This window comes from Lactuca serriola, chromosome 7 (genome assembly GCF_051521515.1).
Source record: "Lactuca serriola cultivar US96UC23 chromosome 7, Lser_US96UC23_V15, whole genome shotgun sequence".
Lineage (NCBI taxonomy): Eukaryota > Viridiplantae > Streptophyta > Magnoliopsida > Asterales > Asteraceae > Lactuca > Lactuca serriola.
In genome coordinates this window covers 47,694,218-47,766,306 of record NC_136414.1, presented here as the reverse complement: position 1 = coordinate 47,766,306, position 72,089 = coordinate 47,694,218, and the positions used below count along the sequence as shown (strand labels likewise).

The 72,089-nt window shown below is 34.2% G+C and overlaps 4 protein-coding genes and 1 long non-coding RNA gene across 8 annotated transcripts in view; 2 read left to right on the top strand and 3 right to left on the bottom strand.

Annotated features, from left to right (window-relative positions):
• Positions 1–2,932, bottom strand: part of LOC145061164 (protein neprosin-like) — a 3,563-nt gene extending 631 nt beyond the window's left edge. The window contains exons 1-6 of the mRNA XM_079008563.1: positions 2,472–2,932; positions 2,286–2,372; positions 1,929–2,183; positions 1,585–1,746; positions 1,238–1,291; positions 962–1,108 (exon numbers count right to left, since the gene is read on the bottom strand). Coding sequence (XP_078864689.1) covers positions 962–1,108; positions 1,238–1,291; positions 1,585–1,746; positions 1,929–2,183; positions 2,286–2,372; positions 2,472–2,600 — 834 coding nt within the window. The 5' untranslated portion in view covers positions 2,601–2,932. The remainder of the gene's footprint in view (positions 1–961; positions 1,109–1,237; positions 1,292–1,584; positions 1,747–1,928; positions 2,184–2,285; positions 2,373–2,471) is intronic.
• Positions 2,933–22,066: 19,134 nt separating this feature from the next.
• LOC145062224 (uncharacterized) lies at positions 22,067–34,871 on the bottom strand. 3 transcript variants are annotated; one of them, XR_013687491.1, is made up of 3 exons: positions 34,701–34,866; positions 33,719–33,816; positions 22,067–24,171 (listed from the first exon to the last, which is right to left on the bottom strand). It is a non-coding gene; the product is annotated as an uncharacterized LOC145062224 (long non-coding RNA). The 3 variants fall into 3 exon arrangements; XR_013687490.1 differs by lacking the exon at positions 22,067–24,171 and adding an exon at positions 33,174–33,420 and having other exon boundaries at positions 34,701–34,863; XR_013687489.1 differs by lacking the exon at positions 22,067–24,171 and having other exon boundaries at positions 33,174–33,816; positions 34,701–34,871.
• XIF (myosin-like protein XIF) lies at positions 22,747–34,160 on the top strand. Its single transcript, XM_079009856.1, has 39 exons — positions 22,747–22,883; positions 22,971–23,099; positions 23,443–23,586; positions 23,668–23,813; positions 23,898–24,054; positions 24,135–24,193; positions 24,801–24,960; positions 25,047–25,196; positions 25,309–25,445; positions 25,529–25,675; positions 25,891–25,992; positions 26,070–26,127; positions 26,272–26,373; positions 26,453–26,490; positions 26,569–26,695; positions 26,807–26,974; positions 27,039–27,170; positions 27,263–27,369; positions 27,653–27,713; positions 27,789–27,966; positions 28,063–28,268; positions 28,385–28,504; positions 28,617–28,715; positions 28,811–29,026; positions 29,154–29,293; positions 29,534–29,635; positions 30,052–30,163; positions 30,238–30,306; positions 30,420–30,482; positions 30,612–30,782; positions 31,060–31,215; positions 31,530–31,736; positions 31,827–31,976; positions 32,071–32,141; positions 32,235–32,334; positions 32,916–33,029; positions 33,380–33,460; positions 33,543–33,625; positions 33,714–34,160. The coding sequence occupies exons 1-39, from the start codon at positions 22,881–22,883 to the stop codon at positions 33,835–33,837; spliced, it is 4,689 nt and encodes a 1,562-aa protein (XP_078865982.1). The 5' UTR covers positions 22,747–22,880; the 3' UTR covers positions 33,838–34,160.
• Positions 34,872–59,371: 24,500 nt separating the features above from the next.
• On the top strand, positions 59,372–65,166 carry LOC145061761 (UTP--glucose-1-phosphate uridylyltransferase 2-like). Of its 2 annotated transcripts, none has more exons than XM_079009316.1 (20): positions 59,372–60,048; positions 60,200–60,382; positions 60,508–60,602; positions 60,685–60,775; positions 60,897–60,957; positions 61,046–61,123; positions 61,198–61,242; positions 61,351–61,400; positions 61,510–61,582; positions 61,685–61,742; positions 61,903–61,949; positions 62,029–62,073; positions 62,240–62,277; positions 62,347–62,395; positions 62,597–62,668; positions 62,773–62,871; positions 62,978–63,082; positions 64,028–64,099; positions 64,353–64,407; positions 65,034–65,166. In XM_079009316.1, exons 1-19 carry the CDS (start codon positions 59,594–59,596, stop codon positions 64,386–64,388), a joined length of 1,752 nt encoding a protein of 583 aa, XP_078865442.1. In that variant the 5' UTR covers positions 59,372–59,593; the 3' UTR covers positions 64,389–64,407; positions 65,034–65,166. The 2 variants fall into 2 exon arrangements, with proteins under 2 accessions (XP_078865442.1, XP_078865441.1); XM_079009315.1 differs by lacking the exon at positions 65,034–65,166 and adding an exon at positions 64,577–64,806.
• Positions 65,167–68,419: 3,253 nt separating this feature from the next.
• On the bottom strand, positions 68,420–70,780 carry LOC145062126 (chromo domain protein LHP1-like). Its single transcript, XM_079009764.1, has 6 exons — positions 70,256–70,780; positions 70,089–70,114; positions 69,834–69,920; positions 68,932–69,687; positions 68,754–68,814; positions 68,420–68,649 (listed from the first exon to the last, which is right to left on the bottom strand). The coding sequence occupies exons 1-6, from the start codon at positions 70,577–70,579 to the stop codon at positions 68,608–68,610; spliced, it is 1,296 nt and encodes a 431-aa protein (XP_078865890.1). The 5' UTR covers positions 70,580–70,780; the 3' UTR covers positions 68,420–68,607.
• Positions 70,781–72,089: the final 1,309 nt, after the last annotated feature.

Below are 72,089 nucleotides of genomic sequence, written 5' to 3'. Positions count from 1 at the left end.
TGTTTTGAACTGATTAAACAATTATATTTTGTTGACAGTGTAAAAAGCACTTTCCGTAGATACCTAGTGTTAAAGTACAAGAATAAAACAACACACCAACTATTATTAAAATAATCATAATAAAAGTAATAGTTAGCGACTAAAATAAAATAAAAATGTGAAAGTAAATTGTGTTTTCGGTATTTTAATTAAACATTTTGGGTAACCACATGGGAGAAAGACTTTTTTATGTGGTAAAAAATATTATAGTTATTTAATCATTATAGAATATAATTAATTGGTTAAATCAACAAAAGGATAGAAATTTGTTGTGATTTTCTGCAATTTGTCTTGTTAAGTTGAATTTCAACATTAGACACAAAATAAGTTGAATAGTTGTTCTTTTGTGTACGTACTAAGTCATTGTATTTACCGAACAATGTTCTACTCAGGTCAAAAAGTTGACTTGTTGACCTATTCAACGAGAACATTTTGTTAATATGGCGTCTATGACCTTAACCATTTTATGATGCGTTAAATACATGTCAGTAGACGCCATGTCAGCAAAACTTACTAAACATACTGGTTAAACATGTGAAGTGAACAAGTTAACGAGTGACCTAGATGCGATAAATAAAAAATGTTGTTATTTTATGACTCTTTATACAAACCTCTAACTATATTAAACACTAAAAGAATGCACGACAAATCTTAAAATATCATGTTAATTTTTAATAATCTCCCGCTATAATTGACATTAAAAAATGAAATTCTTGTCATGGAGAACAAACGTCAAAGATTCTCTATGTAACTTCCATTTTTAAATTAATTATACTTCCTCCTTAAACGAATAGTTCAACCCATATTACTTTTTAAATATTTTCTTTTCAAATCAAATCTTGTATGTATTCACACAACATTATAATTATAATTTATAATAATGTTAAATGTTTAAAACATATAGCGATAATAAGAACATTACCTTCCAAACAAGAATGCTAATATCATATTGGGAACCATGGTATTTAGAAATAGGAGAAATACTAGCCCCCAATGCTATCTCATTGTTAATTTGAATAAATCCTGAACACAGAAGGTTGTAACAGCCTGTAGCTTGATATGCATCACTCTGCCAATATTTTATAGAGTAATTAATTAGGGCCCACAGTCGTACAATTTCATCAGAATCCTATGCAAATTTATCCATTTTTTTATTTTAAATTCACATCCAATCATTGATAAAAATAGATGAACTTACAGTCCAATATGTGAAAAATCTCGTGTGGTTATCCCCATAAAGATCTGGACTAACCTGATATCGTCAAAATGTATCAAAATTAATGACATGTCATCGTATAACAGAACAAAACAGAACAGGCTGCACTGTGTTTGACAGGTATTCGAAACAAAACAGAACAAGTTGTACTGTGTTTGACAGGTATTCGAATGGGACTCAGACCGACAAACATCGCAATGTTTTGTTCGAACGAAATAGGGGGAAAAATGCGAACTTGGTCTGGATATCTCGTTTGTGAAAAAGACGTAAATGCCCTTGTTATCAGTATTGTGAAAGGTAAAATAGTCGTAGAAAGTTTGTCCAGTTACCTGCCAACCAACTTCAATACTGTTGAGATCGGAAGCAAATGAGCCTCCGAGTAACCAAATTTGAGATAAACTGAATTCATTCGATTGTTGTATTTGTGGGTCCCAAACATTCATGGTTGCCTTTGCCCCATAAAACTCTCCTTCAACGTATGCAATTGCATGCTAAATGATCTCCAAAATCAAAGATAACACAAGCAAGATTCAGTAAAAGCAAAAAGGTATATTTATTTATTTTTTTTTTAACTAAAAAGGTTAATTCTAGTAAGATGTAATGTACATGAATTGAAACTCGTGACATGATTCAACTGAGTCGACCAGGTTGTGATGTATAGTGTACAACTCACCTGATGGCCACTTTGGTTGATGAGGTCGAGATCTACAGAAGTTGGATGTGCGACAGTGGATTGACTGGTTTTCTTTCCATATTTATTGATCGAAGAAGCTCTGAGAATGTCTTCTTTCTTTGTTCTTCTAATTGGGATTGTTCCTTTCGGACAATTCCCATTTAAACGCCATAATTGAGGAATTGTTTCCTGCTTTTCTGATGATGTTTTCATGCTCTCGTAATTCATCCCTTCCGGATGAAAATTTGGCTTCATCTATAATTAAAGAAAGATCGAAGTGTTCATTGATTAGCTTTAATTGAAATTGAATTTTCCCCCGATTTTAAATGGAATCAAGAGAAAAAGAGACAGAAAGACCTGAATTTGATGATTTTTGAGAGAAGGGTGATCAAAAGCTGCTTGATTTGAGATATGAACACAGTCGATGATATCACCATCTGGGCTCTGTTTAATGCATTCAGAAAAATTCAGCAAATTGACGAAACAAAAAAGGAGAATCAGTGATATATAAAAGAGGGAAAGTAAGTAAGTAAGTAAGTAAACCTTGATCGATTTCATTGAAGGTTTGTTGAAACGATTCAAATGCTTCATAACCTGAAACCCATTTCCGGTAGCGTAACATAAACGCGCCGTCACGAGAAGACCGAGCACCACCGCAAAATTCACCATCATTTTTCTTCTTTCACACACACAAACACAATGGCAGTGAAATTGTGTACGATGGGAAACAATATAAGGTTATCCTGATCACATCTGCTGTTCATACACATCCATACACAACAAAATTCACGCACCAAGATTTTTCATGGGAATCAAACAAAAACCGTTGACGCTTTCTTCTGTTACCCTCGTGATTGAGAGAGACTTGGAGGGTATAAAGGGAAACCAAAATTAAAGCAAGAAAAAGAAAACCAGTGAGAATTGAAGAAATTATAGATTGAAATTCGAAGATGAAAAAAATATATAGAAGGCCAGCTATGTTGTTTGTCGTTTGGCAAGTGTGGACCTACGACTATGCCACTGGAAACTCATTGACGAATAAATTCTTCTTAATTTCATGGTGGAGGTGGAGGTGAAGGTGTAAATGATTTGACATTTTACCTGAATTTTTGGGGGATCTTTTTGTTTGCAATATGTGAATCCAAAATCAGAGATGTTAAAATGCATCGTCTTCTTCTCAAATGGTTTTGAGATTCTTGAGGGAGGAAAGTGTAAAATTTATTTATTTTTGGAGTGTGGTGGTGTTAATTTTGTGGGTTTTCAAAAAGGAGGATGATCATTGATCACTTTTTGCATAGTTGTAAGTGAAAAATACATAAAACATGTATTTTTATGATACTTTTAGAAGAGTTATATGCCAAATCATGTAACAATGATTTGAAATGTCTTTATTATGTAATAAAATATGTTTTTATATGAATAAGCAATGTTGGTTTGTTTTAATACTAAAAAATAGAGATAGGTTACATGTATCATGTTTAATCGGTTTAAACGATGTTGGTATAACATGTGTCGGGTATATAAATTGGTAAATAAGAAAATATTGTTGAATATTGAACAAAACATAATTGCATGTTTTGATCATGTTTTATATTTTAATCTTACAATAAAATATAATTGCCTATTTGGACTAAAATTTGTTTTATTATATAAATTTTATAAACTATAAAACTTTGTAGTTTGAGATGATTTCAAAAACTATAAAGCAACAACAAATAAGAACCATATCTAAATATGTGTTCCGTGTTTTATAGATATAGGTTCAAATGATAAGTAAGATTAGTATGAAAATTGATATGAACCACGATCTAATATAATTCGAAGGTTGTGATTATTTTCCAAATTAGTCTATCAAAAACATTCTCGATTTTTTTCTACATATCATAAATATTGTATGAGTTAATATCCTAATAATATAGAAAAGAGCACTTTATCTCTCTAAAATTTTTTTAATGTTTAACACACATATTTACTAAATCTTACTCCACGGAACTCGAACCATTAACCTCTTAATTCCTTAAGGGAGGCACAGAATTTCAATATCTTGATACTGCTAGGCTAAAGGCTATTTGGTTCTCCAATTAAATAATATCTATGTCTCATATTTATTATCTATTTTTTATTTTAGAAGTCTTCATTCATCAACTTTGACCTTAAATATTTTTGTTTTTAATATATAATAATTGATGCAAAATATATGAATGGATTGTCTTTAAAATGTCTTTTCATTGTTATAAGTTTCATCATGTAATTTATAACACAAATAAAATTATTTAACGTCAAAGTTGGAGAATAAAGATTTTTCAAAAGTTAAAAATAGACGATAAATATGAGACGAATTAAATAATTAATAATTTATTATTATTCACTTTGTATTTTTATAATATACTGCATAATGCCTTCCCCCATAATCCAATATCTTACGTTTTAATATATTCAAAATAAATAGTATATAGACATTTAAATTTTTAAGACTCTCATCAAATGCATTATTCTTTATTCCCTCAAAGTCAATATTGGTCATAGATTTTGCTAGCCCATTTGCATACTTTGAAGCACCTCAAAGTCAATACTGGTTACATGCCTAATTATGTAACATCGGTTTGAAATTTCTTTATTATATATAAATATGGCATGTTGCTTTATTTTAAAACTAAGAAATGGAATATTTTACAGGCAACATGCTTAAATTAAATGATTGAAAATGTTTGTATAACTATGTTATATAAATAAAACATAGCTACATATATTGGTCTTGATTACAGTGAACTGCATACTTTGATCTCACAATGTAATTTGCTTGTAAATTTTGTTTAAACACTATTTTATTATATAAATTTTAAAATTTATAGAACTTTATTGATTAACTATGTTTTAAAAAAACATAAAGTAACACAAATAAGAATTAGATTTCTCATGATCATTCCTATGATCAAAATATCATCCTTAATAAATGAAAATAATTTTGACAAATGTCACTCTCTTATTAACTTGGATACATGTCATTTTTTGGTATTTTTGAATTATTGTTTTTTCCATTTGTTATTTTCTCATTTTTTTATATTTTTTTAATTAACACATCATATTTACACCTCAATTAATAATTGTTTTAATTGAAAATAACCAATAAATTACAATATTAGTATTCATATAGTATTTAATATATTTCCTTTTAAATTCAAATTTTAAATTTTAAATTTCAAATCTAAAATTGCAAATTTAAATAAAATTTTATTTAAACTTTCATATTTAATTTTTTGTTTTATCAAACACGTATAACATACGGGTGTCACATCTAGATCAATAATACAGGTAAATTAAATAACAATTTTCAATAGGGTAAGAAAAGTGATAAGATTTAACCCATGGACAGTTATTATAGATTCTCACTTTCTTACCATATACCACAAATAGTAAGTTCCTAAGAGTAGTGTGCTCTATTGGAATTATTTTTTCCAAATATATTGCCACAAAATCGTTATCACCAACGTTGTTTAAGAGTTTTTTAAAATTATTTTTGCATTCCTTAGATATTTTAATTTCATTTTCATTTGTAGTTGCCATTTAGAAGCACATTTTCTATCTCATATGAGCTTATCACACTCGTTTCAACCAATGCACACATTTTCTAATGGATAAGATGAATATGTGGTTGTCTAAACAATACCTAATTATGTAATTTAAACTCATAACATCAAAACATCCATTCAAAATATCTCGATAAAGGGTTTCAAAATATCTAGATATAGGGTTTGAACACATGAAATTTCATTTATTTCGATCTTGGAATTGACAATTGTACCCTTCATCTGTATCCTATGTGCCAAAATTTGGGAAGTGAGCATTGAGTAGCCACAGCCCACATGTTCATTGTTAGACAATTGCATTTAGTGACGGTTGTCCTTGTTCTACATATGAAGACAATAATGGGAACACCACAAACGCAGTTCCTTACAAATTATAAATAATGGTATGTCATATCAATTCCAATCCATGTCAATTTACGATGTTGCCACTAATGTACATGAAGTTTAGTGTTTAATATAAATCTCGTTGTTACTATTGTCTTTTGTCTAGTAATGACAACTTTTCATGAACACCAGTAACTTTCAATTAATTAAAGGTAGATTATAAAGATTGGAATATGTAAACACCATTGTTTTAATCAAAATAACTCTTTGATTATATGAGAAACTCTCTCAAAACTCACAATATTACAATGTTTTCCAATGATCATAACTCGACCTAAAACCAATGTATATATACTCCTAACTACCAACTTGTAATTAAATTACAATTAGGAAACTAGAAACCTACTTGTTTATGATTTCCTAAAAACTAGGTTGCTATTACTTGGTCTCTAAGTCCTACTCGACTTAGGATTCCAACAATCACCCCCGAATCTCTAAGTCCTTCTAGAGAATTCTTCAACCCAATCCGTATTTAAAAAACGGACTCGTCGCTGTCGTCACGTTCCGAAAAATCACCGTCTTGTAATTTTTGGAGTCGTTCCGGACATTCAGAAGCAAAATGACCCGGTTTGTCACACCGAAAACAAATTATCTTAGATCGATCCTTTTCCTTGTTTTTCCGATTTTTGTCGCAACAAAAATTATATTTTTTGCAATCAGAATTAGAATTGGACAGTTTATTGGGCCGATTGCTTTGAGAAACCCTATTATTCCCTTTGGGCCCGCCTGATCCGCCCGACCCGGATAACCCACTAGATCCGGATCCAATTGACCCGCCAGTCCCATTAAACCCATTCACTTCACTCGTTCCTTTCCACTTTCCATTTTCCTTCGTTCCCGACGAGTTACCTCCACCATCGGCGAACAGGACTTTCGATTCTTCTCTACCGTCATCCGCTTCCTTCACCCTCTCCTCGTAAGCTTTCAACCGACCAACAATATCCTCGTATCCGATGGTCTTCAAATCAAGAACCTGCTCAAGTGACGCCACGATATGAAGGAACTTTCTGGGTACGGATTTCAAAATTTTCTTCACCATCTTCGATTCTACGATGGTTTCTCCCAGTGACGCCAATTGGGAGGCGATTCCTGACAATTTCCCGGCGAAGGAATCGATTGATTCTTTCTCTGACATCATCAATCTGTCGAACTCAGAATTTAGGGTTTGAAGTCGGGCTTCTTTCACCCGATCGGCGCCAACGTGCCTCGCTTTGATCGAGTTCCAAAGGTCTTTTGCTGATTCGACATCTCCCAACTGCATAATCAAGGATTCTGGTATTGCTTGGTACAATAATCCGATTGCCAGGTAATTTTTTTCATCATTATCGTATGTTCCTGGATCAATCGATGTCCAAACTTTGTGAATTCTGAGCACTACTTTCATCCTCAATGCCCAGACGGTGTAATTGGTAGAAGTAAGCATTGGACATACGACTATGGTTGTCCCAACCTCCTTCACTCTCACCGGAGGAGGCCCTGCACCATCTTCTCCATCCGACATGTTGACCTGGTAACAAACTTGTTTTCACAGCCTTTGGTTCCTTGGCTCTGATACCAATTCTAGTTTACAAAATGAGAACGCAAAACAAAAAAATAATCAAAATCCACTCTTTGATTAAATGGAAAAATTGGCTCAAAACCAATGTTTTACAATCTATTCTCATAATCATAAACTCGATTATAGATAGGTATATATAGACTAACAAACCAACTTGTATTAGACTAGGAAACTTATGACCAACTTGTCATAAACTAAACTTTCCATAAATTAGATTGCTTGGTCTCCAAGTCCTCATCGACTTAGGATTCCAACAATCACCCCCCCCCCCCCCCCCTCCGACCTCTTTAATAAGCTTGTTCCGAAAGCACTTTTCCACCGAACAACAAGACAAGGTCACGACCACCTTTGTCGTCTTCCGTCACCCGCAAAACGAGGCGAATCAAAGTTACCCGCTTTGATGTCTTCCCGTTCGTTTATTCCGCGCTTCCGGTTAGCCGCTCTACCTTAGAACAAGATCGATCAAGAAAAATTGAGGTTGTTGTTGAGATGCTTCAACTTGCGCTCAAAAACAATCCATACCCCTTAAACCAAACTCGGTTCCCGTTGTGTCTGCCCCACAGCGAAAGGCTACGGTATTCTTGAAACCAACTCTCAAACCGGCACCGTTTTCACCTCGCTTTGATACCAATTAAAGATTGGAATATGTAAACACGATTGTTTTAATCAAAATAATTCTTTGATTATATGAGAAACTCTCTCAAAACTCACAATATTACAATGTTTTCCAATGATCATAACTCGACCTAAAACCAATGTATATATACTCCTAACTACCGACTTGTAATTAGATTACAATTAGGAAACTAGAAACCTACTTGTCTATGATTTCCTAAAACTAGGTTGCTATTACTTGGTCTCTAAGTCCTACTCGACTTAGGATTCCAACAGATTACGATCATCTTAAGTAAACTGATTTTTTTAATCAACTGAAATTTAGAATCCAAATATAGAAAACTAGAATGGGGTTTATGTGACATATAGATTAGCAGTTGTAATAGTTTTCTTTGAAACGATTTATTAGAGAACAATTTATAATCAATATAGTTTTTAAACAATTAAAGGTTTAAAATTTTGATTGTACAATATTTGTTGACCGATGGTGAAGATTCACTACTAGGAAAATGATATTAATTTTTCGACAAACAGGGGAACTTTTATTTAAAAATAAAAATAAAAACAAAAAAAAAAAAAAAAAAAAAACGCTAGCAAGACAAGAAAATAAATAAATATATAAGGCACCGAATATAGAAAACCAATTGCACAAATAAAATGATGATAAAAAACAAACAAAAAGTTGATTTGTGTGTTAGAGTGTCATTTTCCAAAGGTTAATAAATGATTACATACCACCGTTGCTTTGACAATGGGCTTAAAACGTCTCAAACAATGTAATGGGATTTAACAGAAATTATTATCAGATGTTTCTAAATGCTTTATCAAATATTTTAAAATATTCATTAAATTTTTTGATGATAAATTGAGCAGAGCAAAAATATTTTACTGAACGAATGATAGAAAAGGCTAGACAGATATTCAAATTTAACCGAAGAATTTTAATAAACAAATAGGTTTGAATAAATGTCAACCAAGTGTACAGAAAATCATCTGATTATCTTATACAATCTGATTATTAATGCAAAATTAAACTCCATATATATATATATATATATATATATATATATATATATATATATATATATATATATATATATATATATAATAATTATAATTGTTGCCTTGTTGGTCTTTTGGTTGGGCTAGGGAGGAGAAAAAAACAATACATTAAAGGGCCTCATAATGAATTTTCTATATTACTAACCCAAATCTTTATCAAATTTATTAGTCTATTCTTTAAAACAATTAAGCAATTAGCCCATTTATAAATATTAGTTGCTCAAATGCTATGATGATGTCTATATCCTCATTCATCTTAATAATGAGCATATACAACAACACATACATACATATCCATATGCACATGGGCCGAACTAATACAATAGGCTAAGCTAACATATGGTCTAGCAAATCTATGTTATTGATACTTTTTTTCGCTTAAGTAACTAAATATAAAAACTATAGAATTGAATGTTTATATTTATTAAAGACATGATTTTCTTTCTGCCGACATAAGATATTTAATTTTGTGTAATTTGTTGACATAATCTTTGAATCGAATTATTAAAGATCGTTGTTAGTGGGAGGTGGGTGCCCTAACATCTTCAAGACCAAACAAAAAAAAAAGTAAAATGGTGCTTTTTGATCTTCAAAGTTCAACGTCTAAAAAGTAAATGTTGGTTTTATATGAATTTATCCATTATACAATTCCAAGGCAAATTTAGGCAGATGTGTACTTTTGTTTTATTATAATTTTTTAAATTGTCATTTAGTTTTTATCTTTATCTTTGATAAAGATAAATTTATAGAAACGATTCCTATAAAAATATTTAATACTAGTTTTTATGTTTGAGAAAATTATAAAAAAATAATCTAATATTTAAAACATTACATAAATGGTCTTTTGAAAAATATCTAATGTTTTTTATGTTTAAGAAAATTATAAAAATAACCCTTACAAAATTATTGTTTTGTTATATTTTTATAACATTATCAATAAGTTCTTATCTTTGGAAAATTTACCGAAGTGGTCCCTATAAAATTATCTAAGGGTTCGTACGCTTGAGAAAACTACGCAAATTGTCATTGTCTTTGAGAAAATAATGAAATGGCCTCTTCAAAGTTACCTAATAGTCCCTATGTTTGACAAAATTTTTAGAAATAGTCTCTACAAAGTTTTTGTTTGATTATATTTGACAGAATTGCAAAAATGGTCATTGTGGTTGTCAAAAATATATGGGTTTAGTCTAAAAATGTTTTGTGGTACAAAAATGATCCAATTTTGGATACCTTGTTCATTTTTTGTCCAAAAATGTTAACTTTAACATCTTGTCTTGTAACACCTTGTTTCCAGGTATTCGTTTTATACCCTTAATATGTGAAATGTTTGTAAATGGGTCCCTTGTAGCGTTTGAAGAAAAACGCATTTTCAGTTGGACGTTATGTGTCCATTTGGAACGCAATGCGTTGGGAACGCTATGCGTCCATTCTGGATGATATGTGTTCTCGGTTTGGACTAAAACCCTAATATTTAGGGTTTAAACCATATTTAAACATCCATAACTCTCATATCTTATCCCTTTCATCAGCCTCCAGCCACATTCCATCCCCAAGCAAACCCTCATCCACTTTAGAGCCTTCTTGAGCATTTTGTGTGTGTTTTGGTAACCTTGAAGGAGAGAGGAAGAATAGAAGATGATCTTGGAGGAGTGGAACACTTTGGATCCAAAATCACATCATCTTTTGGCATTATTTGGAGGTAAAAAGCTCTGAACTTGTCTAAGAGTTAATTAGATCTTGTTTAGGCATGAAATGGTGTTCTTTTGGTCCCATAAGCTTGGTATTATGAGTATCGATTAATCTAATCCATATAAGCTGTCCTTTCATACGTTTTAGAGCATTTTGAAGCATAAAAATGTGATCTTGGTTGCTAATTTCTTTCCATGCATGAGTTAAAATGTCTTAATGGGTTAAGTAGTTGGGTTTTTTGTGTTTGGGCACATTATGGCCATGCAAAACCATAAAGTTGGAAACATTATGGTTAATGACGTTAGTTTAGGGCTAGATCTGGAATTTGAGCAAAAGAGGATTAAGCTCTTAATGGAAGAAAAAGTGAACAACTAGAGAACACTATGTGCTCCCCAGAGAACGACATGCGTCCGAGAACGTATGCGTCTGTTCTGGACGCTATGCATTCTCAGCTGGGTTGACTTGTTAACTTTTGACTTTTGACCAAATTTGACCTAAGGGTATTTTGGGTACTTTGAATTATAGTTGAGTTTGGTAAATTATCATTGAATAGGTGTTCAGTAGAGCTGATTTGCAGAGTAGATATCTATTTAGCTATTTTCCATCTATTTGTGAGGTGAGTCTTCTTACCACCTTAAGTGCGCCGAAGGCACCAAGAGCGGCCCACTGTATTGAATAGAATGTATGCTATTGTATGACTTTGAATGATGTGATTGCATGATTTATGTATAGAGCTAATATGGGCTCGGAGTCATTATGGACTCGGGGTTGATACGGACCCGACACAACTTAATGTTGTTATTTTGGGTTGATACAGATCTGGGGGTTAATACGAACCTGACACAGCCACGTGTTGTTATATATATTGTGTATGTTGTATGTGGTATTTTGGGGAAGCTCGCTAAGCTTTATGCTTACAGTTATGTTTCTGGTTTTAGGTGCTTCTGGTACAAAAGGAAAGGGTCTGTCCTGATCGCAACGCATCCACCCATGTTTCGCATTTTCTTTAAGATTTGGATTTATACTCTGATGATTTACCTTATTTGACTTACTTTGTTGTATTTGTTATGAATACTTCATGGTTTTACAATTAAATTAAAATTGAAAATTTGTATCCATGTTTTTAGGACGTTACAAGTTGGTATCAGAGCCTTGGTTTGAGGGATTCAGACACACTTTTGGGTGTGTCAAAACTCAAACCGAGGAAATGATAATCTTTTAAAAAAATCAAATTATGAAAAGATTTTTATTAAGTAAAAAAAGGGTGCGATGCGTGCAATCAGTCCAGCTCAAGTAAGTGGTTCCCAAACTACCCATGTCTATGTATTGTGATTAGTATGCTTGATATGTGAATTGCATGCTAGAGTAGGGCTAAGGATATTTTCAGGAATCATATGATAAAAATTTCCTGATTTGCATGATGCCTTATAGCATAGGAAGATTGGATGCTATGTATTATTTGGGATTGATATCGACTCGGTTAAATTTCTAGGTGTATGCTTTCAAAGTTTTATACGATTAGGATTATATATCCCTAGAATGATCGATTTTTGCCTTATTTCATGTTCCTTGTTTGGTTGTGGACTTAGGGTAGAGTCATAATTCGACAGTCTATGTGATCCCATTTTGTGTATAACTTGCATGCATAAGGAAACTAGCGGTGTTGATTGAGATTCTCGGTATTGCGAGCGGTGGGATTGATGATTCCTATGAGAGCCTAGGATGTGTATGCTTTCTAGCATAGGATTGGTATATAGTACTAGTATGGCGACTTAGAGGAGTCAGAACGGTTCTTAAGGAAGGTATAAATTGGTGTGGAACGTAGTATTGGGCCCGTACTACTAGAAGAAGACGATTTGTACTTGAGACAAGGATAAACCTGGAGACTCTAAGGAGACCTATATAATGAGAATTCCCTCGAGTCTTATGCTAATTGTTTCTATGTTGTGTTTTCATTTGAGGATGGTGATGACTATTCGAGGAGGAGGTTTCCGTTCAGGTTTTGGTTCTGGCTTTGGCTCAACCACAGAACCAATTGATGAGAGGTTGTGTGAGCTTATTGCGGTCGAGGTTACTCGTGGACTTTTAGATGGTACCCCTGTGATCTTTGGTACCATCAAGGATGTCACACCCCCAAACCAGACGGCGGAAACATCCGAGGGCTCGCGTGACTTAAATTGAAATATCATCACAATGAATATACATGAACAACACATACATCACCAACATTACATAGTACAACTGTCATTGTTCACATCAAGTACATTGTTTAAACATTAAATATCCATAGCATAAATTGTTTGCGAGTCACAAAACATAACATCCTAACACACTTGGTAACTTTCTTCAACTTATCTGTTACCTGAGAATACAAGTTGTTTTGAAAACGTCAACATATATAATGTTGGTGATTTCATAATCATGTTTGATATAAAATTAGTTTGTATCGTTTGTAAAACCCAGAAAATCCGATATTTTTTGTACAAAAACTGTTTGCGAAAAAGATGTGATGATCCCATAAGTGCATGTGTATGTGATTTCAAAACAAGTAAAAGTGATTGTTATTCAAAATTGACTATTGTGTTATAGTTGTTGAGTGTAGAAGTGAGTAATGTCGTTTCCCTGGAAAACCCGATATTTTCCGATACAAATATAGTATGATAGTTTTTGGTATTATTGTATCATCACCACGAATGAATATGATTTTCTCATGATTACCTAGAAGGCATTGAATCTCTATGTGAGTCGTTATTACCATGCATAATAATGACTAATTCGCCTGTCTTGGCATTTTTCCAAACGCCGGTTTTGATCAAGATTTTGTCACCCTAGATTGTCCGAGTCTAACTATAGCGAACAGCTCAGGTGTGGGGGAGTCACCCCCGTATAGATCTATATACAAACTCTCGCTCTCCCTCCAAGAGACTCTGGTTATAACTACAGACTACGACTGACACTTATTAGTGTCACCCGTTATTTCCTACTAAATCCAACTGAAATTGAATAACCTTGTTTAACAACCTGATTTATGTTTACGTGAATAAAAGGGTAAGCCTAACCAACGAAGAGAAGAGGACAGCAGAGGCCCACTAATCACGTATGTTATTATAGGATGTCGAGTATGCAATGGACATGTTAGCCCATCACGCATATGATTGATTTGGACCTTACTAGCAATGCAAATGGGCCACTAAGGCCCAATAGCATGTAAAAGTCATTGAGGGTCCATTATGCATGTAATTGGGTCACCTGATGCCCAATAAACATGTGTATTTATGTTGGACCCAATAATCATGATATTGGGCTACAAAGGCCCAATAACACGAATATAAGGTATTTGAGCCCAACCATTGAATCGCTTATGTTTTATCGAGTTTAAGTTCGTATTGTTGGTATTTTGTTGTCTACTAAATGTTTGTTTACTATGTTTAAAAAAATAACTTAACGTTCGAATTATAACGAAGCTTTATATATATATATATATATATATATATATATATATATATATATATATATATATATATATATTAAAATCATGTGTTATAAACTTGATATTTTTAACCCAAACATTTATAATTGTTTATTTGGCCTAAAAGCATTTAGATTGACCATTGTGGCCCCTTTTTTTATAAAAATGGCACTTTTAGTCCCTTTTTATGAAAATTTACATTTTTGGTCCTTAAACCATTTTTCTTGACATTTTCCACCCAAACTTTATTTGAATAGAAATTTTAGCCCAAAACTATTGCATTTGTCATTTCCCGCCTTCATTGGTAAAAAGTTTACATTTTTGACCCAATTTCCGTAAGTTTTACAAATTTTGACCCAAAATCAAAAAGTTTGCATTTTTAGTCCAAATTTGGTAATAAACTCATTTTTAACCCTTAAAAAGTTTATTTACATTTTAGACCCATAGTTTGTTGAGTTTTCCAATTCAGCCCCTCAAAACCTCATTTTTTCGCAACCTTGGGCCCAAAACTCGTTAGGCCCAATTTTAAGCCCATTAAGCTAAAATTTATGTTTTTGACCCTTTGAAAAGTATTATTTTCATAAAAATCGGCTTTTAAACAACTTATAACCCTCATACAACCGACAATTTACAGTTTACACCCAATATTTGTTATTTTTGCAAAAATGACACTTGTAAGGTTCTTTGGTTTTGTTTTTCACTTTTTAAACTTAAGGACCCTTAGATATATGATTTATGTTGTTTATTATGTTTTTGTTTATGATTCTTTCACCCTTTTTGCTATAGATCTCGAAATATAACAAATATTACATATTATCACAACCAAAAAACTAAAGAATTCACATATAACATGCAAACACACATAAATCATCACATAATACTTGTATTCTCCCCCCCCCCCCCCAAAACAAGTAAAAACCGAAAAAAAAATGGGGGTATGAACTCACCTTGCTTAGTTGTCTCGGTTTTGAAGAAGGTGTGAAGAAGATTTTTGGTCCTAGCAAGCCTCCTTGAGTTGATTTCGAACTTAAGAAGCTTCTAAGGTGTCCATGGAATAAACCTTTGTAAGAAAGAGTTCTAGATGTTCTAATGGAAGAAGATGTTTATGTTTGATAGCACTTACCAAAGATTGACAACACTTGATGAAAATCCTTGAATCAAAGCTAAATTTTCGAGATTCCTTTGAAAGAAGAAGGAAGATGATCTTTGAGAGTAATGGAGAGAGTTTGTATAATGTGTGTGTGTGTTCCTTCCTTCGGTCGTAGATAAGAAAAGAGGGGAGAGGAGAGAAAGGATTGAAGTGACAATTATGGATGTATGTTGGACCATGCATGTTTATTTGGTGTATAATAAGAAGGTGGCACACAAAAGTCAACCCTTCTTATTCTCTCTCTTTTTTTTGGGCCGAGAGGGAGAGGGAAGAGAAAAGATTTGGGCCTTTAGTGCTTAAGTTCCATAATGTGAAGCCCAAATTGATGGTTTTCGGCCCATTGGGCCCTTAAGAGGGCTTATGGCCCAATTTGCATAAAAGAATGAGTTTTATGGCCCATTAGGGCTTATTGGGTTTGTTATGGTCCAATAAGGCCCATTAAGGTAAACCAATTCATTTTGGATTGTTATGGCCCAAAATGTTAATTTTTATGAAAGTGGGTCCAATTAGGGCCCATTTAAGGGTCCTAAGCCCAAAATAGTCAAATTGGAAGCTTATTGGTCTATTAGGCCCAATAAGGAAATTCTAGTCCATAATGGACTTAAACCAGGATTTTTAGGGTTTCCAATCTTTTGTTGACCATTTGAAGTGTTTGTATAAAGTGTTTGATGGAATTTTGTTGTCATTGAATAAACATCATGCATACTTTCAAGTTTTAATCACAAATGTTACTCTTGTTAATGTTTACAAAACCTTAGAATTTCTAGTTGTGACAAAGGAGGGGATTCTGGAGCTCATGGATGAGCGACACAGAGCCTTCCAAGCCGAGATTTAATAAACTAAGATGAATACCACCACCAAGCATGATCTCATCATCCCCAATCCTTGTAACAGCTAAAATACGCCTATTTCCCTTGATCAGGTTGAGCTCCCCATACCTCAGCTCCATACTTCACTTTAGTCCTTGCATATTAAAGCAAATGTAAGTACCACATCCTGTATCAAGAACCTAACAATTCAAAGTGGATGTTCTATGGAGTTTAATCATAAATATGTATGAGGTGCCAACTACTTTGACTTTTCCCTTCTTTAGATCCTCCAGGTATTTGGGACAACTATGTTTCCAATGTACCTTGTTCTAACAATATAAACACACAACCTTATTTGGATCAATGGTAGGAACTATTTCAGCTTGGACTTTTCTCTTAGAGCTTTGGTCACACTGTTCAACCTTGCCCTTTCCCTTTCCTATGGGATGAGAAACCATTTTTCCTTTTAGTAGCACCACGATCAATAGCCACAACTAGAGTAGTAGGGTTGGAGCTGGCAGGTTTCTTCATGCTTGCTTCAGTTGTCTTAAGCATTTCATGCAGTTCCATCAAGGTCTTGATAAGATTATTTACATTGCAGTTCATGATGAGCTGCAAATATGAATTGCAAAACAAGTTCAAAACCATGTCAATGGTCAAATCCTTTTGTAGCTCGACACCAAGATTCCCTATCATGTCTATGTATGACTTCATCTTTTAGACATGGTCACATACATAAGCTCCCTCTTGTTGTTTACATGCCATGAGGGATTTAACAATCTCGAATCGTTCTTGTCTAGCTTGATCTTGGAACATTTCCTTGAGGTATTGGTTCATGTCATAGGCACCCCAGTTCTTAAACTTATTTTAGAGCTCGGAGGACATGGTCACCAACATAAGGCAAGCTTCTTTGGTCGATTCATCGTAGTGTGTATTATAGGCAACAATATCATCTTCAAGAGCATCCTTTGTCGATTCGATCAAATCATCATTGAGAACATGCTCCTTATTCTCATACCTTAAGGTGCAGATCCAGTCCAGATAATTTAACCCAATCACATTAAGCCTTTCTATGTTCATAACTGACAGAAGCGAGAAGTTTGGGTTTTGAGTTAGTAGAGGATGAGGATGGGGGTTGTTGTTGGTGTGGGTTAGGATTGAGATCTACAAAATATATATATATTCCAGTTAGTTTGATATAATATCCCTTAAAAATAATCACCCTAAATAAAATTATCTAATTAAGGCTATGATTCATATTTCTTTCCAAGATGTGTAAAGGGATGTCGTAAACACACCACAAAGTTATTTAGGTAGGCAAAGCCCTTTGCTAATGTCGATCACCATGAAATTCCTAGATCTTTGAGATTTATTGACTATATATGACATGTTAATCTCTGATTATGTTCATCTAAAATTCAATGACGGGGTCGTTACAGATCATTGAATAGATGGTGAATCAACCATGCAAAATTACACGGTCTCCGACTCAAGTTACGTTCGATATTCATGAGTTTCACATCACTCTCAACTATACTCTAAAATTGGTGTGCCGGTTAATCACATAAGCTCCATCAACATAATATAAAGACAATGTGTAATTTTCATGGATAACATAAGATTCACATTTTATTAATAAAACGGGATTTTGTTTTATACTTTTAATGTTAATACTTTTTTTAATTTGACCATTATCACTATCAAACCTTTTCGGTAACTCCACTCTCAAAATTCAATAAGGCGGTGGGGGAGGTAAGTGTGAAACATATTAAAAACCGACCTCATTGAAAATCATATAGACTTCCTTAAACATCTATATATAGAGTGGGTGAGCCTAGTAATTGTAAGACTTAAAATGTCAATATTTAAAAATGTGAAGACGCATGTTGTAATTTTCCCATACATATAATGGATAATGTTCTACATATATAAGGGGTAAATTTAAACTTTTTAAATTTAATTGTCTTTTATTAATTTTAATTAATTGTAAGGACACAATATAACAATTAACAATTCATGAGGGGGTAACATTCAAGTTTATAAATCTCTATTACAAACAATATTAAATATTCTAATTTAAATCACCATTAAATAAATATTCAAATTCAAATATTATTATTTAAATAATATTTATCACATTCTGGATTTAAAACAATATAAATTTGATAATTGTCCATATTTGAAAACCTTCTAATTTGAAAACCTAATCCGACGGGGTGCGTCGCGCTTGCTATTAGCAGGTTTTATAGTTTCGAATTTTTGCTTCTTATTTCAATTTCAAACAAGTATTAACAAATCAAATGATTTCGATCCCTAACCTCCTTCTCTATCTCGATTTAATCCCTAAAACTAACTCTCGATATTGATGTTTTGGTATAGGAGACACTAAGACATGGCACGAGTTTAAGCTCAACCCTCAACACTTTTTTCATTTTTCTGCCACGAGTTCAGAAGCTGCCATTGTACATTTAAGGTAGGCAACGGGTGAATAGTACCAAGTCAGATTCAAACTGATTTTGGGTTTACCTGTGTTCGCCCACCTAACACCAGCACCACCGTCGCCCCCTTTAATCACCAAGCACTATAGTAACCCTACTTTACATGTTTTGTTCCTTATCATCATCCTATTCACTTATTTGTTTTTCTGAATCACTGGTTTGAATCTTTTAAAATATTTGAAATGTAATAATGCAAGCATCATGTTCATGCTATTTTTTGTCTAAATCTTATTCATAAACTACTCTTTTTGTCGATCATAAGACTATATATATATATATATATATATATATATATATATATATATATTGAGAATCTCCCTATACTAATAAAAGAGTAGTTCTTTTGTCATGTGTCATCATATTAGGCATTGTAATTAATATCATGACACTTGTCAATTTATTAGTTTTCCATTTTAAATTTATTAGACCTCCTCATTAATGTGATTCTATTTTAAATTTAAAATTTAAAATTTAAAATTTTAAATTTTAAATTATTGTTTTCATTAATTCACAAATAAAAAATATCTAATATATATATTAAAAATTAATTTTATATATTTATTTGAATCAATGATTATAATTTCACATAACTAATAAAAAATATCTCTTAAATTAATAATTTATTTAAAATAACTTATTAATAATTTTAAGATTTTACTATAAAAGTTTGATTAATTTTATAACCATGGTTCACACGGGTTATAAACTAGTAGATAATATACACTCCCACTAAATCTTATTCATAAACTACTCCTTTTGTCAATCATAAGACTTGAACCCTCTACCCATTGACACTCCTTTTGTCAATCATAAGACTTGAACCCTCTACCCATTGACACGACCCATTTTCAACACCTTAATACCGGTAGAAGCCTTTTGCATCAACTAAAGTATCTAATAAGTAATGTATTTTGCACCCGGGCAAAACATTTTGTGCCTTAATGCTTTCTACCTGTTTTTCACAAGCCCAAACAAGGATGAGGCCCAAATAATCCAACGTTTAGAACTATGTAAACATGATATTTTCTCATAACTTTTTTTACTCTTTAAGTAATTCTCGAGATTATGTGAATGAAATATTGTCTAAATTTTTTTTTTGAACGATGGAGATTAATGGTTAGAAGTTAGTATAACAAAATCATCAACGTTTAGACTAGAACTCGAGACCTTCAATCTAAGAGGCAAAACTTCTACCAAGTGGACTAGTCCTACAATTACATTTTGTCCTAAATTTTAATCGAACACAAAATAATCTATTTGAGCTTTTGATCATTGGAGGACTACGGAAATAATTGAAAAAAAAAACAGATTTTCTGGAAAATCAACATTAGTCGTATGTATGTTTCTTTATTAATTGTTTAAGGAATACTTTAATTACTTCTTAAAGATATGAAATATAATATTTTGATTAAGTTTAATAATATTATGAAGTTAGGGTTTTATTTATTTGATAAATTCGTTGTTTCGCTATTCATTATTTTATATTGAATATTATCATTTTGAACTTGGAGGATAGTTGATTTCTCGTATGTATGATAGGTATTATTTGAAATAAAAAACAATAATCAATCTATATGAAAGAAAAAATGAAAATAATATTTTGTCAATTGGTATTAAAAAATCAAAATGGAAACAATCATATTTTCGATAATTTATGTAAATAAATTATACTTTGTGATCCACTTTAAATATTCAGTAATTATGTGTAAATATTTGAATTCGACTATATGCATACCTCGTATCAAAATTACTAGCTCCGTCACTTAAAACGTCACATATCGAATAATTATTTAATAATTTTTATACCAGTTTGAACATTCATCCTTTAATTTTAGTTAGATTTAGTTTAGTATGGCCTATGACCCGTTGTAATCATGCATTTATTCTGTTCCCTTTGGTTAAATATAATTCAGATTGAGAAAATATACCGAAGTACATGTTAGCCTAATGCTAACAATGTGAAAAATCATAAATAAAATTTTAGGTTTAAGCTTAAAAATCATAATTTGCTTGGTTGGTAGTATCTTAGTTGTGATTTAGAGTGTAATAAAGTAGAGATGATGGAATCTAGATCTGTAATACAACTTGGAAAGCAACATGGTGGCCTTCCTACCTCCAAGCAAGCAACTATCATAGTGTCTCACAATTACAATATCATTACTTTACAATTAAATGTATTCTTCTATTTTAATATTTTAGAGGTATTTAATCTATAACTAATTTCATAGAATTAGTTAATTAATAATAAAATATATACTGATATCAACTAGTTCAAATCACCTTGGTGGTCATTTATATTGGATTTCAGATGTGTGGTTGATGATATTAGGCCAAAATAATAGGCAAAATATGTAATAAAAACTAGGTGAATATAATGATATCGTCATCTCTTTTGTCAAGACAAACTAATCACCTCCAAGTCCGCAAATCGCTTATGTACTTTTACTTCATGTCTTGGAACATGAGTGAGGTGTCATTGCCTTTTATCACATGCCCACATATGTAATAATAAACTTCAAATGGTTTCATTTTGCAATATTATAATAATAATAATAATAATAAGTTTGAAAAGATTTATAAGTGGTTTTAGTCCTCATAAAACTTGAAATTATTATATTTTCAGTATCCCACCAAGACTGAATTATTCGGATGTAAACGATAATTCCTTTGTTTACATTCTTTCATCACTATAAATCCAGAAATTATTTTCTTTAAACTTTTTGTTTGATCGGTGTACACCTAAATTTAAGACAGATTAACCGAATACATATACATATATACATATATACATATCCACCCCCTTCGTTGAAACGTATAAATTTTGTCACTATTTTTTTTTTTTTTTTCTAATGTTAGTCTTGAAACCGACATTATTTTCTCAAATACTAATAAATAGTAAAAAAAGAAATAAATTGAAAATTATTAAATAAGAAAGCGTGGCTGTAAAGCAATGGCTTAAAGGGCCCACACATCTTTCAATATGTGAACCGGACAAATCTTCCACGGATCTTCAACTCAAAATGGCAACTCTTCACCGCCCATCCACCACCCCCTCTCAAATGTGGGCCACACACCCCCCTTCTATTCTCTTGAAACTAATTATTCTAATTCTAACTATAAATAAATAAAATTAATCATACGAGTCTTATTCAATACATCCCTTCACGTATATCTTAATAAAAAAATTATGTCATCACTTGATAAAATATTAAACCAATTATAAGTTATGAGGTAAACTATGTCTTTTATTATAGAAAATTATATCGTATATTTATTGGTATACCCATAGAAGTCTTAAATAATCAAAAATTCAAACGTAACTCAAGATAATTATCTATTTATACAACCAAACACAAATTACACAATTACATTTCAATTGGTTAAAACCAAACTTACAAGCCTCTGACTTGGATTTGACTTATCTGATATAACTTACTTTCATATTCAATGTTATGTCCGACCCAATCAGGCTTTGACACAATGACTCAAGCACCAACTATCAAACAATCTTTAAACTCAAAATAAAGTTTGTTCATATTCTATCTTAAAAAACAACTTTATTGCTTAAAGCGAAAGAAAAACAATGTGATATTAAGATGAATAGTACAAGGTAAGTACCACATGGTGCTATCACCAACGCATAGCATAATGAGTCGCACAATGAATCATCAATACATATATATGCAATAAACATTTACCAACAATATAATGATTAAAAGTACAAACAAATTCATAAAGCCAAAACTTTAGGCTCTAATTTTTTTTTTCTTTCTTAAATATAATATTGTTTTTCTGTATTAACGCTATTAATATATAATTATAGTATTTTATATTGGGTATTGACAATATATACATTAATATATAATTAGTGTATTCAATATTTAAAGAAGACATGACAGGAGGGCGGAGGTTAGGGGTGGGGTGGGGTGGGGTGGGGGTGGTGCTACTTTTGCTTTTTTTGAGTTACCATCACTACGACCACCATTAGCTCTCTTTGAAACATTCTTTTCCAACTTTTCTTATTTCCCATAACCTTAAAACTCTCTCTTTAATTCTTTCTCTTTCTTCAATTCATATTTGGAAATTTGGTGTTTTTACTTGTGTATCTAATGATCCTATAGACTTGGAGAAATGGTAAGTTTTTCATGTCTTTCTGTGTAATCTGGTTTTATCTGTATAATTCGTGTCAGCTGTATAAACATAAACTGTGTTTGTTTATAGGGAACTCCGGTGAATATTATCGTCGGATCACATGTTTGGGTTGAAGATCCTGAAATTGCATGGATTGATGGAGAGGTTTTAGATATCAAAGGAAGCAATGCTACGATAGTTACCACAAATGGAAAAACTGTAAGTGTTTGTATAATTGTCATTGGATCCTTGAATATTCTACAGTAACTCCTGTTTTTTTTGTTTATTAAAGGACAAAATAATGAACATCCTTTTTATCATTTTATCGATATTGACACTTAACTGTTTTCTCTAGTTTTTAAACCATTTTTTTTACTATTTAAAAAAAACGTTTTTCCATGTTATCAGGTTTTGATATCATTGAAAAATGTAGAAAAACATTATTGAAAATATTTTTTTAATGGTAGAAAAAAAGTAGATCTTTCAAAGTACAATGCCTTAATAAGAAAAAAAAGTTGAGTAATAAACATTTTATAATTGTGAAAATTATATAAAATTTCAGATAAAAGCAAATATATCGAATATATATCCAAAGGATACGGAAGCACCACCAGCTGGAGTTGATGACATGACTAAGTTAGCTTACCTTCATGAGCCTGGAGTGCTTTACAACCTTGCTGCCCGATTTGCCCTCAATGAAATATACGTAAGATCCAAAAACGTAAAATGTTAATTATAAAAAATGAAAATTAATAAAATATTATGATTTAAAAAAAAAAAAAAACAGACGTACACTGGGAACATATTAATAGCAGTAAATCCGTTTCGAAGATTACCACATTTGTATGATGTTCACATGATGGAGCAATATAAAGGGGCCACTTTTGGAGAATTGAGTCCACATCTTTTTGCTATTGCTGATGACTGCTACAGGTTTAAATTCTTATTTCATGTTTTTTTTTATCAATTCATGCAAAATGGTTACAGGTGTAATGCTTCATAATGTTGTTTTATTAGGGCAATGATCAATGAAAATGGAAGTCAGTCGATATTGGTGAGTGGGGAGAGTGGAGCAGGAAAAACTGAGACAACAAAAATGTTGATGAGATACCTTGCTTTCATGGGAGGCAGATCAGGTACAGAAGGAAGAACAGTTGAACAACAAGTTCTCGAGGTGGGTTTTTTTTTTTTTTTTTTAAAATTAATAAATTTTTTGTGTTAATTTTTTGGAAAATTAATCATGTTGCTTATCAGTCAAATCCAGTTCTTGAAGCCTTTGGGAATGCCAAAACTGTGAAGAACAACAATTCAAGGTGAAAACTCAACGTAATACCATAAAATACTATTTTGTTAAGCCCCACATGACAGAACAGGTTGTACTGTGTTTGACGTGCATTCAACTGTGACAGAGACCGATGTCAATAAAACAAAAAACTTGCAAATTTTTGTCCCACCAAAAAAAGATACAACAAGGTGGGATAGTAACTCGTTCCCGATCTCTTTTTTGTGAAAAAAAGACATAAATGTCCTCCTCATCTTTATCATAGATAATAACAATAGAAAGTTTGTCTATCTCGTCCAGTCCTTTGCAGTGCCATCTCTTGTGTGACACGAGATATGACTGGACTGAATGGGACTAGACAAACTTTCTATTGCTATTTTCTATGATGAGGATGAGGAGGGTATTTATGTTTTTTTTCACAAACAAGAGATCGGGAATGAGTTACTATCCCACCTTGTTCTACTTTTTTAGAGAGACAAAAATTTGCAAGTTTTTGTTTTATTGACATCGGTGTCTGTCACGGTTATATGCATGTCAAACACAGTACAAGGCCATTTGTTCTGTTCGACTTCTGAGTAACTGAAAAGTATTATAGGTTGATTTATGGGAAAGTTCACATGACTGAGTGTTTGTATCAGTCGTTTTGGTAAATTTGTAGAGATCCAATTCGATAAGCAAGGAAAGATATCAGGGGCTGCAGTCCGAACTTATCTTCTAGAAAGATCACGTGTTTGCCAAGTATCTGATCCCGAGAGGAATTACCATTGCTTTTACATGCTTTGTGCAGCACCCCCTGAGGTAACTTCAATTATTCCAATTTTTTTTACAATGTCGCTATTTCTTGCATTTAACCCTTTTTTTATATTTACGATGAATGTTTTCAGGATGCGAAGAAGTTTAAACTAGGAGATCCAAGATCGTTTCATTATTTGAATCAAACAAATTGCTATGAAGTAGCAAATATTGATGATGGAAGAGAATATTTGGAAACACGAAGTGCTATGGATGTTGTGGGAATCAACAATGATGAACAGGTATATTTTTTTTTACTTAATGGACTTAATAGGGACAAAACTTTAATCAAGTAAGTTTTTCTTTTCGACTTGATACTAAAAGAACGACTTATTTAATTGCTATTTCTTGTAGGATGCAATATTTCGTGTTGTAGCTGCAATTCTTCATCTTGGAAATGTTGACTTTATCAAGGGGAAAGAATTTGACTCTTCAAAAGTCAAAGATGAAAAGTCACTCTATCATCTTCGTACAGCAGCAGAGCTACTAATGTATGACCCTTATCAACTCACAGTATAAACATGCAATTAATTAGTTTTTCATTAATTAAAAAGAATAATCTTATTTTTAACAGGTGTGACGAAAAAGCCCTTGAGCAATCATTATGTGAGCGTGTTATTGTGACCCCAGATGGAAATATCACAAAACCATTAGATCCAGCAGCAGCTGCTTTGAGTCGTGATGCCCTAGCAAAAACAGTCTACTCCAGACTCTTTGACTGGTAAGATGATCAAAAATGTTTTTGGACAATTCTACCCCTAACATCATTTTCATTCTATTACACCATATTTAATTTATTATCTTTGCACCAAGAAGAGCCCTAATTTTGTAATTAGGAGGTAAGATGATTATTTTACCCCTAAATGAACATTATTATAATGTGTCACTAAGAAAGTAAAAAGTAAAGTTTGATACTGAATTCATGAACTATGGCAGGATTGTGGACAAAATAAACAATTCAATTGGTCAGGATCCTACTGCAAAAAGCATAATTGGAGTCCTTGATATATATGGCTTTGAAAGCTTCAAGATTAACAGGTAAATAATGGTAATTTTATAAGATTTACAATTTTGACTTCAAGAATTCAACCTTATGAATCTCTTCTATATGATAGTTTTGAACAGTTATGCATTAACCTAACAAATGAAAAGCTGCAACAGCATTTTAATCAGGTAAAATACATGAATATATATATATATATATATATATATATATATATATATATATATATATATATATATATAAGTACATTTCTATATATTTCATTTATTCCAACAAATCCATTACAAATATAAATTGGAAAAGCATATTTACAGCATGTGTTCAAGATGGAGCAAGAAGAATACACAAAGGAGGAAATCAACTGGAGCTATGTAGAATTTGTGGACAATCAAGATGTTTTAGATCTAATTGAAAAGGTATCAACTTCATAATTTCGTATATGGATTAAATCAAAATATCCTAGAAGATTAATTTTTATTAATTGTGATTATGCAGAAACCTGGGGGCATCATTGCTCTTCTTGATGAAGCATGGTATGTAATTGAAAAATGTTTTCTAGTGTTTGTTCATGTAAATAAAATAAAGATTTATTTATAAACTTGGTTTTGCAGTATGTTTCCTAAGGCAACACATGAGACATTTGCTCAAAAGATGTATCAGACATATAAATCACACAAACGGTTTGCAAAGCCAAAACTTTCTAGAACAAATTTCACAATCAATCATTATGCAGGAGATGTAAGCAAAACACTATGTCATATTATTATTCATCATTTAGACCCCATTTGTTACATAGGACATGAGGATGAGGAGGGCATTTACGTCTTTTTCTCATACTGGATAATATAGGTTACCTATCAAGCTGATCACTTTCTGGACAAGAACAAGGATTATGTTGTAGCCGAGTTTCAAGCTTTGTTAAATGACTCAAACTGCCCCTTTGTAGCAAATCTCTTTCCACCATTGGAGGATTCATCTAAACAATCCAAGTTTTCCTCCATAGGAACTCGCTTTAAGGTGAATAAAAAAAATTATGCATAATTTTTGTGAATTCTTGTTAAAGTAAAACCTTGAATTGCAGCAACAACTACAATCACTAATGGAAACCTTGAGCACAACAGAGCCACATTACATCAGATGTGTAAAGCCTAATACGGTTTTGAAGCCAGGAATATTTGAAAATGACAATGTTTTGAATCAGTTAAGATGTGGGGTAAGTGACTATTTTCTGAAATATGATTTGATAAAATTGAAAATGATTATTTATTTGATTCGTTAAAAAAAATAATGATTTATTCGTTATAGGGTGTTCTGGAGGCAATTAGAATAAGTTGTGCTGGGTATCCAACAAAAAGATCTTTTGATGAATTCCTAGAAAGATTTGGGATGTTGGCTCCAGATGTTCTTGATGGGTAAATATGCTTTCTTCTTAATTTTAATAAAATAAAAAGATCATTGTTTTTTTTTTTGTTCATATTTAGTTTTCATTTGGTAAAAAAAAACAATTTGACTTTATTGAGTCATCTCATCAACATTTTGGTTTTAATACAACTATACTAAACCATTTACATAGACTTAAAAATCAACAAAAGAACATTTGCAAATATACTTTGAAAACGGCTTAGTATTGGTGTATTAAACCAAAAGTTTGTTAAATTACAAGTCAAGAAAGTCAAACTTATTTTATGTATGCAGATCTGATGAGAAATCAGCATGTGTAGCAATTTGTGATAGATTTGGATTGAAGGGGTATCAGGTATGTAAACACTTCACTTTCCTAAAAAAAACATGGTTACAAGAATATATTTTTAACTTTTCTAAAAAATTTCAGATAGGAAAAAGCAAGGTTTTTCTTAGGGCTGGACAGATGGCAGAATTAGATGCAAGGAGAGCTGAAGTTCTAGCAACAGCAGCAAGAAGAATCCAGAGACAAATCAGAACATATCTCACACGTAAAGAATTCATTGTCCTTAAAAAAGCCACAATCAATACACAAAAGAACTGGAGAGGTAAGTAACTCTTTTATACCAAATTTAAAAACTTTTTTCTCTTTAAGTATGAAATAGGAAATGACAAGTTATTTTTTTTTTGTCAAAAAAAAACAGCAAGACTTGCGCGTATGTTGTATGAGTATTTAAGGAAAGAAGCTGCATCTATACGTATACAGAAGCATATACGTGGAGGTATAGCAAGAGCATCATACAAGCATTTACAAGGAGCGTCTGTATCTATTCAGACTGGGCTTAGAGCAATGGCTGCAAGAGATGAGTTCAGAAGAAGAAGAAGAAACAAGGCTGCAACTATAGTTCAGGTACTATGGATAAATTATGTTTGTAAAGTATTTAAGAAAATGATTAAGTCATTCTTTCTGGATTAAGTCAAAAAGAAACTCAAGGGCAAAAAATGACTTTTGTTCTTGATTTGCAGACTGAATGGAGGAGATTCCATGCATGTTCTGAATATAAGAAGAAGCAGAAAGCAACTCTTACACTTCAATGTCTATGGAGATCAAAGGTAGCAAGGAAAGAACTAAGAATGTTGAAGCTGGTGAGTGTATTTTTTATCTCTAAAATCTAAGAATTATATAATACAATTTGACTTAATTACTTTGGATTTTAAGAATAAATAGAAACTGAAAAATTATAATATGTTGTCACAGGCTGCAAGAGATGCTGGAGCCCTTAGAGAAGCTAAGGACAAACTGGAGAAGCGAGTTGAAGAGCTGACATGGAGATTAGACTTTGAAAAGCATTTGAGGGTATATTTTTTTATATAGTTACAGTTTTTTATGTAAATAAATGAAAGTGTGTTGCTAGAAAAATGTGATTTTTCTAAAGATTAAGCTACTTGCAGGTTGATCTTGAAGAAGCAAAGGGAGTAGAAATCACAAAGTTGCAGAGTGCTTTGCAAGAAATGCAAGGGAAACTAGAAGAAGCACATAACCAAATTGTTCATGAGAAAGAAGCAGCAAAAATAGCTATTGAACAAGCCCCTCCAGTCATTAAAGAAGTACCCGTTGTAGACAATACTAAATTGGAGGAATTAACTGATCAAAATCATAAACTGGAGGTATTTCACTTTCTTATTAATCACCTATCTAATTTTATTTTTCATTCTAAAAGATAATTTGTATATGCAAAAAGCCAAATATTAAACCAGCATGAGTGGATACCTTATACTATACTTCTATATGCAGGATGAAATTCTAGAGTTTAAGAAGAGAGTTGAGGAATTTGAGAAGAAATTCAATGAAGTTGACAATGAGAGCAAAAATAGACTTAAAGAGTTGGAGGAATCACAAGCAAAAATCTCAGGTCTTCAGGAGACCATTGAAAGGTAGCTAAACCACAATAAGCCATTTTTCTTTTTTGTGTTGTCCAAATAAAAAAATATTTGAGAAAATGAAAGGTTAGGGCTTAATGGGGGAAGACTCATTTCATTGACTTTCTTTCTTTTATGTTTTTTAGTATTACATTTAATGAAAAAGAAACTCACCCATATAAAGCTTAAGTTTATTTATTTATATGAAAGTACATTGCTATTTATTGACTTTGTATTTTATATGCACATTATCAGGTTAGATGCAAACTTATCCAACCTCGAATCAGAAAATCAAGTTTTGAGACAAGAAGCATTGGTTGCTTCAACTAATGAAGACCTCACAGAAGAAACTGAAAAGTAAAGAGTACACAAAATATTTTTTTTTTCTAACATTTTTTTTTACCTACTTTCCTACTCAATTACATGTTTCATATCTTAAGTTTTTCAAATATGGTGGCATGTGAAACATTAACCATTTGTTAAGATTCTAATTTCTAGGGTTTCAAGGTCCAATGTGCTAAAAAGCTAATCTACTTGATGTTCACATGTTGTAATTATGTATTATGTATAGGACTCTATTTCAATAAACCAAAAGAATTGTACAAAATCGGGCACATAGAAGTTAGGATCAAAAGTATTATGAAGGGTAAATAATGGGAAGACAATATTTACCACTAAAACACTAGAGTAAAACTTTAAAGGGCGTTATTGTATTTAGGTTAAATGGAAGAGTTGCCATTGATTCAGAAACTTAATGTTTCACTTTCTTTCAGCCTCAAAAGCAAGATCAAAGAATTAGAGTCAGAAAATGAATTCCTTCGCAACCAAAAGGTGGTGGTGGTGGAGCAGATAACCACCCCTGAAAAGGTCTCACCACAACTACAGGTAAATTGACCATTTCGTCCTTTCCCTATGTATCGGTGCTTGAGAATATATATTGATCTAATATGATATTTCAGAGTTTGAATAATGGACATGAAAAGAATGATGATTTTGAAACACCACATGTAGAGCAAGAAAAGACAAAGGTAAAGAAGGAATCTTTGAAAAATCTACTTAATTATAGCAATGTCATTTTTAAGTATAATGTCATCATAAGAAATATTATAATGATGAATAATCTTTTTCATTTTTTTTGCAGGAGTTAGAAAACACCCCATATTCATCCCTAACAAAACAAAAATCACTTACAGACAGACAGCAGGTATGAATTTAGAATGCATAACCAAAAAAACCATGAATTAAAAAAATAAATTTATAAGAATTCAAAGTAAATTGCTATCAAATTGTTCTCCAATTATTGATATTCCATATTTGTGCTTCCCACAACCAGGAGAACCATGATGTTTTAATCAAGTGTCTTTTGGAAGATAAGAGATTTGACAAAACAAGACCAGTTGCAGCATGTATTGTGTATAAAACATTGGTTCAATGGAGGTCATTTGAGGCAGAAAAGACACATATTTTTGATAGAATTATTCACACAATTCGATCTTCTATAGAGGTAACATTCATTCATTAAAAGAATGAAATTTTGCAATATACTTTTACTTATGTTCTTTATCTTTTGCCCATAATAGCAACATGCTTACATTTTTTACCTAAGGGCAAAAGATAAAGAACATTGTTTATATTGGTAGTGACCAGTGAAGGTAAAGTACGTTGCTATTTCTTGCAAATTGCCCTTAAAAGGATGATGTGTCTAGTGTCTAGTGTCTACTTGTTTCTTCTTGCATTTGTTTTGTATTGAAACTAATCAAAAGCATTCTATATTATTGAAGACTCAGGATAACATCAAAGATTTAGCATACTGGCTATCAACAACTTCAACTCTTTTGTTCCTACTGCAAAGTACAATCAAAGCAAGTGGTTCACCTTATAAGTCTCCACATCGTAATCGCGCCTCACCTACCACATTGTTTGGTAGAATGACACAAGTAAGCTCTTTTTAGCAATGTACTTTCATAATTTGCTTATTATAGCATCTCACTTTCACTTATTCCTATTATTATAACATTCTACTTTAAAAATCTACCAAATTGTAGCAATGTCATTCAAGTACAAACAATAATGTACTAAGAAGAAGAAAAAAGAAAAGTGAAAGTGCAATGTTTATACTTTGGTAGATTTTTCAAAGTATGATAATGCCTAAATAAGAAAAGAACTGAAAGTGCAATGTTGTAATAGAAAGAAATGAAAGTAGGATGCTATAATATAGAAGTTAATAAAAGTATGTTGCTATTTCTTGTAGGGTTTTCGTACATCTCCTATGGGTATGGGTATCTCTAGTGGATATAGTGGAATGGAAGGGAAGCCAAGTGCACAATCAAAAATAGAAGCCAAATATCCTGCACTTTTGTTCAAGCAACATCTAACAGCTTGTGTAGAAAAATTGTATGGAATGATTCGTGACAGCTTAAAGAAAGAGATAAGCCCGTTTTTGAATTCATGCATTCAGGTAAAATTGTTATTATTATTATTACTATTCTTATTGTTATTAATGTTACTATTATTAAAACTACACATTAACCATCAAATACACTAATAGGCACCAAGATCTACTAGGGTGAGACCAACAAGAGGGGCATCAAGAAATATTCTTTCAAATATTGTGGCAAAACAACAGGCATCAATTATACACTGGCAAAGCATCGTTAATAGTTTGGACAACACCTTGGGCATACTGTCTGAAAACTATGTAAGCAAGAAAAAGTTAAATCCTCTTTTTGCAATTGAATTCTCATAATACCAATGTACTTTCATTTCTTTACTGATAATAATGATATCTTTAGGTTCCTTCAATAATCACAAGGAAAATTTTCAGTCAAGTATTCTCATTCATAGATGTCCAGTTCTTCAATAGGTAATGCACCTCTAGTGAATACTTGAGCAAGATGTTTTACTAGTTAGTATATTACTTAGGTTTCAGGTATTTGATATCTTGTGGCTTTTGCAGCTTATTGCTTCGTCGTGAATGCTGTTCATTTAGTAATGGAGAATATGTTAAATCGGGTTTGCATGAACTTGAACAATGGTGTAAGAAAGCAACGGATCAGGTAATTACTATTCCTTCAAACTATCTTTAGATTACTTGGATCCGATTGGTTACACAGGTTGGAACAGAACAAAACATGTTGTACTGTGTTAGGCATGTATTGGACTGGGACCGGGACTAATGTCAATGGAACAAAAAGTAAAAACCAATTGTCCCACCTAAAAAGATGGGACAGAGACTGATGTCAATGAGACAAAAGTTACAACTTTTTTTCCCACCAAAAAAGGTGGGACAGGGACTGAAGTCAATGAGACAGAAGTTACAGCTTTTGTCCCATCAAAAAAGGTGGGACAGGGATTGATGTCAATAAGACAAAAGTTACAGCTTTTTGTCCCATCAGAAAAGGTGGGACAATGACTGATGTCAATAAGACAAAAACTACAATTCTATGTCTCACCCAAAAAGGTGGACTAGGGACTTGCTCTCCACCTCTTGTGTCTACAAAAGACGTAAATACCCTCATCATCAAAAACAGCTTAAGAAATCTAGTTTAGCCATGTAACAAACACAACCTTAAAAAAGATCCAATTAAGTGTCAAGATAATAATTAATTGTGTGATATTATATGTTGTAATTATACAGTTTGCTGGATCTTCATGGGATGAGTTAAGGCACATAAGGCAGGCAGTTGGGTTATTGGTATCACACCAAAAGACTCAAAAGTCCATGGAGGAGATCACAAATGAACTTTGCTCGGTAATATGTTCACCTACATGCTTTCTTTCTTTTTATTTACGGAAAATTGAAGGAAATAGCAACATACTTTACTCTTATATATATATATATATATATATATATATATATATATATATTACTGATAATAGCAATATGTAACCATAATAGCAACATACTTACATTTATTTACATATAGTACCAATGTACTTACAATTCCTTACCAATAATAGCAACGTTACACTTTTATTTATTCAATTCTTTTATCTACATAGATAAGTAGATATTAAAGTGGACTTCAAGATTTACATTAAAAAAAAACTAACCGAAAAGTAACCTTTGCTTTATTTCTCTTTTTTTTCCTTTTGAAATAGGTGTTGAGTGTTCCACAAATATACCGTATTGGAACTATGTTCTGGGATGACAAATATGGAACTCAAGGATTATCTCAGGAGGTAAGGAATATATAAATGATTTCAATATTTGACATGATTTTACTTAAAAATGGAAGGAAATAACTTTTTTTATGGATTCTAGGTAATTGGCAAGATGAGATCACTAATGGCAGAAGATTCAGTTAGCATGCCCAACAATTCTTTCTTGCTTGATGTGGATTCAAGGTAATTTACATTCAAAACTAAAACAGTAATTGGAAGTAAAAAGGGTAATTTAGTCATTACTAACTGACAACTGTTTTAAAAAATTCAGCATACCGTTTTCTTTGGAAGAAATATCCCAATCTTTCCTTGATATTGATTTATCTGAAATCGATCCACCACCCCTCCTTCGTCAAAGATCAGATTTTCATTTCCTGTTGCAGCAAATAGAATGAAACTATTTATTTTTTAAGCGGAATTAAGCAGAAGAAAGCAGAAATCCGCTGAAATTAATTGATTGATTACATGAGTGCCAAGAATGTGATTTTTTTTCATTCTTTTCTCGATTCAAAGTTTCAGGTGAGGATTTGAGATTTTTTTATTTATTACAGAGTGATGTTAGAAGTGTGGTTTCATATTGATTATTGTAAAAAATGACAAAAGGATTGTATTTTTGAAGATAAGTGAAAGATGTGTAAAAGATACTGGTGTTTTTGAAGATCAAGGAGAGATGTGTAAAAGATGTTTGTCACAATATAAGTGAGAGATTTTGTATGTATTTAGAATTGTCCAAGCTGATATGTTGTTAGATTGATGAGTATATCTATTTACCATAAATCAAATAGTTTCATTCAAAACTAAAATCAGACAAATAAATTCTCCCTCCATTACCATTTCATATATCAAACAGCATTCAGTTCAAATCTAGAATGCTATAGGATCAAATTTAAAAATGGACTCCTCCCAGATTCAACACCAACACTATTTGTATAAGCCTATTACTAGTTGTGATTTTAATGTATTTGAACTTTAGAGCTTACATAATTTTTCTCTTCGGGAACTTCTACTTCATGACATGGAACTCTATGCGATTGCTACCAAATCAAAGCATAAATATATTCAGGAATCGGAAACTAGCACGTTAGGATTGCAAATTAGAGGGTTATGAAGTAGGAAGGCTATCCACTTCGAAATCCATACAGAGCATAGATATTACAACACGACAACGACGACAGACAGACAGTAGTTTTAGCATTGCTGTACAAAAATGAAAAATCACAATCAGAGCTAACAATTTACTGAAAATTTGATCGATTACCTGTTAGGATCCGTATACTGTTCATTCATCGGGGAAAATCATTACAACAGCTTCGCCTTCGTATTCGATTATTCCTCGAAATCATAGAAGACACGGGCGAAGCCAGGATTGGGGTTTTATTTGGTGTTTATGTTATTCTATACTGCAAAAAAAAAAAAAAAGGGCGGGGGGGGGGGGGGGGGGGGGGGGGGGGGGGGGGGGGTTGCTACATCTTATCCTCAATCCCCATAACCTAAATTCTAAACAAACTAAGACAAAAGAGTTACCTGTTGGCCATATGGTTGGGGAAAAGGAACATATCCAATTTACTCTACTAGCTGTTTATGAAGAAAACTAACATATTACATACGTATGGCTGACATATCACATGTGGCTTAGATAAAACAAAATAATAGCAATAGGTAAAAAAATACCCTACGTGCCTAAGTTTGTTCGTAATATAAATTATTAAGAAACAATAACCTGAATGCTTGTTGCGTTGCTGCCTTGCTTCGATCTCCAACTCTCGCTGCCAGTGCCAACTTCGATTAAGAGGATTAGAGGAAAGACGTTGTTCAACAAGCATCTTCTACTTTTCTGATTTGGTGTTGAGTTTTGGGTCTCCAATTAATTCAGCTGGTACGAAAAAGGTAGGCCTAGGCTAGTAAAAAAAATTATTATTCAAAATTTCAGGGTGGGCCTGGGTTGTCTCTGGTTCTAACATGGCTCCGCCACTGATAGAAGATGTTGGGTGACGACGACAACATTGATGACAATGTGGGCTGGTGGGAGCTCGGGAAGCACCATGCAACCTGCCGAAAATTGGTGGCGAGTCTCTCTCTCCCCACAAAATCAATTTTAGCCAAGGTTTTATTATCGTTTCTTTATTCTTTTTACATGAATTTATTTTGAAAAAAAAAATGATATTAGATTCCTAGACCGAATACAAGTATGGTGGGTTATTTTATGGTTTCAAGTTGAATCTTTAGACTTATGTTAATTTATACCGAACTAAATCAACAATTTATGCTTAGTTATTACCTTATAAAAAAACCTTCAAGGCAATAGATGATACATTGTCATAAGGATTGCAATGTGATTTCACTTGTACTTAGTTAGGATTTAGACTTTGTTAAGTTTAAAATTTTTCAGTTGTGACACTAAAAAACTTAAACAACTTCGCATTTTCTTCAAGAAAGCAATCAGTTATTCTATTTGAAATTGTGGATCTACATGACAAAACTACTTTCTCATTCAATGCATTTGTATACTAAATAAATCATTCTCTACAAACTTGAATGGTAATTCTCAGACTAAAATAAGTTTAACAAAGCTTTTTTTATTCTTTTCTCATCATGCTTCCAAGTCTCAATACTATTCTTCCTTTTTCTTTGAAATTTAAAGTGGTTTGGTTTTCTATTTTTTTATAGATTTTTTGGGTTCATTTTACATATTTTTGTATGTCTAATCATGCTAGAAGTATCGTTTTTGCCGGATTCGATTTTGAGCAATGTGCCACACTTTTTGCATTTGCTATATCTAACTTTGTCACTATGAACTACATCATAATCAACTCAACAAGTCGCTCTTTTGACATATTTCATTTTTTCATGCTTGTTGTTTGACTTGTTCTAACTTTGTTTTCAACTTGAGTGTTATCAACAAACATATCTTCATCATCAATCTAATGCACAACACGTTTAATTAGTACATTAACATAACAAATTTATAGATTAACAAATTTAAAATAATACATTGAATCTCTCTTCTCTCTATTCTAATAAAAGAATAGGTTTATTCTTCTTTTGTCATGTGTCACCCTATTAGGCATCCTAATTAATATCATGCCACTTGTCAACCTATTGATTTTCCATTCAAATTTCAAAATTTAAAATTTCCACTATAATTACATTAAATTAATAACATTAGAATAAAAATTAAAGCAAAATTAATACATATTATAAGGTCAAGTATTTATTTAAATCAACGATTATAATTTTATATAACTAAAACATATATCTTAATTAATAATTTATTTAAAACAATTGATTAATAATTTTGAGTTTCTACTATGAAAGTTTAATTAATTTTGTAATTGTGGTTCTCACGGGTTATAAACTAGTTTGATATGATAGAATAGCAATATTCTTATATACATCAACATAACACATTCAAATACTAACATAACATAATATAGAATTGAAAGAATAACATTTACATAGTAGATTAACATAATGAAGCTTAATTTTTTACTTGTGGTTTCTTGACCTCGAGCCCAGTTTTCCATGACTAGACAAGATAGGAATTCGTGAATCATTAGAGACAAATAAGGAATGGTTAATTTTTTCTAAACATAAAGAGGACGGATCAAGGATCGACAACTGAGAAGGAATTTGTGAGAAGGGATCGACGTGAGAATGGAAATTATGAGTAAGAATAAGAAGTCGATGTCAGTAGGAATTCGACGCAAGTTTATTTTTCTTTTGTTGTGATTTGTGCTCGACTCGATCAGAAGGAGGGACAAGGAACAGACTGAATTTTGGTAATCGATGTAGCAAGGAAATTAGGATAAAAAAATAAATGACTTTTCAATTATGGGTTGGGTATTTAAACCGAATAACTTATTATCTGGGTAAACCAGATCAAATAACCCGAGAACATAATAAGTATAATATAGATACCCAAAAACCGAATCGTATAGCTTATGTGGGCCTAATTTGGTTCGGTTCGGTTCAGGTTTTCAGGCCAAATTCTCATTCCTACTACAAACCCACTATCACATGAGTTTTTCTTTATCATCTATCTTTCATCTTTCACAACCCATAAGATATGGAAACTCTATATTTCTTAACCCACCCAATTAAAAAAAATACAAAACAATTAAGGTACATATCTTAAAACATATGGTACAAGAGAGAAAAAAAAAAGAGTGGAGAGAAAAAGAGGATGAAGCAGGTTAGTGAAGCCACATAAACAAACAACTCACCACTCACAACCCACTTAAGAAGGATTGGTGTCTTAGAGGTACCAATGGTACCTCCTCCCCAATTTACCATGACTCCATCCTCCCTAGTCCTTCCTTCCCAACTTACTTAACCAACTGCTACATCAACGCCATATCACCTTTTCTATCTCCTCTCTCTTTTAACCCTCCCAACCCACAACACATGGAAACCCCATCTTTTCCAACTCACTTACCATGTAGCATCTCAAAAATACCAATAAAAAATTTCATTTTTAAACTATTAATTCCATACAACCATTTGTTTCAAAATTAGTCAAAATATATTGTATTTTCCATAATCAGTGCGGAAAAACCATGAGGGATGTTGTGCAGTCAAGTCGGGCCCTTTCATTTGGAATTAAAAGTATCTTAAAAATGTTAAACCACAAACCGTAAGCACAAAGCTTAGTGAGTTTTCCAAAATACCACACACCAAACATAACCACGGGCCCCACCCATATATCAGGCCCCAACCATCATAACGGGCTCCACCTAACATATAAACATGTCCTACCCCAACATACATAACAGGCCTTGCTTAACATACATAACGAGACCCACCTAACATACATAACGGACCCAGCCCAACATACACATGCAAAAGTCACAAAGACAGTTAACATCATACGTAACACAATCTAGTGGGCCGACATTGGTGCCTTCGACCCATGAGTATAGTGAGAAGACTCGTCTGACTCACGAGATCAGCTAAACCACAACCCAATGCTCCTATAACAAATGTTATAACACTCTTATCAAAATATACAAGATCTCATCTTAGTCTACACACTAACAACAATCTTGACCAAAAGTCAACCCTGGTCAACGAGTCAACGACCCAAAAATCACCTCAACGAATCACCATGTCGTGGCCTTCCATTGGCCACGTCGTGGCAGCGTAAGGACAAAACAATCGAGTTCCTTCCCAGTCGCCATGTCATGGCGGCCAAGATGCCACACTTGGGAACTGGGTTTCAATAACTTAACGTATTAAGTTGTTTTCCAATTATCCTAAGAGCTCCAAAGCTCATATTTGGTACACCACAAGGTCATAATGGATAAAGTTGGAAACTTTATCCTTTAAGTCATCCCAATAAGCCAAAACTTCTAATCCTAAGTCCTTGATGACATTTGTGACAACCCAAAAGTTTCCATTCTGTAAAACCATCCACAGCAATCAAAGTCAAATCCGTTCTGCTGACTTTCAAACTTTTGGGATAAGTTTGAGTATTTCAGGATTTACACTTAAAGAGATATCAAGAGAGAGGATGCACTAGGGTATTGTGCAACTCTGATTTTCCAAAACTCGTTGATATTAGAGTTCAATGCCTGAATAAAATATTTTCTGCCAAAAACCCTAGGGGTATATATATGGTTCTTAAACATATATATTCATTTGTTACATTTCCAACTAGAGAAAACTCGAATTCTCTCTCAAGGATCTTCATCCGTTCACCCCCAATTGTAAGTACTTTGTAACGACCCAATTTTCACGTCCAGAAATTTCATTTTTTAAAACATTACTTAGAAAACATTAATAATTAAAACATTGTTTAATTAAACCATTTCACATCGAAAATCAAATTTGAAATCGATAACATTTGAACTACCAAAATATCAGAGTATCAATCCCAGAATAAACTCATAACTGCGGAAACAAGAGTGTGTGTGATAGGCCGCTACCGTGCCGGCTCCTTCCCCTTTGAAGCAGAGGTACCTGAAAACCAAAACTGAAAACCGTAAGCACGAAGCTTAGTGAGTTCCCCCACTGTACCACATACCATAAAATCACATAACATACATATATTGTCAGGCATATCTGGGTGCCCGACCTACCCCTTCGGTCCTCTCGACCGGACGTTGCCTGGCATACCTGGGTGCTGGCCTCCCCTTCGGTCCTCTCGACCGGATACTGCCTAGAATATCTGGGTGCTGGCCTCCCCTTCGGTCCTCTCGACCGGATACTGCCTAGCATATCTGGGTGCTGGCCTCCCCTTCGGTCCTCTCGACCGGATACTGCCTAGCATATCTGGGTGTTGGCCTCCCCTTCGGTCCTCTCGACCAGATATTGGGGAACTATTTCTCCCCTCTACTACTACCACATAACATGTATCACGATATCATAATCTATCTAACATGGCTGAGTATGACTACCCCTTCGGCCCTACCAACCGGATACCTCGGGGACTATCTCCCCCTACTGTCACTAGCACATATCATCATATCATACTAGCACATAAACATAACACAGGTAGTAGTAATCCCTAGATGAATATCACAGAGACAATCATCTACATACAACTCCTACTGGTGGGCCGGCATTGTGGCCGTAGACCCACCGCTACTGGAAGGTAACTCACCTCGAAGTAGCTGCTGATCTGATCGGGAACTGACTGTCTACTGCTGCTGCTGCTGCTCCAGAAATCCTCCGGCTGTAATTCCCACAACATACTCAATCAAACACTGCTAACTGCCCTTTGGGTAAAATGACCATATTACCCCTAATCATGCCCTAAGTCAAAGTCAGAGTCAACTTTCAGTTGACCCGACTCGCCGAGTCCCTGTCCAATCGAATGACCTGGATCCCGTCTCTACTCGTCGAGTTAGGCGTTGACTCGACGAGTTCTCCTTCCAAACTGATGTTCAAGTCCTTCATCCTACTCGTCGAGTTGTATGAACAACTCGCCGAATTCATCTTCATCCGATGAACACTTATGCTGAGACTCGTCGAGTTGTATGAACAACTCGCTGAGTTTGTTCTTGATCTAAGAAGATTGCCTTGAACTCGCCGAGTCAGGGCAATGACTCGCCGAGTTCCTTCATGGATGAGTCCGGCTTCCAACTCACTGAGTCACACCCCGTGACTCACTACTCTACTCGACCCAACGAAAAGGGGACAAACTCGGAGACTCGCGAGCAGACTCGCCGAGTCAGATGAATGACTCGCCGAGTCGCTACCATGCAGTCTCTATATGGTCGATTTTACTTGAATCCAACTTATGTTATCCACAGATCTGGGTTCCTAGAGCATGAATAACACGTAAAGTTTCCAAATTTATGTGTAGATACTCACTAATGAGGGTTTTAGGGCTCAAAATGCACCAAAAAGGGTAGATCTAGGGTGTACATGCAACATGGGTCCATAAAGGCAGTAGATCCAAGCTCTTGGAGCTCGATCTCACCTAGATCTAGAAGTTACCCAGCTCATTACGAGTCCACAAGCATACATAAGCTTGGAAATGGATCAAAAAGGGCTTTAATGGAGCCATAAGTATGAAAACATGGGGGAAACGAGCCATACCTTAGTGAACACTCTGAGATTGCTCAAATGTGCTTGACCTCCTCTTCTTCTTCTTGATCTCCTCTCCTTCTCCCTCCAAAGCTTCAAAAGAACACACAAAAGGCTTCAATTCCACAAGAAACAAGGCTTGAACGAGGTATAGGGCTCTGAGGGTGAATGGGGGCTGGTTTGGGGCGGAAATGAGTGCTTAAATAGGGTGCAAACCCCTGAAACTTAGGGTTTCATCCAACAGTGGTGACTCGCCGAGTCCAGGATATGGACTCGCCGAGTCACCTACTTAAACGTGTCCCGGGTCCCATCTCTACTCGGCGAGTCGGACCTATGACTCGCCGAGTCCAAGGCTAAAAATGGAAAACACTCAAATACGATTAACGTACCAGGAACCAGGTGCTACATACTTCAACCCTAGAGTGTATTAAAGTGTAATATATGCCTATATAACATGAAAATCAGCCAAAAACACAAAGGAAATGGTGTTCACGGCCCAGGATCTTCTTGGACCGTGAACACTAAATTTGAGGGCCAAAGTGTGCCTAATGACCCTCCAAACCTTGGAACTGAACCTAAAGACTACCCATGACTCTTTTAAACCTCAAAATCATTAAGAAACAAGGGCTAGAAGTGAGTTCACGGCCAAGGATGTTCTTGGGCCGTGAACTCCATTTTATGGTGCCAAAATGCCCTAAATGCCTTCCTTAAGCCAATAGACTAGCCTAGCACTTTACCTTGATGTGTTTAGCACTCAAAACAATCAAAATACCATCACCCATAGGTGATTACGGCCAAAAACCCAAGCCAAAATGGTCCAAGGGCCGAAAAATCAAGTTAGGGGTGTTTTGATGCCACAAACACTTCCTAAGGATTAGACTTGAATTTAGGATGCTTCCTTATGACCTTTAGGACCCTCATAACCATAAATGGCCATGAGTTTATAGTTGTAAACTCATTAGGGCCGTAAACACCTCAACAACTCCAAAGAAGGTGGTCTTCCTCATCCTAGGGTAGAGCTAAGGTCCCTAAATCATTCCATAGCCTTCAAACTTGCACTTACACATGAGTACCCATGATTTTACGACCGTAAACTCCCTTGGGCCGTAAACCCATGGTAGTAAACTCATGTGAGTGCCATTATACCTTCCTTTGTTGCATCACATGTGATTTCAACACTTGGTTAAGGTCTTTCCTAGTCCCGGAAGGTGTTTCCTTTCATATAGTTGTTTATAAACACTATATTCATGTCAATATGTGTCCATATATATCATTTAGGACTTATTGTGTCTTGGGACTTCATTCGTGGAACTTCTCATCCTTATACGCATACCCGTTTGAATCACCCACATCAGGTGAGTTCATACCCCGTAATGAATCATTTAACTATTTTAACTATTTTAGGGGGGGGGGGGAATACAGGTTGAACACAATGTTAATTGTGTAAATGGTTGTTGTTAAATATCCTTCAAAATATTACTTATGTTATTTATAAGTTGTCAACACATTTCAAAACTCCGTTATTAAATTTAAAGCATAACTTAGTAGAGAAATGAGTCATTTCAGTAACAGTCCAAGTAGAGCATTAGTAAACTATTATAGGTATAGTTTAGGAGAATGCTATTCATCACTTCTAGTACAATGAAGCACACAAAGAAACAATACCACAATAGAACAAACAGTGAAGAGAATCAAACAATACCAGAACAGAACATAACAAGCAAGTTAGGTTGCTATAGCATGAGAACACACAAACATGATCTAATTATACTAATGAATCACTAACGCATTAGTGATAGTTATATTGGGTATACACGATCATATAACTTTAATGTGAATTACACGGCTTACAAGGAATTGATGGGGTCGCGTTTGGTTCCTTCAATCTCTTTACATTGAGAGCGTTTAGTAAGGGTTCTAGCTTTCACATTATGACCGTAATAAAACAAATGTGTTTTTAGGTTATTAGTACATCTGCAGGTCATTATAAACGACATCTGTGTACTTACTTCTCCCATTACTTTCATAAAGTGTCGGTAACACTTGAAAGTTGATCTATTTTCTAGTCGAGATAGTTATAAACTAGGGAGAAGATACTTCTACATTTGACAAAGGAACAGTCGGGTTAAACTCAGAACAGAAGATGCCTTGGTAGAAGGCTATGATTAAAGGTTAGGATCATGATGCTAACTTTATGATTCCTTAATGTATACGCTATAGGATACATATATGCTAGTAGATTCCGACAGCTAATAGGATGTGTGCTCTTCGCTGTAATTCCTGTTCCCGTTGGATGTGGGCTTGCACCGAGGTCAACCAATCTATTATCTACCCGAATCTATATATATCTATGCTTAGTATACATTAAGACATCATAAGGGTACCAGGTATGGATCAGGTCATAGGACACAGAGTCAACGCACAATTATTCTAGTACAAAACTTACTTATCAAAGACAATATTTTTGGTAGACAAAACTAGAGATTTCCCAGAAAAGGGCTTAATCCATTTTATTAAGCAGTACAGTTTTATAGACTTTAAGTGAGTTAACTCTATAACACCTTAGTTTATACACCATGTTTATATATAAAACTAATATTCGATAGATAGCTAAATTTGTGTTTTCCCCCGACGTCCTGTTCCCGTTGGATGTGGGCTTAGGGTAGATTCCCCCAGTAACTATCTACCCGATATGAAATTATATATAGTAGTATAAACAAAGCTATTATAAAAGTAATCACCGTAGTCAATGTTTTACTATAAGAAATATAGGTTTTCTTAAAAGAACTTTCCATTAGATATAAAGGAACCATTACAAATAACTCCATGAGTAACAAGTGAATACACCAAGGTTATATATGACAACGATCTAACAACCAATGGAATGTGTGTTATCCGCCTTACTTGTTGTTCCCCGTTGGGTCGTGAGTTTAGGGCAGATGCGCACAATCGATTGTTTATTTACTCTAAGTATATATAATTTGTACCCACTTAGTACGCATAGAAAGGCTTGTAGTGTCATTTTACTTAACTTCCATTAAAGTAGGAAATATAGGATTTTCTAGATGAACGGGCGAACATTTCAAAACAGAACTTACAGCTTACATCACTTGTGCATATACATTTTCAACCACATTTTACAGCTTACTCACATCACTAAGATCTTATGAACTCACCAGCTTAATTGCTGATCAACTCTTTCAAATAACTTGTATTCTCAGGAGACTATTAGACAGGTGCTCGTGCTGGGAATTCAGAAGATGGAGCATTATAGCTTCAAGTCTTGTTTTGTTATTTGTTTATTACTTCTATGTTTTGTGAACACACACATTGTAAACACTTTCTCTCTAAATGAAATGGTTGTTCATTACTTGCTTACCATATACATATCTTGTGATACTTGACATGACGTCCTCCACCCCTGAACGTTTCCGCCGTTCCGGTTTTGGGGTGTGATAGATTGGTATCAGAGCATTGTTTATAGTGAAATAAGTATATCAACCAATAAAAGATATACGTCTATAAATACAATGGGGCTTAAGTGCTCTGGATAATGATATATTTTAGAGTATAACTACAAGTTATAAAAATATACCTAGTTGCTCATACATGTACATAATAGAACTAGGGTCACGAGGAGAACAGAACTAAAAGTATTTAAAGGTTGGGCACTGTCGTCAACCTGAACAGTTATGTAATCATAGCTAGGATCAATATAGCCTGATCAACTATATTCATTCGAGATGTGACCGACATGTGTTTGGGAATGTTGTGGTGTTGCAACAGAGTTAAAACTTACCAAAACACCAGTCAAGAGAACGCCAGAACAAGTACAGTTAAAGTTAGAGTACTATGGAAGTATTCTATGATACGATAGTGCGATAACATGTTTAGAACATACCAAGTACATTACATTAGAATACTACATGAGTATTTTTGTATAGATAAATAACTTATGTGATAACTTAAAAGACCCTTGCGGATAGGTCTATAATCTTACAGGGTATATTCATAAAGTTTTATATATAATCAAGATCTTATAGACATAGAATCTGTGACCGACACTTCGCTATCCATTCCTCTTAAGGAAGTAGTGTTGAGGTGGAATCAATTATTCGAAGGTCTATTTGATCTTCAGTTATATACAATACAAACTAGTGTACCTTGTACAATTATAGGAGGATTTCGTAGGGATCACCCCATAAAGTTACCTTAAAGCTCATAGGTTCCTTAGTCACTTTCATTCTCGCACAACAAACCCAGATAAACGTAACTACTTCCTCATAGTAGACAACAAAAGAGTTCAGGAGGAACAAGGGCAAATTCATGAGAAGATTTCAAGGAAAGATCAGCCAAAGTAACCAAAACGTCTTACACGTCACACTAATAAATATTAATTAGGTTAATTTATCGAGTGAGTGGAAACACTGCTCACATTACATGTGTTAGAATTATTTTCTTACATGCAACTGGTAACAGTTATTCAGGAAACATATATTCATTTGAGGATAGTTATTTCAAATTCATAGAGTTTATTTGGTATAGACTCATTTATGAACTGTTCCGAGAACCCTGTGGAAGTCAGGACCCGATACATCCAGAACTAGGATAACTTTGTCCTTTCAGCTTTCGGCTTGCGTCCGTTGCTATAGACTTATTCCGTCTCATCTTTGTTTTCTTCTAGCAAAGATGCCTCCTCGCATATCACCCAGACACACTACTCCGATAATTCCAATACCTTCTCCACAAATGGATGCAGCAACTCTGAACGTTGCAGTGGTCGCAGCTGTGGCAACAACCATGACACAATATCACCCCATCAGTACAGGTGGAGGTGAAACGCCTACTGATTCTACTCAAGGTGAGGTCCTTGTGCACCAGATAGAGTTCTCCTGCAAGGACTTCACCAGATGCCAACCATTGTCCTTTAAAGGGACTGAAGGAGTCATTGCCCTCCTGCAATGGTTCGAGAAAACAGAGTCGGTCTTCGAAATTTGTTTATGCCCCGAAGGAAGCAAAGTGAGGTTTGTTGCCCGCACCTTCGATGGCAAGGCCCTAACATGGTGGAACAGCCATGTTAAGTCACTGACCCTATCAGCGACAAACTCAATAGGTTGGGAAAGCCTAAAAGAGTTAATGAGGGAAGAATATTGTCCGTTAGGCGAGATTAAAAAACTGGAACAAGAGCTAGAAAGATACATTTTGGGGTCTGACTGCTCCGAACCAAAGGAATGTGTTGTCTTCTAACCCAGCCACGTTCGCTAGTGCTAAACGCTTGGCTCAGCGACTCATCGATCATGGAGTCTGCCACAGCGTAAAAGTCCCTATTCCCGAGTCATTGAGGGAAGAGGACTATAATCAGAAGTCGGGGAAAAAGAGGAAGAAGAAACAAACAACACAAGACACCCTGCAAGAGCAACGAGCGAGTACTATGTACGCCGCAACGACGAATACTGCTTCAGCACCTGCCAGTTGTTATGCTGGAAACCTTTCGAAGTGTGGAAAGTGCAACTTTCACCACACCGGAGTATGCCGAGAAATGCAGTGTCTGAACTGCCACATAAAGGGACACACAGTCCGTTACTGCAGGGCACCAGCTCAACTGATCTCCCAATTCCTTGGAGCTGAAGAAAACCAAGCTTGCTACGGTTGTGGTGAGAATGGACGCAATCAGAAGGACTGCCCGATAGTCAGGAACTCAGGCGTGGATGGACGTATTCTGATGATCACCGCAGGAGAATCTACCCCGGAGTCGTCGACGAGTAGTGGTACGTTTTCAAAATAGTATTTACTTTTAAAATTAATTTATATTCATATAAGATTAAAATTTGGGGATGACACTTAAAAGTAACTATAACAACTCACATGTTGAAATAGGTCGTAATATTCAAAAGAACCAAAAGATCCCTTAGAGAAACTATTATGACTCACCATATACAACAGGGTTGTGCGCAACTGAGATGTTGTAGACTTAGAGTGAGTGACTCCGCTTAGGTCCCCTTTCCTTAATTGGTTGAGGATTTGAGGCAGAGATGCTCAATCGACTGCCTGGCTCATCTTAAGTATTCACAACTTATATATGACGGGCGATGGTAGTGGTACCATGGGGGATCATGGTATAAAAGTATCCCTTCAGTAAGTAAAGCACTTTTATTTGTATGTATGCGCACATAGCGGTACGATACATAGGAGTGTTAATTTCAAAATAGAAAACAGGAAACTTGAGAACAGTTACGAGTACATTGTTGAACATACTAGGAGTACAGTACCAAGCATATCAGGGATACATCGTCGTTATCAGACGTTTCTTTCATTTGACCAAAACTTTGTTTGGTATAGAGTCCGTTGTTTTCTTTCGTCATGAGTTGGCGTGGTCCTCACCATACTGAGTTCATATGTTTCTATCGCCTCGATCGGCAAGTTCTCAAAACTTTCATCATTCGTATCGAAAGTCCGACATGAATCAAAAAATTTATCTTTCGCATTCTAAACCCCCCAAGTACTCGTGCGAATAGTACTTTGTCCTCTGAAGCCTTATCGTCAGACGTCCGCAGACCGTCACGAAATATCACTCGTCCAGCAAACCAAGTTCGAGCACAAAGGTTATGGACGAATATAGCCCGCCTATTATTTTTGAATGTATACGCAAGGGTGGTATATGGGTATGATTACGCAGATCTAGTATGTGTGTTTCCGCCCTATCTCCTATTTCCCGTTGGGTTGTGGACTTGGGGTAGAGTCGTACATCCGACAGTCCTACTAATCTTAATCATATATGGCTTGTATACGCGAGGTAATGATAGATGGACCAAGTATGAATCCTATCAAGAACACCAAGGCAAAGTTGCCAGGTCTACGAGTGAGTATTCTACAAAGCAGAAGAGCTCAACCCCAGTAGTAACGTTAAGAGAGCTAATTTCGGGACAAAATTCATTCTAACGAGGGGATGATGTGACAACCCAAAAGTTTCCATTCTGTAAAACCATCCATAGCAATTGAAGTCAAATCCGTTCTGCTAACTTTCAAACTTTTGGGATAAGTTTGAGTATTTCAGGATTTACACTTAAAAAGATATCAGGAGAGAGGATGCACTAGGGTATTGTGCAACTCTGATTTTCCAAAACTCGCTGATATTAGAGTTCAATGCCTGAATAAAATATTTTCTGCCAAAAACCCTAGGGTATATATATGGTTCTAACCATATTTATTCATTTGTTACATTTCCAACTAGAGAAAACCCAAATTCTCTCTCAAGGATCTTCATCCGTTCACCCCCAATTGTAAGTACTTCAACCCTAGAGTGTATTAAAGTGTAATATATGCCTAGATAACATGAAAATCAGCTAAAAACACCAAGGAAATGGTGTTCATGGCCCAAGATCTTCTTGGACCGTGAACACTAAATTTGAGCCCAATGACCCTCCTAACCTTGGAACTGAACCTGGAGACTACCCATGACTTGTTTAAACCTCAAAATCATTAAGAAACAAGGGCTAGAAGTGAGTTCACGGCCAAGGATGTTCTTGGGCCGTGAACTCCATTTTATGGTGCCAAAATGCCCTAAATGCCTTCTTTAAGCCAATAGACTAGCCTACCACTTTACCTTGATGTGTCTAGGACTCAAAGCAATCAAAATACCATCACCCATAGGTGATTACGGCCACAAAATCAAGCCAAAATGGTCCAAGGGCCGAAAACTCTCAAGTTAGGGGTGTTTTGATGCCACAAACACTTCCTAAGGTTTAGACTTGAATTTAGGATGCTTCCTTGACCTTTAGGACCCTTATAACCATAAATGGCCATGATTTTAGGGTTGTAAACTCATTAGGGCCGTAAACACCTCAATAACTCCAAAGAACGTGGTCTTCCTCATCCTAGGGTAGAGTTAAGGTCCCTAAATCATTCCCTAGCCTTCAAACTTGCACTTACACATGAGTACCCATGAGTTTACGGCGTAAGCTCCCTTGGGCCATAAACCCATGGTAGTAAACTCATGTGAGTGCCATTCTACCTTCCTTTGTTGAATCACATGTGATTCCAACACTTGGTCAAGGTCTTTCCTAGTCCCGGAAGGTGTTTCCTTTCATATAGTTGTTTATAAACACTATATTCATGTCAATATGTGTCCATATATATCATTTAGGACTTATTGTGTCTTGGGACTTCATTCGTGGAACTTCTCATCCTTATACGCATACCCGTTTGAATCACCCACATCAGGTGAGTTCATACCCCGTAATGAATCATTTAACTATTTTAACTATTTTAGGGGGGGGGGGGGGAATACAGGTTGAACACAATGTTAATTGTGTAAATGGTTGTTGTTAAATATCCTTCAAAATATTACTTATGTTATTTATAAGTTGTCAACACATTTCAAAACTCCGTTATTAAATTTAAAGCATAACTTAGTAGAGAAATGAGTCATTTCAGTAACAGTCCAAGTAGAGCATTAGTAAACTATTATAGGTATAGTTTAGGAGAATGCTATTCATCACTTCTAGTACAATGAAGCACACAAAGAAACAATACCACAATAGAACAAACAGTGAAGAGAATCAAACAATACCAGAACAGAACATAACAAGCAAGTTAGGTTGCTATAGCATGAGAACACACAAACATGATCTAATTATACTAATGAATCACTAACGCATTAGTGATAGTTATATTGGGTATACACGATCATATAACTTTAATGTGAATTACACGGCTTACAAGGAATTGATGGGGTCGCGTTTGGTTCCTTCAATCTCTTTACATTGAGAGCGTTTAGTAAGGGTTCTAGCTTTCACATTATGACCGTAATAAAACAAATGTGTTTTTAGGTTATTAGTACATCTGCAGGTCATTATAAACGACATCTGTGTACTTACTTCTCCCATTACTTTCATAAAGTGTCGGTAACACTTGAAAGTTGATCTATTTTCTAGTCGAGATAGTTATAAACTAGGGAGAAGATACTTCTACATTTGACAAAGGAACAGTCGGGTTAAACTCAGAACAGAAGATGCCTTGGTAGAAGGCTATGATTAAAGGTTAGGATCATGATGCTAACTTTATGATTCCTTAATGTATACGCTATAGGATACATATATGCTAGTAGATTCCGACAGCTAATAGGATGTGTGCTCTTCGCTGTAATTCCTGTTCCCGTTGGATGTGGGCTTGCACCGAGGTCAACCAATCTATTATCTACCCGAATCTATATATATCTATGCTTAGTATACATTAAGACATCATAAGGGTACCAGGTATGGATCAGGTCATAGGACACAGAGTCAACGCACAATTATTCTAGTACAAAACTTACTTATCAAAGACAATATTTTTGGTAGACAAAACTAGAGATTTCCCAGAAAAGGGCTTAATCCATTTTATTAAGCAGTACAGTTTTATAGACTTTAAGTGAGTTAACTCTATAACACCTTAGTTTATACACCATGTTTATATATAAAACTAATATTCGATAGATAGCTAAATTTGTGTTTTCCCCCGACGTCCTGTTCCCGTTGGATGTGGGCTTAGGGTAGATTCCCCCAGTAACTATCTACCCGATATGAAATTATATATAGTAGTATAAACAAAGCTATTATAAAAGTAATCACCGTAGCCAATGTTTTACTATAAGAAATATAGGTTTTCTTAAAAGAACTTTCCATTAGATATAAAGGAACCATTACAAATAACTCCATGAGTAACAAGTGAATACACCAAGGTTATATATGACAACGATCTAACAACCAATGGAATGTGTGTTATCCGCCTTACTTGTTGTTCCCCGTTGGGTCGTGAGTTTAGGGCAGATGCGCACAATCGATTGTTTATTTACTCTAAGTATATATAACTTGTACCCACTTAGTATGCATAGAAAGGCTTGTAGTGTCATTTTACTTAACTTCCATTAAAGTAGGAAATATAGGATTTTCTAGAGGAACAGTCGAACATTTCAAAATAGAACTTACAGCTTACATCACTTGTGCATATACATTTTCAACCACATTTTACAGCTTACTGACATCACTAAAATCTTATGAACTCACCAGCTTAATTGCTAATCAACTCTTTCAAATAATTTGTATTCTCAGGAGACTATTAGACAAGTGCTCGTGCTGGGAATTCAGAAGATGGAACATTATAACTTCAAGTCTTGTTTTGTTATCTGTTTATGACTTCTATGTTTTGTGAACACACACATTGTAAACACTTTCTTTCTAAATGAAATGGTTGTTCATTACTTGCTTACCATATACATATCTCGTGATACTTGACATGACGTTATCACCCCTGAACGTTTTCGCCGTTCCGGTTTTGGGGTGTGACAACATCTTAAGACATGAGTTCATCATTTAAGCACTTAATCACTAAATCCACCCAATCAAACTTTCCAAAAGACTTTTATACTCCATAAGCATCATACAGGTCAGTACTGTGACATCCTAAAAACACTAAGTAAAATTTTTATTTTAAATCAACCAAACCATTGTAACGCCCGTGTTTATGGGCTTGCCATTTTTAGCAATGTAATAGTCTAGGTTAACCTTCGTAACCCCAATTTGAAATTATAAAAATGTATTATTTGTGAATTTGTGAATTATGTGAGTTATGTGTTTATTTGCTTAATTATGTGATATAATTAAATTAAGAATAAAATAAGCATCAAAATTAAAGTGTGAGATAAGCCCGATATCTTTGCATAAAGTTGTAGTGGTTGAAACAAGGATTCCGGAGATATAAGGAATGCCAAAATCCGAGTTATAACGAAGAAGTTATAACCTGTCGAAGTTTCGCGACAGAACCGGCACGACGCCAAGTGATGTAAAATATGAATTTAAGATAGAGCGATATTTAGCCTTAGCGATCTAAACGAAAGTCGTAGATTTCGTTAAACCGAGAGCATGCATAAAAGGAACGCCCAAATCTGACTTCGTATGAGGAAGTTATGATTTTTCTAAGTTTCGACTTAGCAGTATGCAGCCCGAATACTCGATTTGAGATCGAGCGGTTTTTAGCCGAAACAATCTAAATGAGAATCGAAGATCTTGTTGTTAGTAACAAAACGATGAAAAGTTAGGCGAGAACGGACGTCAGACGAAGAAGTTATGAATTTATAACGAAGTTTTTCTGTCCCGGCCTTCTAAAAATAAATAATAAAAATAAAAGTCAAAATTAGCCGACGGAATCTAAATGAAAGTTGTAGAGTATGGTCTGACCTTCGCGTGGATATAAAGAACGTCGAAAACGGAGCTCGTATGCGAAAGTTACGCAATTTAGAGGTTCGACGAGTCAATTACGCCCAACGTAATTTGAGTACGCCCCGCGTACTCAGTCGGATGCAACTTGTCTTACCAATACTCGAGTGCCACCAGTCGACGCACGCAGTGACGTCAAAGTACGCCCCGCGTAACTCGAGTACGCCCTGCGTAATTTGAGATTACGCCCCGCGTAATCCCAGACCCTCAACCTATAAATAGAACTCGAAACCAGCCATTTTCTCTTGTTCAAACTCTTCCCTCTCTCTAAGTTTTGCCTCGATTTGCATGCCAATCATATCCCGAAGCCCCGGTATCATTCCCGAGCCCCGAAGCAAGATTCGAAGCCCCGAGGATCCCGAAGAGCATTATTCCCGAGCCGAAGCTCTGCCCGCGAGGAGCCCGGTTTTTGTGAAGATCTTCCAGATCTACGGAGAGACACTACTTCTGCAAGCCGTAGTGCTGCCCGATCGTCTTCCGATCAGGTGAGTGTATAGTCCCTTTCAATACACGATGTAATACAAGTAATCGTTGAATGTATTCAAGAATACGGGAAGTGAGTGTGTAGTCATTTTCTTTCCAACGCAATATTACGAAGTATTTAATATAAAATACGTGCTACGTGTATATATTTTGTGGTTATATGTGTGAATGTATATTCATTCTCTTCTATCTCATAGATCTGATATATTCTCTATGAAATACGTGTTATGTGTGTATGCCTCATCTATTATGTGGGATATGTATTGATTAAAGCATGCTATACAGGTTTTTAAACAATGTATAAAAATGTATATTTTTATCTACTAATATGTTGGGTAGAACATGGGTAGATAATTGGTGTGAAATAAACAGATGAGAGGCCTCGATGTTATTGGTGTTATTCTAGTCATTCAGCAGAGTATGGATGACGACCACGGACTATTCTAGACTGTCCTGTGGAACACTAGCAGGCTCATTACTTGTAGGTGTTGTGAACGACGTGTTCACCGGTGTACTCTATCCCCCACATGGTTGCCTTTAGGGCACTTATTGTTGAGGAAGCCCCTCTGCAGTAATGTCCGTCCCGATGAAAATCCTGAATTAGGTTCCTTATAATAGAAGTTATTTTAGGGACGTAAAGTGAGGATAACGGGAATGGGTAATCGGGTTTTATTGTGGATTGGTGAAATTAAATATAATTATTTATTGTGGGTTGAAAACCCTATATGCTCACCAGGCTCCCAAGCCTGACCCACTCAGTTTATTTGTATTACAGGAAGTGGCGCAAGAGCTTAAGATGGGCGAATCATCAAGTTGTTTTGTTTACAAGTCTGTATATGTATATATTTGTTGAATTACTTGTAATGTTATCGTTTATGCTTTATAATCTGTATCGGAACATGACATCCCGACTTTTGATTATGAAATGAAATCATATTTCTATATGAAATGTTTTGATAAATATCTATTTTGTCATGTTTTGTTTTTGGGAACAAATTCCGCATCTCTTTTAAAATCAAACGGATTTACTCTGAAAATGTTTAAAAAGCATAAATGAAATCGGTCTTTTCTGGCCGAGATTTTGGGGATGTCACAGTTGGTATCAGAGCATTAGTTTAAGCGAACTAGGAATTTGTAGGATTTCTAGACTTAAACTTAGTATGCTAAGTGGAGATTGTGAGATGTGTGTCTGATAACTTTTAGACACGAGCACTAGTTTATTTTAGGAAAGTTGCCTAAAATGTTTTTATGTGCTAAATGTTATATGTTGCCATATATGATATTATTTGTTCGGATCTACGGTTTGTTGCCAACCAGATCTGAAGGTTTATATGTTTAGGATTCTAAGCGTATGTATACGATATTAGAACTAGCATGTAATCGTTTGGAGTAATAAGGTGAAATTATTCGGTGTGTAGATCAAAAATGGTGAGAACAAGAAGCGGAGTTGGAAATGCTGATGAAAACAGGAATCAACCGCCTGTAAATCAACAAGTACCTATTGTAGCTGATGCACCTGAGCCGATAACAATGGTTGGTGTACAAATGATGATTCAAATGATGTTGGATCGTCAGATGGAAGAAACAAGACGCCTGCTTAGGCAGAATCGTGAAGAACCGTCAATTCAAGCGGAAGAGCCCGAGGAGAATGGGGGGCAGTCTGAAGGAGAAAACTTTAGTGGGATCATTGGCCAAGACGAACAACCAGTGGTTAGACGCAATAACCAGTATGGAGGAAATGATGGTCGTAGGTGCAAGTATAAGGATTTCATGGCATCCAAACCACCATGTCTATCCGGAAGCCCGACGCCGGTGCAAGTTATGGACTGGGTCTCTGAAATGGAGACTATGTTTGAAAGTTGCGAATGCAGCAACAGGAAGAAGACCGCTCTTGCGATCCCTCTGCTAAAATCTGCGCGTGTTGAGTTGGTGGAAGCTGTTAGCTGACTCTATGCCCAAGGGAGAAGCAAGCAAAATGTCTTGGGAAGACTTTGTGGAACAACTAAAACTGCAATACTGCTCCGAGCAGGACCTTCTGGAAATCAGTAATGAGTTTCAGAATTTGAAGAAAGGGAAATTGAGCGTTACTGAATACGCTGCAAGTTTCACAGAAAAGATGAAGTTTATCCCATATTTGGTGTCTACAGAACTCTCTAAGGTCAACAAGTTTGCCCTTGGACTACCAGCGGACTATGGTCCAATGGTTAAGCAAGCAACCACATTGAAAGCCGCCATATGGGTTGCTAGAAATGTTGAGACCCATATCAGGGAAAAAGGTCTGGAAAGGTCAGAGGTTGGTGAGAAGAGGAAAATCGATGGATTTTCAGGGTCCAGCAAGAAAAGTAAATTCTCGAAGTCTAGTTCGAAGGGAAGTGGAGGAAAGGTAGAGGCGAAATGGTGCGACAAGTGCAAGAAGAAGCATCATGGGAAGTGTGGCGGGGAAACCACATGCTTCAAATGTGGAAAGCCAGGGCATTATGCCAACGACTGCACCTTCACCAAGAATGTTTGTTATGGTTGTGGTGAGGAGGGGCACATCTCAAAGGATTGTCCGAAAAAGAAGGAAGCAACAAGACCCAACATTCCGCCAAAGCCAAAGGCGAGAGCATTCCCGATGACACTGGAAGCTGCTAAAGATGAAGCTGATGTCGCTTCAGGTACCTTTCTCGTTAACAAATTGTCTGCCCAAATTTTATTTGATTATGGAGCCAACTACTCCTTTATATCGCATGAATTTGGTAGAAAACTAGCTTTGCCTGTTGTTAGACTAGATAATGCTTTATTAGTCGAAGTTTCTAGTGGCAAGTTTGTACCTGTTAGCCATCGTATGAAAAACATCTTAATTGATCTAAATGGGAATAAGTTCCACGAGGAATTATTGCCTATCGAACTTAACGGTTTCGACATCGTTTTGGGAATGGATTGGCTTAGCGCCAATGATGCCGAAATTTTATGCAAGAAGAAAATAGTGAAAGTGAACCCGCCTGGGAAGGAATCGTTTATGGTGTACGGAGATAAACGCAGAGGAAACTCTGGAATCATTTCTCTAATGAAAGCCAGAAAATGTTTAACCAAGGGGTGTACATCATACTTAGCATTCGTGATCGATGCTAAGAAGGAAAAGAAGGTGATGCAAAATATTCCTGTTGTGTGTGATTATCCGGAAGGATTTCCCGAAGATCTTCCTGGATTACCGCCCGATCGACAAGTAGAATTTCGTATCGACTTGTTGCCCGGAACAACGCCGATTGCAAAAGCACCTTATCGATTAGCACCGACGGAGATGAAGGAGCTAATGATGCAACTCCAGGAGTTATTGGACAAAGGTTTCATAAGACCTAGTTCATCACCCTGGGGAGCTCTGGTGTTATTCATAAAGAAGAAATATGGAAGCATGAGGATGTGCATCAATTATAGGGAGCTGAATAAGGCAACAATAAAGAATAGATATTCGTTGCCGAGGATTGATGACCTATTCGATCAACTACAAGGTTCAAGTTATTTTTCAAAAATTGACCTACGGTCAGGATATCATCAGCTAAAGGTAAGAGAGCAGGATATAGAGAAGACTGCATTCAGAACGCGATATGGACACTATGAGTTCTTGGTTATGTCGTTTGGACTGACCAATGCTCCAGCAGCATTCATGGATTTAATGAACAAGGTTTGTAATCCGCTCCTTGATAAATCTGTGATAGTGTTCATTGATGACATTCTGATTTATTCGAAAAGCCAAGAAGAGCATGGCAGACACTTGCGAGAAGTGTTAGAAGTCTTGAAGAAGGAGAAGTTGTATGCAAAGTTCTCTAAGTGTGATTTTTGGATTCGTGAAGTCCAATTCTTGGGTCACGTGGTCAACTAAGAAGGGATAATGGTTGATCCAGCAAAGATTGAAGCTGTAATGAAGTGGGAACAACCGAAAAGTCCCACGGAGATCCGAAGCTTTTTAGGATTAGCCGGATATTACCGAAGATTTATCCAAGGCTTTTCTTCGATCGCTAGTCCATTAACAGCTTTGACCCACAAAGGAGCTACTTATGCTTGGAATGATAAGCATAAAGAAGCATTCGAGAAGCTAAAGAAGAAACTATGCGAGGCACCGATACTTTCTCTACCCGATGGAGTTGAAGACTTCGCTGTTTATAGCGATGCGTCTGGGGTTGGATTGGGTTGTGTTTTGACCCAAAGAGAAAAGGTGATAGCATATGCGTCTCGACAGCTGAAAGAGCATGAAAAGAACTACCCGACTCATGATTTGGAGTTGGCAGCGGTAGTTTTCGCTCTGAAAATATGGAGGCATTACCTCTATGGCACGAAGTGCAAACTTTTCACTGATCATAAGAGTCTCCAATATCTCTTTAGTCAGAAAGAATTGAATATGAGGCAACGACGCTGGCTGGAATTACTTAAAGACTACGACTGTGAGATACTTTACCACCCCGGTAAAGCCAATATTGTTGCTGATGCTCTCAGTCGGAAAGTCAATCTTGAAAGGAGAAGGCCAAGAGCATTGAGAATTGAAGTTGTCTCGACTATTTTGGAAAGTATAAAGAAAGCTCAAAGCGAAACTTCTGAGAAGAATGACCGGAAGGAGGAACGTTTGGGCAAAACGTTGGTGTTCGGTGTAAACAGTCACGGACTAAAGGTGTTCCAAGATCGGATTTGGATACCTAAGACAGAAGAAGTCAGAGATCTTCTGATGGAAGAAGCTCACAAAACCATGTACTCGATTCATCCCGGTAGCACAAAAATGTATAGGGACCTGAAACCCTATTATTGGTGGCCGACGATGAAGCTCGACATTGCGAAGTATGTGGCAGAGTGTGTGACCTGTGCAAGAGTCAAGGCACAACATCAGAAACCATATGGGAGTTTAGAACCATTACCTGTGCCTATGGGTAAGTGGGAAGACATTGTTATGGATTTTGTCACTAAACTACCCAGAACAAAAAGTGGTCACGACATGATTTGGGTGGTCGTTGATCGATTCACTAAGAGTGCGCATTTCATAGCAGCCAACGAGAAATGGTCTATGGAAAAGCTTGCGAATTCTTACGTGAAGGAAATTGTGAGGCTTCACGGTGTTCCGCTAACAATTGTGTCGGATCGTGATAGTCGTTTCACCTCACGATTAGTATGCATAGAAAGGCTTGTAGTGTCATTTTACTTAACTTCCATTAAAGTAGGAAATATAGGATTTTCTAGAGGAACAGGCGAACATTTCAAAACAGAACTTACAGCTTACATCACTTGTGCATATACATTTTCAACCACATTTTACAGCTTACTCACATCACTAAAATCTTATGAACTCACCAGCTTAATTGCTAATCAACTCTTTCAAATAACTTGTATTCTCAGGAGACTATTAGACAGGTGCTCGTGCTGGGAATTCAGAAGATGGAACATTATAACTTCAAGTCTTGTTTTGTTATCTGTTTATGACTTCTATGTTTTGTGAGCACACACATTGTAAACACTTTCTTTCTAAATGAAATGGTTGTTGATTACTTGCTTACCATATACATATCTCGTGATACTTGACATGACGTTATCACCCCTGAACGTTTTCGCCGTTCTGGTTTTGGGTGTGACAACATCTTAAGACATGGGTTCATCATTTAAGCACTTAATCACTAAATCCACCCAATCAAACTTTCCAAAAGACTTTTATACTCCATAAGCATCATACAGGTCAGTACTGTGACATCCTAAAAACACTAAGTAAAATTTTTATTTTAAATCAACCAAACCATCAACCATATATTTCAAAAACCATCAAGTAAACCCAAAACAACACAAAAACAGAACATAAAACATTTGAAGGAGATAACATTAGTTGCTATAAAAAAAATAAGATCAAAAAATAGTTGCTATTGTTATGAACACGCAAGAAAAAGAAGAAGAATGTAAATAGCACAATTGATATTCTTTTTTTTTTTGAAAGACATCACATTGATTAACATGAATTTGATTTTCACATAAATTCGATTATCATAATTGATTCATCACATTTGTTAATAGAGATTATGAACAAGGATAGTTTGAGATGGACAACAACATCGATTTTAAAATACTTTTCACAAGTTGCAATTTTAACGACATCGACATCAACAGAGAGTGAGAGTGTGAGATGGAGAGAGTGGGAAATGGAAGAAATTATGAGGGAGAGTAAGAGAGCGAAAGTGAGAGATATCGAGTTTGACTTACCTGACGAAAGAAAGCAGAAAAAGACGATGAATAAATGGAGAAGACGATGTCCTGTGGAGAAGACGAGTTCCTGTGGAGAAGACAAGTTCCTGTGTCGACTACACTTCTATTTTGACGAAGAGGAGTTATTAAGTGAGATAGAGTTTTGTGGGTATAATGGTAATTGTTCACTTTCCATGTTAGTAAAGAATTCATTCCATCCATTTGATGAAAGAAAATATTTTCCCTTTTATGAAGGAATATTTTCTCATTTATGATTCATTTTCCATCCTTTACGTTTGAACAAAACTTAAGAATTCGAAGGAATTAGAATATTTTCCTTCGAATTTCAATCATTTTCTGTTAACCAAATGCGACTTAAGAATACCTAAAAATTCTCAATATTAGAAACATATCAAACATGTCAAACTCCAAGGACCTAAATGCAAACATTCCCGCTGTTAAACCAAAGTGTTGTCGTTTACAATCCCTGGCAGGTCACCTCCTCTCCGCCGTAACACGGCACCAGAATCACAAACACACATACACTCGAACTCCACCATTCTGCAAATCGGAATTCCGACGCTGAATCCCTAGAAGCGGGAGATCATAACAAATCGAAGAAGCTAAAACACCAACTGGTTCGTTGAGTTTAGAGAGCGAAAAAGATAATAGAAAGTTTGTAGTTTTGAAGCAAATGACGATTCATTCGGCTGTTATTCAAAAGCTTCTAAGCACAAACGCTCACTTAGGTCGCCGAGTAGCTGAGAACCATTTCAAAATCTACACTTATGGCGCTCGAAATGGAATGACGATTATCGACTCTGACAAAACCCTTGTTTGCTTACGTAGCGCCTGCAATTTTATTGGGAATCTTGTTCGTGAAAATGGTAGGTTTCTGTTCGTGAACACCAATCCATTAGTTGACGAAATCATTGAGCAGATGATTAAAACCACTGGCTGCCGCAATGACAACTCGTGGCGTCTTGGAGGGTTTCTAACCAACAGTTTGAGCCCCAAAAAGTTTCGTTCTAGGAATAAGAAGTTCAATCTGACGTCCGTTTATCCGCCAGACTGTGTGGTGATTTTCGATACGGAAAGGAAGTCTTCTGTGATTCTTGAAGCTTCTAGGTTGCAGATTCCAATCGTCGGGTTAGCAATTATGTTTACTTCATCTTCATCATATCACTTCCAGTTTAGCATCCGAATTTGGGGAAATGAGCTGCTTTTTTCCTTGTTTTTGTTGTTGAAGTAAATAAACATAAACAGTTGATTGATTAACGACTTTAATCTACAATGTCAGGTTGGTGGATCCAAGTATGCCACTGGAAACATATAAGAAAATCACATACCCTGTCCCAGCAAACGATTCAGTGCAGTTTGTGTATTTGTTCTGCAACCTGATTACAAAAACCATCCAATACGAGCAAAAGAAGCTTGCTGCAGCTAAAGGAAAGGTAACCAAAGAAGAAGAACCGAAAATTGGGTAAGATAATGTATAGCAAATTGCTGTTTATGAACACCTCTTCTATATTTGACATTCATATGTCTGACTTTTAGCACATATTTATTGAATAACAACTTTTGTTGTGAATGATTTATGGATTGAAGAGAGGCTGCTCAACGAATTGAAAAGATTAAAATAAATGGTACAGATGATGAGTTGTTCCTCCTATCATATGAAAGCTTATTGCCTGTTTCTTCTGGTAATTGTCTAATTCTAGTAAATGTTTATTTATTCTCTTTCATTCCCAAATTCATATAATTGTAATATTCTTCATGATACAGATCCCTTAAAGATTACAGAGCTGTTGGACAAACTTGTTATATTTAAGATCAATGACAATGAAGGGACAAAGATGGGTTTTAATGGGCCAAAGTATGTATTTTCTATGACAAAATAAGTTTCTGCATCTCTATAGTTCATTTTTTATGTTTCTTCATAAGAGAAATATGAAAAATTGTTTCTTAATTCTTCTCTTCTCCCATACTTGATGCAGATCTGCTATTGAGATATCTAATGGAGTGACATGTCTAGACTTACTTGTCAATTATATTGAGGTTATTATTCTGATTTCTACCATTTTGAAGATCTTATTTTGGATTTATCATTTATGCTTGTAATTTTTATTTAAAAATCATTTTGTAGTCTCTGAATGTAAAATACGGATGCAACATTCCTTTGATTCTGATGAATGCTGCAAGCACACATAATGAGACCTTGAAGGTAACTGCATTTAAATTTTAATGGGATCCAATTTGAATATTATGTCTAATAGTTTTTTGATTTTTGCTATATAGATTTTGGAGAAACAATCCGGGAAAAATATAAGTTGTGTAGTGAAGGTGCTTTTTCTTTTATTTCTTATAACATATTACATCAGCTTTTTATCAATTTATTTTTTCTGTTATCATATCTTGTCACTTCTCAATGACATTATGTGTTTGTTATAGGATCAAGTTCCAGAGAATAATGTCAAAGGAAGTTCTAAGGATAAACCACTGTATGATCTTTCTGTTTCTTTACTTTAATGAGTAAAATTAATGTTCTAAGGATATCTGGATATTATAATTACTTTAAATTCTTTTTTATATCCTTCTTTTTGCAAAAAGGTATGCTTTTGATCAGAAGGAGGCTATTCTTTCCTTGAAGAAGAGTGGCAAACTTGATGAATTATTATTACAGGTAAAGCCAGTTGACCACTTTTTTTAGTTTTTATATCTTTTTTATGTTAACCTTTTACATTTCTAAAAATTGACAATTTATAATCTCAATCTTGCTTTTCAGGGTAAAGAGTACATCTTGTTGCTGAACTCAGATAATTTGGCTCAAGTTGTGGACCCAAGTATCCTTTTTTAAATTTATAATTGTTATTTTCTTTTTGACTTAATGAGCTAAAGATATATATGAATGTGGCTATCATTTATCCTTGGAAAAATGTTATAAATTAAACAATTAAACAACAACCAACTATATAATTTTGGGATCCTTATGATATGTATTAGAGATTTTAAATCATCTTATCCAGAAGAACATTGAGTATTGCATGGAGGTAATTACTATAATGTCCTTTTCTTCTTATATTTAATTTACCAATGTGAAAACATAACTAACCATTGAGTGATTCACAGGTGTCACAAGTTTCAAGTGAAGGGGAAACTAGTGGAACTAATCAAGTATTTTTTGTTTTTAGTGATTTGTTCTTAATGATTTCTGGATTAATTCAGATTAACAATGCCTCAATGATATTAATAAACTTGTATGATATTTACATTGTCTTCTTGATTTAATTTACTATTGGAACTAATCAAGTATTTTTGCATGTGTGTTGCAACAATGAAGTCAGAAGAAAAGTCTAAGATCACCAATATGATGAACTCGTGAGTAAGAAGTACTATTTCTTTATTTATTTAATTCTTACAATAATAATTAATCTCATCTCTTTACAGGTGGATAAACATCGAAGCCATCAACAAGGACATTCATCTCAAAACAAAGGTCTTTTTCTTTTTTTCCTTCTCTTTTAAATCCCATTTGTTAAATGACATAAATGCCCTTCTCATCCTCTTCTTCGAAAATAACACTAGAAGGCTTGTCTATGATATAACAAACACAATCTATGTGCTTATGTTTTCTATTACATTATTAGTTTACATATTATAGACTGAGTTTTTGCAATTTGACGATTTTACCCTCCAGCTATTCGGTGTAACTGTTCCTGCATCTAGAAACCTTTCATTGGAGGAGACATCGGATTTACTTATCTTTAAGGTTATTATTTATTACTTTATAACATCATTTCAATATGATTTTATAATTTTATAATTGAGCTATCTGATTTTTTATATATATATATATATATATATATTTTGTAGTCTGATCTTTACACATGTGATAATGGTATTCTTACACGCAATGAAGCCAGAACAAACCCTGCAAATCCTGCTATAAAATTAGGTCCCGAATTCCAAATGGTAGTAAATCATTTATTTATTTATTTTCTAATGGATGGTTTTTATTTTGATTTTGATTTTAGGGTTTACCCATAGTAGCAACACACTTGTATTTTTATTTTTGTAGGTATCCGACTTTGAAAGTCGGTTTAAGTCGATTCCAAGCATTATTGAGCTTGATGATTTGAAGGTGAATGGTGATGTTTTGTTTGGAAGTGATGTCATCCTTAAGGTACAAAAAGTAGTCTTATTTTATAATTAATATATCATGCTACTTTTTACTTTTTTTATTCATTGAGACTGTGTTTGGCAGACTAGTTGAAAAGCCAGCTTTTGACTGATAAGCTAGCTGGTAGCTGATACAGTAATAACGTTTGGTAAAAACTAGCTGATAAATATATGGCAAATGTAAAATAGCATAAAAGGATGTAAGGGTATATATTGGAAAACTTGTGGAAAAAGCATCATGTGCTTATTATCAATAAGTTATGACAAATAGCTTTTTAAAAAGACAGCGTAGTCCAAGCATTGTTTGGATGAATGATGTTAAAAATTACATGAGAAAAATACAATGAGGGTAAGTTTGTAAATAGTTGGGAGTTAAGCTTACTCGATCATCTTAAATGTTCGAGAGAAAAATATTATTTTTTTAAGTAACTAAATCTACATTATTTTAATAGGACTATGACTCTATGAGAGAAGTTTTATTTTATTTCACTTGTAAATGATATATTTTCTTAAATAATGAAATTCATTACTAAATCGAGAATATTTTCACAGACAATATTGTTCTTTAATTTTTTAAATGAGACATAGAGTGAGTTGTTATGGATTTACATAAATTAATAAAAATAACTTTTTCTAAAACATATTCAAGTCGGGTTGTGATATGTGAACTAATAATTAAAATTTAGTCAAAACAAAATCAAATTTATTACTAACCACGAAAAAATAGGAAATTCTATATATCGCATTTTTACTTGTATGATTATAAATGAAAATCATATGTTTACATGTCAAATTTATCCCGAAAGTCCAATGAATTCCTAATTGAGAGCGCATACAGAAATTGTTTTTGGTGCTTAAATTCGTAGTATAACATCAATAACATGATATTAAAGATTAAAATATTGTTTTTTATTTCAATATTTTAAGTCTATTTATTTTGTGAAAATAGGGATTAGTTACCATCAATGCAAGACCAGGTGAGAAAGTTATAATCCCTGATGGAGCTGTTCTGGAAAACAAGGTACACAAGAAATAGCAACCTACTTTCATTTTTGTAAATACTTTTCATTTTCTTTTCTTATTAAGGCATTATACTTTGAAAAATCTACCACTTAATTTTTTTCTTGTTAATAAACTTTATAATTGTGATACTATAATTGAAAGAAACAAAAGTAGAATGCTATAATAAACAAATCAATACCAGTATTGTTCTGTATAAATTTAGTCTTTATTTAATTTTCATTCAAGTAACACTTGTGAGTGTGCATTTTCAGGTCATCAATGGGCAACAAGATCTATTGTCCTCTTAAACCAAAACTCAACATAAAGGTTCTCACCTAATCTCCATCAATTTCTTCTATTTATATTGTACTTTCAAAAATTATTTATAAGGCTTTTCAAAAAATTGCAATTTTGGTCAAAGTCAAAGTCAAATGTGTATGTTTCTTGTATAATATATACAAAGAAGTGTTAATGAATGACTTGTGTTGTGATTTAGGCAAAATCCAAATGGCTTTTTGTCTCAATAAGCTACGCGTGTGGGAGAAAAGACTTTGATGCTTACAAATTTGCAAAAGTATACAAACATTTTGTTTTGTCTCAATTCATGAGTATGCTAATAATGGTAATCTATCACCATCATAACATATAATCCTTAGAAGAATTTGCCAAAAACACAATTTTTGTTCATTTCCCCTTCTTTTAACTAAATCATGAGGTTTTTTTCAATCATATTTTTGTTTTACTTTCATTCTTGTATGATTGGATCATGATATCAATGTCTTGTAATATCACATCATTTAGGGATTTACAAAGTGTTGTGTTGGTATATCATTTTATTGTTTTTCGGATTTTTATGCAAAACCCTTAAATTTGCATTTACTGTATGTGAGTGTTACACTAGACAAATTTTCAAGGGTTATATTTGATGATGAGGGTATTTACGTCTTTTTCAGAGATGACATACCAAAGCTTTCTTATTTGTTTGCTCGTGAACTTCCCTCCATTCATATATATTCAACTTGTTTGAGCAAAATTGAAGTTCTTGTCTTTTTCGGTGACATGTTTGGGATTTGAGATAAAACAAATGATTAGTGTTTTGAGATATTTGATTTTTGAAATAAAAAAGTGGTGCTTTAAATGTGTTTTGCATAGTTTTGACACATTAATTGTGGTGATGTTGAAAGGTGATGCATTTTGAATGTGTTTTTATTGTTTCACACATTCATTGTGCTTTTGCTCAAAGTTGATGCACTTTAAAGGTGTTTGACATTATTTGCCCATGCTTAAAAGAGTTCATTGATTGAATGAAATATGTTACAATATTTTATGTTCATAATAAATTATATGCACCTAATCTTGTTGCTTCATAATGTTATCCATAATCGAATTCTTTGAAGTTTTCCTTAAGCATTGAAAGGTGTTATCAATACATTAAACAAAAGTATTTAACTTAAAAAATACATTAATTAAAAGTTACAAGACCTATATAGAATATGTATATAAGTTTGTTTTTAGGGAAAATAACTTGTAAGTCTTCAACAGTTAAGCGGTTTATCCCTCAAACCTTATGCATTTGTTAATTGTAACTTGTTCTTCTATTCTTATATCAAAGTATATGGGTTGAGATCAATGTTCGACCTTTGGGACCCAGTTTCTAGAATTTTCATGTATTTTTTTTTTATTTTCCTGCATGCATATATATATATATATATATATATATATATATATATATATATATATATATATATATATATATATATATATATATATATATATATATATATAAAACCAAGAATTTGATGCCCACAAATTCAAATATTAAAATATACATAACAAGTTGTAGATTAATCCAAATACATTAGAAAAAACACATAACCATGTGTTTTACATCAATCCAAATACATAAAAAAGAAATATAAAATATAATAACAAAACAAAACATAGTTTTAGATGAGAGAGATGGATTTCCAAGTGGTTAGAGGTGGGATGAGAAGAAATAAATAGTGCCTACGAGACATGTGAACTAAAATGGGTGAGAGGAATGGACTGCTTCAATACTTTATGTTGGAAATCGTTACAACTTCAACTTTGTGGTATAATATCATCATATGAAGCTTAATATTTTAGTTTGGAGGTTAGTATATCTCAATCATAAATATATTTTAGTTTTGATTTACTGGCGTTACAAGACATTTAGTATATGTATTTTTTTTCTATGTACTAAAATAATAATAGGCTTTATATAGTCGAGAATTTAAAGTAGAGGTTTTTGTGCTTAATATAGAGGTTTTTGCATATGTATTTAAATCATGAAAGAGTTTTAATAGAAATAAATAACATGTTAGTAGTGTGTTCTTTTTGACATTTGCCCAATATTTTATTGTGTTTTTGGGCAAATTATTAGTTAAATAACCACGTGAATGGTTTTTTAATTACATCAATGAAAGATTCTCTGATAGTCTAATTATTTTTCACTTTCGATGATGTGTCATAATTGTGGACAATGTATGTAACATTTTATTATTAATTAAAATGTTATTTTTTATGAATTATATCAAAATCTTTAACACATACTTCAATCTTTATATATATATATATATATATATATATATATATATATATATATATATATATATATATATATATATATATATATATATATATATATATATATATAACATAATTTTATGAATTTTCACCACATCATAAAATAGTACTAATTAAACTTTAATTAGTAACAATTTCATTGATTTATATTATAACCCAATCTTGATTTCGATCTTAAGTTTCACATAAAAACACAACCAACTAACTTACAACTGTGAAACCTGTCATCAATGGCTACCATATGCATGGCGACATGTAGCCATAAATAAAGACTTGATTCCAATCACAAACAACTCTACATTACACACTACACATGCATAGTTCATTGGCTAAATACTTACACACTCGAAGTATACATATATTCCAAATCTCATTGTTCTTGATAACAATGAAAGCAACTTCATGATATAACTCGACAAAGAACAACACATATGGCAACCATAAGAAACGCTCCAAATGCTCCTAACCCTTCGTTTTCATGACTACCAACACCATGATCTCCATACTGATATGATCTTAAAGAAGATGCATGATATGAAAAAAACGAAGAAAGGAGATATATCACGAACATCAATAAGATTGGAATAACAACCAGGTTTTCCACCATTGGACTGAAGATTATCATAGCCAATACATTAAGCATCAGAAAAGGAACGAGTGGAGATGGACCTCTGGCTTCCATTTTTGAGCTTCTTCAAAGATTAAAAAAGCCAATTAATGAGAGAATTTGATCGATACATTATGGCAATTTATTGTAATATCTCTTAGGCCATATATAATGTATATGTTGGTTTTGAGCTTTTAATATTTTTAAATTTGTGGGTCTATCAAGAAAAGAAAAAGAAAGGTTTTGATGTAGACCCGACGTTTGATAAGAAAAAAAAAACAACGATTGGTTTATTAGGATATATAATGGGTACTTGCATGGCACTTTTTTTTTATAATTCATGAATTTAAAGAATATTTTCAAGAAAATAGTACAATGATTAAATTCATCCTCTAGTTGACTTCAGGACATACAACTATAAACAAAGCTATGGGAGGGATATGATCATCGCATAAAATAACAACAATCATTTGTGATACGATTAAGACATGAACAAAATACAAATCATATATTGTTGGGAATATAGGTATATTAGTATTCACCTTTTTGGATATGAAGGTTGTATTTGTGACAATTTACTTAAAACATCACTTCTCTCTCGATATCATGAAATTTACTCATGAACAAAATGGAATTTATATACAACGCAAAGATGGTTCTAAAGACTTTATATACTCATTCATATGTTAAACAAAGATGATTTTATTTATGCAATCTTTTCATGAATTTGATAAAGTTGATAATTTTCTTCAAACGGATTCTAATCTTTGATAACAATCCATTTGGATATGATCACATGATATAGTTTAAGATAATTCAAATCAAAACGAGTCATGTTTCCATTCTAATCTGTAACTAAAAAGCATGGAGAAGATGAAGCTTCAATCATGGAAAAAGTTTCACTTATTTGTCAACTAAGAATCTTTAAAAGCCCTCCCACTAGATTTCTCATCAACCCTTCTTTTTTCTTTTTTTCTTCTCTTTCTATAAAGATACGTAAAAACCCTACAAGAAGTAAGTTTTTTGATCATTTGTTTATAAGTCGACTTTTACAAAAACCTATTAGACTAAATTAATTATAAATCAATCAATAAATAAAAACCTATTAGGATTTTTACAACACTGTCAACAAATAAAACTCTTCGATTAAAATTGCACACAACAATATAAATAAATTTATGTAACACTTTGCACAATAATAAATAGCTCTTAAACCAAAACCAAAACCATAATGCGATAAATCCAAAAATGCATTACAATTATACATACAATAAACCATCTCTATTTACTTCTCCCTCTTGCTTCCAAAAACCTCATTCAGAGTACTGAATATGTTGCTCATAAAAGTTGATCAACTGTCATCCCAACAAAACATAAATAATTATATACATATATAAAAAAAACATACCTCTTTTAAATAAAAAAAAAATATTTAATATATTAGTTTGAAGAGGGTTACCAATAGAGGATAGTTAGCCTTAAGATATCTGTTATCTACCATCACTTCTTTTCCATCAGACCTTATAATCAACAAACATGTAATCTCATTATTAAATATGAAATACATTTTTCATATTAATTATGAAATAATAATTTTTATAAGCAACAAAAATGCAAAGATAAAGATATGAACTAACCTCAAGACAGAAAAAGTGACCAAAATCTCATGCATATCATTGAGTGTGGATTTTGAATACTCAACAGGTTTGATAATCTTGGTAATACCATACATGCTTCTAGAAGTATCTCCCACTTGGTCAAACCTCTGAACCCCATTGTCAACAACCATTCTCACTTGGTCAAAGTTCCGAACACCATGGTCAACGACCACACCATTTGTGTTGCTTACTCTTTCAATCACATCATCTCCATCATTACTACTCACAAAGTTCAAATCTTGCTTAAACCGTTTCACAGCACCAGTCTTCCTCCTCTTAGCTCCAACAGATTTTAAACCATTCACATTTTGGACATGATTTGACGAACTTACCCCAACCCCTTCACCAGATCGATCTTCTTGAATTTCTAAAGAAATTTCGTTTTCCTTTTCTTTATCGGTTAAAGATGGAACTTTTAACTCATTTGTCTCTTTCTTTTCTCCAATTTGATGTTCAACCAATAAAGATTCATTATCATTCAAATGGTTTGTTGTCTTAACATTGTTTTCTCCATATTTGGGATCATTGTTGGAAGGCTGTGATAAAGATTCTTGGATTATTTTGACCTTTGTAGAAGGCACTTCATAGGTGTCAGAAGGAGAATCTTGTTGTTGTTGTTGTTGTTGTGGTTGATGTTGTTGCTGCTTCTTTTTCTTCTTTTTTGCTTGTGGTTGAAGAGCAACTGCAGTTTTGCGTTTATGTTTCTTGCCCCACCTCTGTTTTCCTGACCTCAATCTTTGAATGACATAAAAAATGAAGACTTGTAAATGTTTATTGCTATAGAATTTCTTTCATTGTTATTTAGGGTTTGTTTTTGGGATCCCAAAGTATCCCCCTTTTATATAATCAAACATAAAAAGCACATACTATAAAAGGAAAACCTCTCTTCGAATGCATCGATGACATCCGAACATGACAGAAGATTCTCAAAGGGTTCCCAAGTGTTAGCTGCTTCAGGCCATCCACGCCTTCAAAGAAAAAGATTCATTTGATTCAGAATAAGAATGGAAGTTCAAGTTCAGTAGAAAGTAGAAACCAATACCGATGATCAAATCTAAGTTAACATTTTGCAAGATTTCCAATTTACAGGTTATAACTTGTATATGAATCGCTACTTAGATGATTAGGGCACTCACCATTTGATGAGATACTGTACTTTACCCTTTCTCCCCCAAGCAAAGAATCATAAAGCAAGTCATTCGATGTGAATTCACAGACACAGAAAAAGTCAGAGAAATGTAGACATATATAGAGATAGAAGTCGAATGAAAATAATACAACACACGAAGGAAAAACAATAAACCTTGCGACTTCTTTTCTTTCGTACGGATTCGATCTCGTAGAAACCCTCGGCTAGCTTAGGGCGCTCGTCCGCATCCTCGGCTTCACCTCCGTCTCCTTCGTTTTCGTGGTCACCGTACTGATCGTCATACTCCTCGTCATATTCATCCTCTTCTTCGTCTTCATACTTGTCGCCGCCGTCATTCAGCGGCAACAGCTGCTGCTGTTGTTCACCGTTCTGATTGTAGTAATCCGACTTATCGTTCCCGGAAGAAGCGAGATCGTTGTGGACCCGAGGTGGTGGTGGGTCGGAGCTGATGCTCTTCCTTTTAACTCCGCCTTTCATTGGTCGATTTGGAGGTCGCGATCGGTGGATGATGGTAGATTACTTCCAACAGAAGCGATGCAATTTTCCCTTTCGTCCGCTCTTCGATGCGATTTTCCCCTTTAGTCCGTTTTTCGATCCTGTGGTATTCGTTTTCAGTTTCCGATTCTGGGCTCTGAAAACCTAAAACCTGTATCATGAGTTTTCTGTAAGAATAGATTAAAGGGTTAATCACAAAAATAAATACCACCAAGTTCAAAATTAAGGGCGGACAAGCGAAAATTAGGGATAATGACCGGATAATAAAAGGATAAAGGAATATATTTTTTGAAATGTACACATTTAGTCTTTATTTTATTTTTTTTATAAAATAAACTTTTATACTTTATTTTTTTGTAACAATGCAATCCTTGTGACCGATTATACCCGGTGTACCGGTGATATACAAATTTTCTTTTAGGGAAAATAACTTGATAGGGTAAGATACTTTTTGAATTATACAAATTTAGTCCTTTTTTTTTGTAAAATAAACTCTTATACTTTATTAATATGTATACATTAGGTCATTTTCACCAGTATCTACAGGTTTTGCTGATGTGGAAGCACAAGTGGCACTAAATAACAATTAATTAGCTTAGTTACCGAAGGTGGGTGATCCTCCAGCAACAAGAAACGGGCGACGACCCTTCTCTTTCTCGTATCTCTTCCTTCCGGTCGAACAACAACAACCAAACACCCTTTACCTGTTGTGTTTCTCCGACCTGTCTCTCTTTGCCTCCATCTTTGAGATATGTTGCCAGAAAAAAGAAGAAAGAATCGACGAGGGGGCTACCAGAGCAGCTCCTCGCCACCAACTACTGTCTCTACTTCCTCCTGCCTCCCCTTTCGACCTTGTAGTTTTTGCCATCATTCCTTCTTGCTACCAGTGATGTGTAGGAACACACAAAGGAGTCGTCAGAGATAGGGGTTCTCCATGTTTTTCATGATGAATAAAAGTTGGAAAAATCTCGTTGTGGATATGTGGATGCTACCTGGGCATTTCATTTCAACAAAATAAAAGAAAGGGAAAATGGCTTGATAGGGTAAGATACTTTTTGAAATGTACACATTTAGTCCTTTTTTTTTGTAAAATAAACCCTTCCATGTCAGCAAAATCTGTAGAATCCGATGAAAAGGACCTAATGTGTACATATTAATAAAGTATAAGGGTTTTTACAAAAAAAAAGAATAAGGACTAAATGTGTACATTTTAAAAAGTATCTTACCCTATCAAGTCATTATCCCGGAAAATTAAGGGCGGACAAGGGAAAATACTAATAGTAAAAAAAATAAGGGTGTTTTCAAAATTTAGACATGAAAATTGACATTTTCAGGTATAGATATGGATTCCGCGGAGGTAGCTCTGCGCAATTTACTGTAGCTCCGCGGAATGACAAAATCGTAAATAAATCAGGGTATTAAAAAAAATCAATGTAACATCTCGAAAATTCTGAAGTATTGTTCAATGGATAAAGTGTAAATTAAGGAGGGG

Coding starts and splice junctions, on each gene's coding strand:
- LOC145062126 (XM_079009764.1), bottom strand. CDS start 70,579: ATGAAAGGCGGAGTTAAAAGGAAGAGCATCAGCTCCGACCCACCACCA. Junction 69,921..70,088: donor GTACAGTATCTCATCAAATG/GTGAGTGCCCTA, acceptor TTTTCTTTGAAG/GCGTGGATGGCCTGAAGCAG. Junction 69,688..69,833: donor ATCGATGCATTCGAAGAGAG/GTTTTCCTTTTA, acceptor TGTCATTCAAAG/ATTGAGGTCAGGAAAACAGA.
- XIF (XM_079009856.1), top strand. Junction 29,636..30,051: donor CTCACAGAAGAAACTGAAAA/GTAAAGAGTACA, acceptor ACTTTCTTTCAG/CCTCAAAAGCAAGATCAAAG. Junction 33,461..33,542: donor CTCAAGGATTATCTCAGGAG/GTAAGGAATATA, acceptor TATGGATTCTAG/GTAATTGGCAAGATGAGATC.
- LOC145061761 (XM_079009316.1), top strand. CDS start 59,594: ATGACGATTCATTCGGCTGTTATTCAAAAGCTTCTAAGCACAAACGCT. Junction 60,603..60,684: donor CTTATTGCCTGTTTCTTCTG/GTAATTGTCTAA, acceptor TTCATGATACAG/ATCCCTTAAAGATTACAGAG. Junction 61,950..62,028: donor ACATTGAGTATTGCATGGAG/GTAATTACTATA, acceptor AGTGATTCACAG/GTGTCACAAGTTTCAAGTGA.